This window comes from Bombina bombina, chromosome 8 (assembly GCF_027579735.1).
Source record: "Bombina bombina isolate aBomBom1 chromosome 8, aBomBom1.pri, whole genome shotgun sequence".
NCBI classification, from domain to species: domain Eukaryota; kingdom Metazoa; phylum Chordata; class Amphibia; order Anura; family Bombinatoridae; genus Bombina; species Bombina bombina.
The window spans coordinates 230,545,735-230,617,823 of NC_069506.1; the positions used below are offsets into that span (position 1 = coordinate 230,545,735).

Sequence of the window (72,089 nt, forward strand, 5' to 3'; positions counted from 1 at the left end):
ATGTGCAGCTCATGTGTAGAACAAGCAACTTTCTCGCTTGCTGCACATGTTGCTACTGACATTTTATTCCCACACACTTCTCCCAAAGTTTGTATATACATTTTCGGAGATCTGTCGTCCCATCTTGTGCAAAATAGTCATCAATGGGTAGGGGTACTATTGTTTTTACTTTAACCTGAAACCAGAAATGCCCAACTCAGCCTATACACTGCCCAAACTGCTGTTAAATGTTTTCTCTAATGGGTAAGAAGCATCTAACATATGATGATAGAATTCCACACAGTGCAGATGACAGCTGATGTCTAATAACACCACTGACCATCCTAACTCTTCCTTTGGACCATACTAATTCTTCACAAGACCACAAGACTTCTCCTCCTGCTCCTGTCTTTTTATAACTAGATTTATGTAGCTGGGTGTATGAAGGTTTTTGCAGTGTGGCTCCTCATTTCAAATGGTTGCACACCCTTGGGGTAATAATTTGTCACCCTTTACTTTAAATAAACTGCTCTTGACCACTATCATTATTGATTAGTGCATTGGGAATATTGCTGGTGCAACAATCGACATATTGTGCCAACAACGTCAATAATTCAACACAGCTGCACCTGCAACAACACCTAAGCAATAAACAAGTAGCCTCAGAATACTGTGGCAGAGAAATAAGCATTTTTTTGTTTTTTTTATCTTTCCTTTGATAGTTTTCTGCAGCTTTATAATTATATTTTCAAATTAAGTTTATAATATAATCGCACACTTTTTGCCACAGTTTGAGTCCATGACAGGAGGACAATGATATTGTAATCTCTGTGGGACTGTCATTTATCTCAAGGTTACATTTTTGTCTTCCCAACCCACTTTGCTATTTACATATCCTGATAGGTTTAGTTCCTTTTGAGGAATGTTTTGTAGCGCGGCAACGAAATTGTAAAAGGCTGCAATTCCTCCCTCTGCACTGTGATTGGCCGAGCTGTGTGTGGGTGCGGCAATGCTTTGGTGACTAGTCAGAGGCGCGTGCGCTCACACTATCCGGGTGACAGGAGTACAGAAATGCTGGGCACAGTTGCGAGTCGCTTAGCGATTGGACAGAGTCGGTCATACGGCACCATGGCTGCAGCCAGCAAAGGGCTCATTTTCAGGCAGGTGAGTAAATTACATGACATTATCATACAGATTAAGATATTTGCACTATAGAGCTTTAGATCAGCCAGTGTCTTCCTAATTGATCGCGGACACTATTGGCTGACAAAGTGGTCTTACGTATTTCCCACCACTTCCTGTCCCTTGATAAATGCACTTACACTGTAATGTTTGTTCTCTGTAGTGTCTGCTGTTTATGAAAGGACTCCAGATGCCTGATATACACGAGGCATTAAACACACACATTTTTTTTTTTCGATTCAGCTTGTACAAGAATAATAATCATAATAATAAGACTCCAGTTAACTTCTGTGATCACATTTTGTCTTAAATTGTGATCCATTATAAATAAAAAGAAAAAACGTTTGGTTACTAACTGCTGACTAGAAATACAGGTAATTCTATAATGTGCATAAAAGGAAAACAAAATATCTATATTGTTCAACAAATCCTTTAGAATATACAGTGGATAGGGGCCAGAGTACACACATATGACAAACATCATTTAATTTAGCGCAAAACATTTGTTTTGTAAAATAAATAACCTCCTAAACCAATTTTAGATTCAGCAACAAATTTTTACTTTAATCGTTTTCAAGTTACAGTATAATTAACTGTGACAAATATTATTTTGATACTAGTTATTGGTATAACTTATTGTATCTTATATTCTTATGTGTTTGTCAAAGCTCATTATTTACATGTTAAAAAGGTATAAACTGATCTACAGTGTGTGTGTGTATAATATATATATGTGTGTGTATATATATATATATATATATATATATATATATATATATATATATATATATATATATATATTTATGTATATGTGTGTGTATAATATGTGTGTGTATATATATATATATATATATATATATATATATATATATATATATTTATATGTATGTGTGTGTATAATATACATATGTGTGTGTGTATATATATATATATATATATATATATCTATCTATATATATATGTATATGTGTGTGTATAATATGTGTGTGTGTGTATATATATATATATATATATATATATATATATTTATATGTATATGTGTGTGTATAATATATATATATGTGTGTGTGTATGTATGTATGTATATATATATATATATATATATATATATATATATATATATATATATATATATATATATATATATATATATATATATATATATATATATATATATATGTCTCCTAACAAGGGTTTCATGTCCTCGTTACCATCCTTGAAGAATGGTAAATGCAAGGTTTGTTTGAAATAAGCAAATTATAGGTTAATTTGAAGTGATTTGCAAATTACCTTTTATAGCAAATGGGAAATGTTATAAAGGGTTCTACATTTAATGATCTAAAGTACTTCTAGATAGATGATCTGAGTATAGATATGTGCCAGTGAATAAAGGGAGGTTGCACACAGAAAATATCTATTTTATTATTTTTATAGTTTTTCAGGATATGGGGTAAGTTGGGTCTGTCTAAAGGAAGTGTGGTAATTTAGTAGTGCTAGTGAGGTTATCCAATGAGGGGAGGTTGAGTCATAACCTCTTCCCCTGTATGCAAATCCTGTCCTTGGATAGGTTTCACAAGTGTGTAATGTCAATGACACAAGTAATATTTCTTCTTTTATGTGCTTAATGGAGTTTCCCAAGTCATACTACCAGAGCATTCATTATTGTGGTGTTATATAGTGGCGAGTGAAGTCCCACCTCTGCCAGCAAATATTAAATTATTAATAGTTACATGACAACACCAAATTCACAAAATACAGACCCTGTGCACGTTGTATAGGGGTCTGCTTTACCCAAAATAATAAAATGCTAAAGAAAATATTTGCTTCAGGACCACTGTATAAAATGCAATAAGTATCTTTATTTGGGAGTCCGCTCCACAATGGAAAACAGCAACATTTCAGGCTACACACAGCCCTAAATCATCTGTTGTAGAGATGACACCCAAATAAAGAGGCATTTTTATACAGTGGGGATGAAGCAAATATTTTCTTGAGCAAATATTATTTCTCTATAAGTGTTTAAATCTATAGCAGTGGTCCTTATCAGATACTAGAGATGCAGCTAGTCATGATTTAATTATATCTTTTCTTGTGCATAAATGATTCACTTATTTTGATTGAACCACATGTGGGGTTATGATCAAAAGTGCTGTTTTTATCATTGAGATATATATATATATATATATATATATATATATATATATTAGTCCATTTTTTACTTACAAAGTGGAAAAGTATATTTCAGTATAGCAATATGTAAATGTAAAAGGTCAGACACTCCTATAAATCACTAGTTCCTAGAAACCTGTTCCATTTGGAGATTTGTCTACATTTAAAGGGACACTGTAGAGACAAAATGACATGCCATTATTTATTGGAGAATGTCATTTTAGAATTACTGACCCTGCAAGAGTATATATTTTTAACCTCTTCAGGTGGGTTAAACACATAGTTAAAGTACTGCTTGTGAGCCTGGGAGAACTGCTGGTGCAGAGCAGACATGGCCAGTAAGACAGTTGTTTTCTCTGGCTCCCGAGCAGTTTTTTTTAACAATGTGTTTACCCCTTTGAATATGTTAAAACACACACTTGCAGAGTTGGTTGTTTTAAATTAATGTGCTGTAATAAATAAGAGCATTCAGTATTTGCACTGCAGTGTCCCTGTAAAGTGACACATTGTAGACAAGTGGAATTTGAAAGGCATATTGTTGCATTTCAGTTAAAGGGACAGTCAACTACAAAAATGTTATTGTTTAAAAAGTTAGATAATCCCTTGTATTACTTATTCCCACCCCAGTTTTGCACAGCCAACATGGTTATATTAATATACTTTTAACCTCTGTGATTACCTTGTGTCTAAGTCTCTCTTGACAGCCCTCTGATCACATGACTATTTATTTATTATCTATTGACTTGCATTTTAGACAATTAGTGCAGTGCCACAACTTCACGGGAGAGAGCACAATGATATCTATATGGCCCACATGAACTAGCAGTCTCCTGTTATGAAAAGCAAATAAGAAAGCATGTGTTAAGAGGCTGTCTATAGAAGCTTAGAGACAGGCAGAAATTTAGAGATTTAAATGTTATAAGTGTATTAATATAGCAATGTTGGTTGTGCAAAGCTGGGGAATGGATGGTAAAGGCATTATCTATCTTTTTAAATAATAACAATTTTGTTGTTGAGTGGCCCTTTAAAAGCATTTAGCAATAATTTAGTAATCAAAAAATATTTAAAGGTCCTTGAAAACCCTTTTTTTTTTTTTTTTTTTTTCATGATTCAAATCGAGCATGTCCTTTTCAACAACTTTCCAATTTACGTCTATTATCTGTTTTGCTTTGTTCTCTTGGTAGCCATTGTTGAAAAGCATACTGAGGTAGGCTCAGGCAATGTTAATCTAGCTGCTGATTGGTGGCTACAAATATTTGCCTCCTGTCTGTGGCTTACTGATGTGTTCAGAATGCTCATAGTAGGTCACTGCTGCTCCTTCAATAAAGAATATCACAGGAATGAAGCAAACTTGATCATAGAAGTAAATTGAAAAGGTTTTTTTTTTTATCGGCTGTTTGCCACAGGAGCCATTGTTTTATCTTTTTTAGCTTTAATTTCTGTCTCTATAACTCCAGCCATCCACTCGTTGCCCTCTCGAGCTGTCAGTGTAAACTGTATGCGCTGTCCCATCTTCTCTTCTGACGTTAATCACCTAGCACCCGGATATGGTGTCTCCCCTCTCTGCTCTAGTAATCCTTCTGTTTATCACCTTATATTTCTAAGCATCATGTTATGCAGTGTCATAAGATACAGTATACATATTAAAACACACAAATACATAATTAAGCTGGCACCCCTGTTTTTTGTATTACCAACTCTTTTTATCTTTCTTCCTGCAGCTGTTTGAGCCTGTAAGTTGCACATACACCTACCTACTTGCAGATAAAGCCACTAAAGAAGCAGTGTTGATAGACCCTGTGCTGGAAACGGCTAAACGAGATGCAAAAATCATTACAGATCTTGGCCTCAAAATGGTCTATGCAGGTGAGAGTATTGCAGTTAGCAACATTCCCATTTACCTTAGTAATGGGAGTGACAAAGTGACAAATATGACAAGATTATGTAATGTAAGGCATTATCTAATACAAATCATGATCATTTAGATGTGAACTCAGTTTCTGATATTCCTGGAAATAAACAAAACATTTTCATGTGCTCTAGTTTGTCTTGCATTTCCTGTCTGATAGGCATGGAGTCACTCCCAAAATATTACCTTGGCTGTAATGTTGTAGTCAATTATATCTTTTAGGTCCTGATCCACCCTCTGATTATAGCAAAGTCATAACCTAGTGTGACCATGAAGCTACCTCCTATTAAAGGTACATGAAACCCATGTTTTATGATCCAGATAGAGCGTAGACTTTTAAACAACTTTACAAATGATTTGTGAAGGAGCAGCAATGCTCTACTGGGAGCTAGCTGAACAAATCAGGTAAGCTAATGATAAGAGGTATATATGTGCAGAGACCAATCAGCAGCTAGCCCCCAGGAGTTCTGTGCTGACCCTCAGCCTACCTAGGTATTCTTTAAAAAAAAAAAGGCTAGCAAGAGAACAAAGCAAATTAGATAATAAAAGTAAAATGGAAAGATGTTTAAAATTGGATGATCTATCAAGAAAGAACAATGTTGGGTTTCATATCCCTTTGAATCTGTTTTGGCACATATTTATCTTGGTATTAGGCTTCCGGCTGCTTACTTATCTGTTCACAGCTCTCTGCATTATGGGCCAGTATCATAATAACTGTGACATTATTTCCTTCTACTTCTGTTCCTCAAATAATTTTTGTTTTGTACTTAAAGTTTATAATTAAAGGGATAGGAAACCCCAAAATTGTATTTCATGATTTAGATAAAACATACAATTTTAAGCAACTTTCCAATTTGCTTCATTCTCTTTTAATTCTTTGCTGAAAATACAGTACTGCACTACTGGCAGCTAGTGAACCAATCACAAGAGGCACCAATTAGTAGCTAGCTCCCACTGGTGAAGGATATGTGCATATTCTTTTTCGACAAGAGATACTAAGAGAACAAAGCACATTTTAAAATAGAAGTGAATTTAAAAGTGTCTTAAAATGATATGCTCTATCTGAATCATGCAAGTTTAATTTTGACTTTTCTATCCCTTTTAAAGGTACGTAGCCCATATGCTAAATCACTTGAAAAGGGATGCAGTGTAACTGTAAAAAGCTGCCACGAAAATACCACACAAACATCTCTATGTAAAAAAAGGGAAGATATTTTACCTCAATATTTCTTCAGCACACCAGTTACTCTTTTTTATTATTTGAATAGTAAAAACAGCCAGTCAGATTATTCAGTGCTGAGTTCACACTTTGCTTTATTGTAGTCTTATGTGGTTTTACTGAAATTGTGCAAGATTTTATAATAAACTCCCTTAAACTAAAGATGGCAATAAAATAACTTTACATGCACATACCAGATGCACGCTCTGTTGCAAGTCCTGGGACAAGCATCCTGATTGGATGCTTAAATTCTCTTGACAGTGGGATGTTGCTATTGAGGAAAATGTGAGGTAAAATATATTTTATAATTGTATATCAGTTCATAAGTTCCAAAACAAACTGTTGTTTTGTAGGCAGAATATGGAAACGGAGCAGGATAGGCAGGGTAAAACCATAATATAAGTGCAGGGAATGAGTAAACAAGAATTATTTTGTAGCGACACCATAAAAGCCAAAAGATGCTAGAGCGGTAGTTATCAGTGATTCAAAACCTGGCTGCAGTGACACCTTTTTGTATGTAAGTAACTTCTTAAAGGTAAGGTAAAGTTGATAACAGTACTTAACGCTATTTGTACGATTATAAAAAATAAACATAAGTTTCATTCATCAATTCACAAATATCCCGCCTAAATCTACCTTTCTGTACCTTTTTAAACTTTGTCCTGTGTACAATATTTCGTCCGCCCGACATTTTGCTTTATTTGATTGACATCCGCTTTCTATATTACCATCCAATCGGCATTTTCCCCTTCAGGGGTTTAGCCCATCAATCCCGACGTCACTCGCCAATTGAGCGCATGCGCTGGACTAGACTCAAGCCTCTTCAAACTGTGCTCGTTCGCGAGTAGCGCATGCGCAGTGCTAGCGGTGTAGCGATCACTTAGTTTGATTCTTTCTAACCATTTCAAAGATCGCGCCGCAAGTGTTGGTTAGATATGAAGCTCCTGATGTGTAGAATGAACAGCGATGTAAAGAATCACTGTTTTTTTTTGGGCAAAAATATTGTTGTATTTGAAATAGGATGTCAATCTGCAAAATATGCTATTACTAATAATCAAAAAACGAATAATCAAAAAATTCTAGAATTTACGATTTTGGTATGTGTTATTATTATACTTTACTTACTTGGAGAGATCAAAGAAATCAATTTCAAAACGGAGCGCAGAAAAATTTATTGATGTTGCTGCCTGCGATGAAAGTAACTAACAAGATCAATGACTAAACGCTTATAATCGCAACAATGTATCTGGCAGCGGGGTGAATTTGCGCATGCGCATAAGATAGTGCCTCTGTGAACGCGCATTGACCTGACGACGACAAAGGGGTGAGAACGCTTCCTGTAATAACAGCGATAAACATGGAAGTGGCATGGGGGAGGAGGATTGAATAGAACGGTTGCATATAAAAAGATTGGATTACTGGTAAAATAAATAATGTAAAGCAAAAAAAAAGTTAGCGACTACCTTATTATTGATATTTAGTTTAAATATATGAGGTCAATAAATATAAACTTTACCTTACCTTTAAGGGTGTTGCAGAGATTAGGTGGGAGAGAATATGTTTATAAACGGTAACATATTTTTATTTATGTTTTTGATAAGATAACCACACCTAAAATTTGTTACCAAAAAAATAGACATAAAACGTCTTGTGACACTTTCCCTTGATCATAATATGCAAGAAAAAGTCCATCAGCCTAACATATATCTTAAAGGGACACTATAAAATATATTACCTGTAATGTGTTCCAAATTAATTGCTATATCTACTAAAAAAGTATTAAATATTTTTTAAATTGTGCCTTTGTGTATACTTTTGTATCTGAAATTGCTGAGTCTGCAAGTAAAGCAGACCTGCTAATGTTATCCATGTCTAAACAGTTACTGAAATGCTAATTATGGCTGGTCACAGTCATCTATTTCAGATACATAAATCTCCCTCATCTGCCACCCACTAAGAGAGTAATTAGTGCTATCATATCCTGTTTACATAACTTTTCTACAGATAATGTTTGTAACTCAGATTTTCTGTGTAGGTGGAGGTTTCTACAGACAAAATCATCTATTTAAAATATCAAAGTAGGTTAAGTAGTGGTTTGCAAACAAATAAGTACTACAATAGATAAGATGGACCATTAAACACATTAATTAAAGCGTAGAAAATATTAGAGTACAATCTACAACTTAATGTTTGTTTTACACAATACATTCAAAATTACACAATAATAAAAATTATATAAACCGTTGATGCCTGGGAAGTGGAGGTAACACATTTTATTTACAATTTTGTTTGTTCTTATTGGTACAGTATACTGTAAAAATGTCTCCCCTTTAATGTGTTTCTAATTATCCATTTTTGCTAGCTGTTTTCAAACTGATCCTTTACCTTTTATTTTATCACCTGAAATAGCTGGTAAAAAAACCTACCTTTACTGAACATTTCAATGTTGCAGTATTTGCTATTGAAATTTAAATAAGAGACAACAGAATAAATCGACATCAAAGTGGGTGGGTCAAGAGTGAACACTTGAAAGGCTGCTCCTGAATACAGTTGCCTGTTATCAGCTACTTTCTTGAGTACTTTGTACCTTTTTAAAATGGTTAATTTAATTTAAAATGTCATGTCCTTTCTAACTTGATGCAGGAATGCAGTTATAATGGTCAATAAATGTATATGATGTGGTGGTAAAATGCCTTTTTTAAAATAGTCTACAATTGTATATTCTTAATATTGTATGGACTAGACACTGGAGTTGGCAGTGTTGCTGTGATTTGCTAAATAAAAAATATGTTCAGTAAACTGCATTTGTATCATTAAAACAGAAATTCTGGGGAAGGGTTCCTCAGAAATGCCCCCTTTATTGCCGCAGACACCAACACACAAACTAGACTAACTGAACTCCTGAGGTGGTTTTATAGCAAGTCCTTTCTTGGCACTAACCTTGTGCAGAATTAAAAACAATGGAATTCAGATGTCCAGTTACATAACCAGGCTTGATAAGTCTCCACCATTCAACCATTTCATCACGGGGGGTAAGCAGCAATAAATGTTCCCATTTCTGGTGTGTCCTTGCGTTTTTATGAGTAACAAATAGACACGATTATTGCTAGAACTGTAATAGGTTTAAATCGCAGGCACACAGAAAACACGTTGTGCCTATTGAGAAAAACACTTCAGGTCATAAATTTATCTTTTAGTTTTTTTTCTCTTGATGATCCACTTTACTAAAAAAAAACAAAATCATACTTTTGGCCACATATATCACATCTATGTTGTGTCTCCGTCTTCATCAGATTAGGAACATTGAAATAAAGAAGGAATCTGTCTGACTCTGTTCCTCATTACTAAATAATATTTGCTTTACCTTCTAATCACATACAGGATATTTGTTTTTGTCTTTTTTAAAATAAGATAAGAGCCTTACAGACCGTAAAAAACAATAATAAATAGATGCTTGGAGCTTTCCAATGTTTCTCAGTAATTTTTAGCACTGTTAACCCATTTATTACCAAGTGTGCCCAAAATGTACCACAAAGCTGCCAGGTAAAAGGTACAGAGCGTTGACTTTTTATAGACTTTCACATTTTAGATTTAGTGATCTGTGGTGTAGCATTTTAATAAACTCATACATGGAAATGAGAGAGTTAAAATTACCTTTTGGAATGTATGTGTATATGTGTGTGTGTGTATATATATATATATATATATATATATATATATATATATATATATATATATATATATATATATATATATATATATATACACACAGCAATCTGTTACATGTATAAAGCTGTTTATTTTAAGAAGATATGGCTAGTCACCTACTGAAAGGTGAAATCTGAGAGCATATTTCTAGCCTTTAAAATGTGTCATGGCAATAGGTTAATTTGCCAACAATTAGACCACAAGCTCTTTTAGCTAAATGTATCTGGGTAATGTCTTGCCTTGAATCATGTTAAAGCGACAAAGAGCAGTAATAAAATACCATAATATGCTAGAGCATTTTATTATTTCAGTATTTGCTTGCACGTAACTGTTTAACTCTTGCAGCTCCACAGTGGCAGTGTGCTGCTGAACATGGCCAATGACTAGCAGCTATGCACATCTTGTCCATGATTGACTCGGCACCAACATTTAATTCCCCTTACAATGTTTAATTATGCATAATTAAAAAAAAAAAAAAAAAGCAGTGCAATTTTAATTTTGATTTTTTTTATTTTTCATACCTTTCCTGTAATACAACTCTGAAAATTATAGTTCTTCTACTCTCCCAGAGAGGCTGGAGTGCATCCTGATATATTTATGTAGTAACTGAATATCACCTATGACCAGATAGATAGATACATACATACATACATACATACAGCAACTATAGGTTTGGTAAGAGTAAGAAGGGACTTACTCTAAAAAAGAATACACTTCTAAGCACTCTGGGTGGTGATCAATGAGTAAATTTGATTAAGCACAACGCTTGTTATAAACTTGTGGAGATGAATAATAAAACTTAACTTTTAATAGTTATGCAGTAAAATAGGAAATAATTTTAAAATTACACTTAAGTATCCTCCAGTAGATTATATTATAGATACTATACTTATAATTTATGCATTGTGATGTGTCATAAATGATTATCTACAATAATACAGCTTGGGTAAATAATTCAATAAATTTCGATGTATATGTATGACCTTGTCACATATTGGGGATCTTGGATATAATGCAGATTTGTCTATAGTAAGTCAGTTCTGCTCAAGATCTATTGGCTTGATAGTACATTTCAGTACAGTTACTGTATAGAAGTATTAAATCACTTACATCTAGTATTGTGTTTGAACCTTTATTGGATAATATATATTCACTCTCTGATCAGTCATGTTGTTCAAATATTTGCGTAGTATCAGTTATTTGTGTCACGCTCATTTACCGGCGTTATACTGTTACTAGTATATTTATCTTGAGTTTAGTCAGAGTTTGAGTATTTTAACAATGTTTCAAGTATTACCCATGTTTGAAGTTAATTAGAAGAAATTACAAAATAAATGCATATTTCAGATACTTCTGTGATAAATCGACTCTAATATTATAATCTTTAGCTCAGCTTCAGTAAAAAAGTACTTGATCACTTTGGCGTAATGTTATACTTTAACCGATATTAGAAGGTGTGTGTTCATACTCTGAACATTCGTGTTTCATTAGTATTTCAGAGTGTCAATTAATTTGGTTATGCTCGCTTTGCAACGTTTTACCGTTACTAGTATATTTGTTTTAGACTCAGTCAGAGTCAAGATATATGCGTATTACGGGTGTATCTGTGGTAAATCTGCTTGCTTAAGGTCTATTGACTTGGTAAAATTGTCTTTAACCTAGCTTCAGTAAAAAAACCCACTTATGTCACTTTCTCATATTGTATAGTATGTTTTCTCACTCTGTTAATTTTTTATAGTTCAGGTATATCAAACAATCAATTAATTATATCATGCCTTCTTAGTAGCGTTTTTAACGTTATTTGTATACCTGTCCTGGATTCAGTCAGGATTAAACATTTGCCACCATAAGTAAAGTAAAACTTACAACATAAATTGTTAGGTTCGAGCATCTAAATAAATTATGAACATATTGGTATCAATGACTACAGTAATTGGAGGATAGCATAAGGCTAACTAAAAACACAGGAGCTCCTAGGACTTGTCACCAAGACCCTAATCTACCCGACATGTTTCGCCGTTATTTCTCTAGTAAGGTGTATCCAGTCCACGGATCATCCATTACATATGGGATATTCTCACTCCCAACAGGAAGTTGCAAGAGGACCCACAGCAAAGCTGTTATATAGCTCCTCCCCTCACTACCATATCCAGTCATTCTCTTGCAACTCTCAACGCGCATGGAGGTAGTAAGAGGAAAGTGGTGAAAAATAGTTAGTTTATTAACTTCAATCAAACGTTTGTTATTTTAAATAGTACCGGAGTTGTGCTATTTGTTCTCAGGCAGAGATAGAAGAATTTGCCTGAGTTTTCTATGATCTTAGCAGATTGTAACTAAGATCCATTGCTGTTCTCATACATGTCTGAGGAGTGAGGTAACTTCAGGGGGAGAATGGCGTGCAGTTTACTCTGCTATCAGGTATGTGCAGTTATGTTTTTCTAGGATTGGAAATGCTAGAAAATGCTGCTGATTCCTGAATACAGTGATTTAATAACGACTAGTATCATGCTTATTCCCAGGGGTAATACCCTTATAGATATGCTATATAAAACGTTTGCTGGCATGTTTAATCGTTTTTTTTTATATATGCTTGGTGATAAAACTTATTGGGGCCTAATTTTTTCCACATGGCTGGCTGTATTTTTGCCTAGAAACAGTTTCCGGAGGCTTTCCACTGCTGTAATATGAGTGGGAGGGGCCTATTTTAGCGCTTTTTTGCGCAGTTATAATTACAGACTGAGAGATCCAGTTTTCCTCAAGAGTCACCTGCATGCTACAGGACATCTCTAAAGAGCCTAAAAACGTTTATTGGGGAAGGTAGGAGCCACAGTAAAGCTGTGACATTTTGCTGGGACTGTTAAAAAAAAGTCTGTCGTTTTTTTTGATCCATTTTTTTAACTAAGGGGTTAATCATCCATTTGCAAGTGGGTGCAATGCTCTGTTAGCCTATTACATACACTGTAAAAATTTCGTTTGTGTAACTGCCTTTTTTTCACTGTTTTTCAAATTTTGACTAAATTTGTTTCTCTTAAAGGCACAGTACCGTTTTTTTATATTTGCTTGTTAACTTGAATTAAAGTGTTTTCCAAGCTTGCTAGTCTCATTGCTAGTCTGTATAAACATGTCTGACATAGAGGAAACTCCTTGTTCATTATGTTTAAAGGCCATAGTGGAACCCCCTCTTAGAATGTGTACAGATTGTACTGACTTCACTCTAAGCAAAAAAAGATCATATTATGTCTTTAAAAAATTTATCACCAGAGGAATCTAGCGAGGGGGAAGTTATGCCGACTAACTCTCCCCACGTGTCAGATTCTTTGACTCCCGCTCAAGGGACTCCCGCTGAAATGGCGCCAAGTACATCAAGGGCACCCATAGCGTTTACTTTACAAGACATGGCGGCAGTCATGGATAATACACTGTCAGCGGTATTAGCCAGACTACCTGAATTTAGAGGTAAGCTAGATAGCTCTGGGGTTAGACGAAATGCAGAGCATACTGACGCTTTAAGAACCATGTCTGATACTGCCTCACAATATGCTGAAGCCGAAGAAGGGGAACTTCAGTCTGTGGGTGATGCTTCTGATTCAGGGAGAATCCCTGATTCTGAGATTTCTACATTTAAATTTAAGCTTTAACACCTCGTGCTACTTCAAGAGGTTTTAGCTGCTCTGAATGACTGTGACACAATTGCAGTGCCAGAGAAATTGTGTAGACTGGATAAATGCTATGCAGTGCCAGTGTGTACTGATGTTTTTCCAATACCTAAAAGGTTTACAGAAATTATTTCTAAGGAATGGGATAGGCCAGGTGTGCCGTTCTCTCCACCTCCTATTTTTAGAAAAATGTTTACTATAGACGCCACCACACGGGACTTATGGCAGACAGTCCCTAAGGTGGAGGGAGCAGTTTCTACTTTAGCAAAGCGTACCACTATCCCTGTCGAGGACAGTTGTGCTTTTTTAGATCCAATGGATAAAAAATTGGAAGGTTACCTTAAGAAAATATTTTGTCAACAAGGTTTTATCCTTCAGCCCCTTGCATGCATTGCCCCTGTCACTGCTGCTGCGGCGGCGTTCTGGTTTGAGTCTCTGGAAGAGGCCTTACAGGTAGCGACTCCATTGGATGACATACTTGACAAGCTTAGGGCACTTAAGCTAGCCAATTCTTTTGTTTCTGATGCCATTGTTCATTTAACTAAACTAACGGCTAAGAATTCTGGTTTTTCTATACAAGCGCGCAGAGCGCTATGGCTTAAATCATGGTCAGCTGACGTTACTTCAAAGTCTAAGCTGCTTAACATTCTCTTCAAGGGGCAGACTTTATTCGGGCCTGGTTTGAAGGAGATTATTGCTGATATCACTGGAGGTAAAGGTCACGCCCTTCCTCAGGACAGGTCCAAATCCAGGGCCAAACAGTCTAATTTTCGTGCCTTTCGAAACTCCAAGGCAAGTGCGGCATCAACCTCCTCTAATGCAAGACAAGAGGGATCTGTTGCTCAGTCCAAGGCGGTCTGGAGGCCAAACAAGACCTGGAACAAAGGTAAGCAGGCTAAAAAAACCTGCTGCTGCCTCTAAGACAGCATGAAGGATCGGCCCCCTATCCGGTAACGGATCTAGTGGGGGGCAGACTTTAACTCTTCGCCCAGGCGTGGGCAAGAGATGTTCAGGATCCCTGGGCATTGGAAATTATATCCCAGGGGTATCTTCTGGACTTCAAAGCTTCTCCCCCCATAGGGAGATTTCACCTTTCACAGTTATCTACAAACCAGATAAAAAGAGAGGCATTCTTACACTGTGTACGAGACCTCCTAATTATGGGAGTGATCCATCCAGTTCCAAAAGAGGAACAAGGACAGGGTTTTTACTCAAATCTGTTTGTGGTTCCCAAGAAAGAGGGAACATTCAGACCAATTTTGGATCTAAAGATCTTAAGCAAATTCCTAAGAGTTCCATCATTCAAGATGGAAACTATTCGTACCATCCTACCCATGATCCAGGAGGTTCAATATATGACTACAGTGGATCTAAAGGATGCTTACCTTCACATTCCGATACACAAAGATCATCATCGGTTTCTCAGGTTTGCCTTTCTAGGCAGGCATTACCAGTTCGTAGCTCTTCCCTTCGGGTTGGCTACAGCCCCAAGAATCTTCACGAAGGTTCTAGGGTCCCTTCTGGCGGTCCTCAGGCCGCGGGGCATAGCAGTAGCCCCTTATTTAGACGACATCCTGATACAGGCGTCAAACTTCCAAATTGCCAAGTCTCATACGGACGTAGTACTGGCATTTCTGAGATCGCATGGGTGGAAGGTGAACGAGGAAAAGAGTTCATTATCCCCACTCACAAGAGTTTGCTTTCTAGGGACTCTGATAGATTCTGTAGAGATGAAAATTTACCTGACGGAGTCCAGGTTATCAAAGCTTCTAAATTCCTGCCGGATTTTTCATTCCATTCCGCGACCTTTGGTGGCTCAGTGTACGGAAGTAATCGGCTTAATGGTAGCGGCAATGGACATAGTGCCGTTTGCACGCTTACATCTCAGACCGCTGCAACTATGCATGCTCAGTCAGTGGGATGGGGATTACACAGATTTGTCCCCTCAACTGAATCTGGACCAAGAGACCAGGGATTCTCTGCTCTGGTGGCTATCTCGGGTCCATCTGTCCAAAGGTATGACCTTTCGCAGGCCAGAATGGACAATTGTAACAATAGATGCCAGCCTTCTAGGTTGGGGTGCAGTCTGGAACTCCCCTGAAGGCTCAGGGATCGTGGACTGAGGAGGAGTCTCTCCTTCCAATAAATATTCTGGAACTAAGAGCGATATTCAATGCTCTTCAGGCTTGGCCTCAGTTAGCGTCTCTGAGGTACATCAGATTTCAGTCGGACAACATCACGACTGTGGCTTACATCAACCATCAAGGGGGAACAAGAAGTTCCCAAGCGATGTTAGAAGTCTCAAAGATAATTCGCTGGGCAGAGATTCACTCCTGCCACCTATCAGCTATCCATATCCCAGGTGTGGAGAACTGGGAGGCGGATTTTCTAAGTCGACAGACTTTTCATCCGGGGGAGTGGGAACTCCATCCGGAGGTGTTTGCACAAGTGATTCATCGCTGGGGCAAACCAGAACTGGATCTCATGGCGTCTCGCCAGAACGCCAAGCTTCCTTGTTACGGATCCAGGTCCAGGGACCCCAGGGCGACTCTGATAGATGCTCTGGCAGCGCCCTGGTCTTTCAACCTGGCTTATGTGTTTCCACGTTTCCTCTGCTCCCTCGACTGATTGCCAAGATCAAGCAGGAGAGTTCAATGGTGATTTTAATAGCGCCTGCATGGCCACGCAGGACCTGGTATGCAGATCTAGTGGACATGTCATCCTTTCCACCATGGACTCTGCCTCTGAGACAGGACCTTCTACTTCAGGGTCCTTTCCACCATCCAAATCTAATTTCTCTGAGACTGACTGCATGGAGATTGAACGCTTGATTTTATCAAAGCGTGGCTTCTCAGAGTCGGTCATTGATACCTTAATACAGGCACGAAAGCCTGTCACCAGGAAAATTTACCATAAAATATGGCGTAAATATCTTTATTGGTGTGAATCCAAGGGTTACTCGTGGAGTAAGGTCAGGATTCCTAGGATATTATCTTTTCTCCAAGAAGGCTTGGAAAAAGGTTTGTCAGATTTCTGCTCTGTCTATTCTTTTACACAAGCGCCTGGCAGATGTTCCAGACATTCAGGCATTTTGTCAGGCTTTGGCCCGAATCAAGCCTGTGTTCAAACCTGTTGCTCCACCATGGAGCTTAAACTTGGTTCTTAAGGTTCTTCAAGGAGTTCCGTTTGAACCTCTTCATTCCATAGATATAAAACTTTTATCTTGGAAAGTCCTTTTTTTGGTAGCTATTTCCTCGGCTCGTAGAGTCTCCGAGTTATCTGCCTTACAATGTGATTCTCCTTATCTGATTTTTCATTCTGATAAGGTAGTCCTGCGTACCAAACCTGGGTTTTTACCTAAGGTGGTATCTAACAAGAATATCAATCAAGAGATTGTTGTTCCATCCTTGTGTCCTAATCCTTCTTCAAAGAAGGAACGTCTATTACACAATTTGGACGTGGTTCGTGCTTTAAAGTTTTACTTACAAGCTACTAAGGATTTTTGACAAACATCTGCTTTGTTTGTTGTTTACTCTGGTCAGAGGATAGGTCAAAAGGCTTTGGCAACCTCTCTTTCTTTTTGGCTAAGAAGCATAATACGCTTAGCCTATGAGACTGCTGGACAGCAGCCCCCGGAAAGAATTACAGCTCATTCTACTACAGCTGTGGCTTCCACTTGGGCCTTTAAAATTAAAGGCTTCTGTTGAAGAGATTTGCAAGGTGGCGACTTGGTCTTCGATTCATACTTTTTCAAAATTCTACAAATTTGATACTTTTGCTTCTTCGGAGGCTATTTTTGGGAGAAAGGCAGTGGTACCTGCCTTGTCCCTCCCTTCATCCGTGTACTTTAGCTTTGGTATTGGTATCCCATAAGTAATGGATGATCCGTGGACTGGATACACCTTACTAGAGAAAACACAATTTATGCTTACCTGATAAATTTATTTCTCTAGTGGTGTATCCAGTCCACGGCCCGCCCTGTCATTTTAAGGCAGGTTATTTTTAAATTTAAACTACAGTCACCACTGCGCCCTATGGTTTCTCCTTTCTCTGCTTGTTTTGGGTTGAATGACTGGATATGGTAGTGAGGGGAGGAGCTATATAACAGCTTTGCTGTGGGTCCTCTTGTAACTTCCTGTTGGGAGTGAGAATATCCCATAAGTAATGGATGATCCGTGGACTGGATACACCACTAGAGAAATAAATTTATCAGGTAAGCATAAATTGTGTTTTACAGTGCCCTCACAATTCACCTGACAATCCCATTGCACCTTCCACCGTGCACAGTAATTGGTTGATGTGCAGGAGCTAATTTATATCTGCCATAATTTAGCCAAACAAAGCAACAAACAACATCCAAGAGGCTTTTTAAAATGTGTATCTCATACATGCAAAACAATGCTTATTTATTTTGCTGTGAATTATTTATGATGCATAAATCAGGGTTCAAAATTTCAAGTCCTAAGCTACTAGCCAGGGCAAAATTTTACTAGCCACTTCTGATCCCACCCACTACCCGTCCACCCCACACCACACCCACTACTCCACCTTCCTTTGCATATGTTTAGCCATTGTGAAACACCTTATTGTGCAGTCATTTTTAATATTGTTTTAACAAACTAAATGATGCTACATACAGTAACAAATTAACAAAAATAAGTGCATAGCATTTAGCAACATCAACTAGGGGTTTTGGGGAAGACAACAGCTGGATAGAAAAAATAATTTGTTGAACTGAGGGAATGCAGAGTGCTGACAGTTATGGAAGATCATAGCAGACCTGTTTATTTTTTTTAATAATTATCTCTCGTTCTTTCTTAACTCTTTATCCACTCCCTCCCCTCTTCAATCTCTTTTTTACCTTCCCCCTTCTTGCTCAGGCAATATCTTCTCTTCACACCCTTTCTTCTCTATTTCTTATTTTCTCTCCACTCTCTCTTAAAGGACCAGTCAATACAGTAGATTTGCATAATCAACAAATGCATGATAAGAAGACAATGCAATAGCACTTAGTCTGAACTTCAAATGAATAGTAGATTTTTGTTAAATAAATTGCAACGTTATGGCTATTTCCACTCCCCCTGTATCATGTGACAGTCATCAGCCAATCACAAATGCATATACGCACATGCTCAGTAGGAGTTGGTGACTCAAAAAGTGTAAATATAAAAAGACTGTGCACATTTTGTTAATTGAAGTAAATTGGAAAGTTGTTTAAAATTGCATGATCTATCTGAATCATGAAGTTTAATTTTGACTTGAGTGTCCCTTTAACTCTTTCTTCTCCACTTTCACTTTTCCTCTCCAATCCCTCTCTCTGCCCCTGTTTACCCTCTCAGACGTAACAGTCTAAGCAGTAATGGGGTCCCAATAGCCCTAGAGGAATAAGGTATCCTTGCCCTTTCATGGATATATAATATCCCTTCAGATAATAGTTTTAGCACATAGCCCAAAATGTGTTTTTGTCAGTGCTGCAGTAGGAGTGTACATTTTGCAAATTCAATGTGCTAACTTTGCTACTTACAACACCCCACCCACAGTGAGTAAATCTTGATTCAAATTCACTCACTAACTTTCACTCGCCACAGTTAAATTTCCACTCGCCAATGACTAGTGGGCAAATCTAAATTTTGAGCCCTGCATAAATACAAAATTGGTTTTATGTCCTTCTAATAATGCGTTTAACTTAATCTCCACACAAATTTTTTAAGGAAAATTAAACATTACAATATACTTTCATAGTTCTTTCCCTGTTTTAGTGTAAAGTATCTTTTGAAATTTGTACTTGTTTTGCATCCTCCCAGAGAGACTGAAGCTCCTTCTTCATACTTAAAGGGGCATGAAACTCACATTTTTTATTTTATTATTTAGATAGAGCATGTGATTTTAAGTAACTTTCCAATTTACTTCTATTAGCTATTTTGTTTTGTTCTCTTAGTATCCTTTTTTGGCTCAGGGGACTGCTGATTGGTGGCTGGGCATATTTACCTCACCCAGTGTGCTCAGCTAGCTCCCAGTAGTGCATGGCTGCTTCTTTAACAATACTAAGAGAATGAAGCATATTAGATTATAGAAGTAAATTGGAAAGTTGTTTATAATTGTATTCTCTATCTGAATCATGAAAAAAAGAGTTTCATATCCCTTTAAGGATGGGGAAATTTGAGCCTGTAACATTTTATACAGTGATTTGTACTCTGAGGTAATCAAACTCATTTCCATCTGTCCGTAATTGGCCACAACAAAGGAGACCAGGATCATGGATTCCACCATGCTTTTCAAGAAGTGTGTCCCTGAACTGCTCTTTATTTGCAGTATCATGTGAATAGTGCTAATATAATTATTGTTTTAAATGATTGCAGTGCTTAACTGCTTAGTGTCCCTTTATAATGAAAATAATGAACTGCACAGGTCAAGATGAACATGTTACGCATCTCTAAAGTATCAAGGAGATCATTTACAGATAAAGGCAAGTCAATAATAATGGTAACTGAAGTATTTCAGCAGTTTCTGATCTTGCTTTGTCTCTTGTGTTCACCTAAAATGATTTGGCTATTTGCCCCTGTTTTTAGTTCCGAGTAAGATTTTACCAAATCTATATAGTGTAGCCCCTGTTTATACAACATTTAAGGCTCCATTTATCATCCTGTGACAGACAGTGGCGTACATATTCACCCTGTTCTGGCTTCCTTTCTGGCGGGCAGCAATCAATGGTCGGGCGAGTTCAGGGAGATTGAAATTCTCCTCCTGTTTGGTGGGGAACAGGGCAGTCTCATGATGTAGTCAAATGGGAGAAAAGGGCTTGATAAAGTGAGCCCATATAGGTTTTCGATTGATTTGGCAAACAGGATAGAGAGGAAACTAAGACGTGGATAGGATACCATGGTTGGGTCATCTGCAGAAGATCATGGGAGGAGGAGAAAAAAACTTGTTCTGTAACTAATGTACAACATAGCAGTTTTACATTCATAAACCTATTCTAAAGACATTCCTAACTTTTTGGCTCTTCCCCATGTTTCCTCTCTCTCCAGCAAACACCCACTGCCATGCTGATCACATCACTGGAACTGGGACGCTGAAGAAGTTACTCCCTGGGTGTAAAAGTGTCATCGCCAAGGACAGTGGTGCCCTCGCTGACATCCACATACAGGAGGGAGACCTCATAAACTTTGGAAACTTTGTGAGTATTAAAAGGGCAGTAGAGATATTTTAAGCCTAATGGCTGCCAGGGAGGGTTGAAGAGAGAAAAAAACTGCTTGATTAACATTATCAGGAAAATGTAAAAGGATTTTAAAGACCTTGTAATTACAAGACATTTCTGTTGGGTTGCTATAGAATATCATATCAGCCAAGTCTTAATGCTTATAAAACAAATTAACATTTTACTGCAATTAATTTTAAATAGCCAAAACCACCATTTCCCTTATTTTGAGCAGCCAATCTGAGCTTTAGTTCAGACAACTTGGCTAGCTATGGTCATAATAATAGTATAAAATGCATTGTTACTTCTACAAGATATGACTAGTCCATGTTTTTCATCCTTGTGGGATTTATCCTCCTGCTAACAGGAAGTGGCAAAGAGCACCACAGCAGAGCTGTATATATAGCTCCTCCCTTCCCTCCACCTCCAGTCATTCTCTTTGCCTGTGTTAGTAATAGGAAGAGGTAAAGTGAGGTGGAACAAGGGTAAGCAACCGAAGAAGCCCGCTTCTGCTACAAAGACAGCATGAAGGGACGGCCCCCGATCTGGGACCTGATCTAGTAGGGGGCAGACTTTCTTTCTTTACCCAGGCTTGAGTAAGAGATGTTCAGGACCCCTGGGCACTGGAAATCGTGACCAACGGGTATCAACTGGAATTCAAAAATTTTCTCCCAAGAGGGAGATTTCTACTTTCACGGTTGTCTGTAAACCAGATAAAAATAGAGGCGTTCTTACGTTGTGTAAAAGACCTCTCTACTATGGGAGTAATTCGTCCCGTTCCAAGATTAGAACAGGGACAGGGATTTTACTCAAATCTTTTCGTGGTTCCCAAAAAAGAGGGAACGTTCAGACCTATTTTAGATCTCAAGAGTCTAAACAAGTTTCTCAGAGTTCCATCCTTCAAGATGGAGACCATCCAAACAATTTTACCTGTGATCAAGGAGGGTCAATATATGACTACCATGGACTTGAAGGATGCATACCTTCATATTCCTATCCACAAGGATCATCATTAGTTCCTAAGGTTTGCCTTCCTGGACAAACATTTTCAGTTCGTGGCTCTTCCTTTTGGGTTGGCCACAGCACCCAGGATCTTCACGAAGGTTCTAGGGTCCCTTCTGGCGGTTCTCAGGCCGCGGGGCATAGCAGTGGCGCCTTATCTGGACGATATTTTGATTCAGGCGTCAACTTATCAGCTGACGAAATCTCATACAGACACAGTGTTGTCCTTTCTGAGAACTCATGGATGGAAGGTGAACCTAGAAAAGAGTTCACTAATTCCACGGACAAGGGTTCCCTTCTTGGGAACTCTTGATAGATTCTGTAGACATGAAAATATTTCTGACTGAGGTCAGAAAGTCAAAAATTCTAAATACATGCCGAGCCCTTCAGTTCAATCCTCGGCCATCAGTGGCTCAGTGTATGGAGGTGATTGGATTGATGGTGGCGGCAATGGACATCATTCCGTTTGCTTGTTTTCATCTCAGACCACTGCAACTGTGCTTGCTCGGACAGTGGAATGGGGACTATGCAAATTTATCTCCTCCGATAAGTCTGGATCCAGAGACCAGAGACTTTCTTCTTTGGTGGTTGTCGCCGGATCATCTGTCCCAAGGGACTTGTTTCCGCAGACCCTCGTGGGTGATAGTGACAACGGACGCCAGCCTACTGGGCTGGGGTGCAGTCTGGAATTCCCTGAAGTCTCAGGGTGTATGGACTCCGGTGGAGTCTCTACTTCCAATCAATATTCTGGAATTGAGAGCAATATTCTATGCGCTTCAGGCATGGCCTCCGTTGGCTTCGGACAAATTCATCAGATTCCAGTCGGACAACATCACGACACTGGCTTACATAAATCATCAGGGGGGGACGTGGAGTTCCTTAGCGATGACAGAAGTATCCAAAATAATTCGATGGGCGGAGACCCACTCTTGTTATCTGTCAGCAATCTACATCCCAGGAGTGGACAACTGGGAAGCGGACTATTTAAGCCGCCAGGCTTTTCATCCGGGGCAGTGGGAACTCCATCCGGAGGTATTTGCCTCACTGATTCTCCGATGGGGCAGACCGGAATTGGATCTGATGGCGTCTCGACAGAATGCCAAGCTCCCAAGATACGGATCCAGGTCGAGGGATCCTCAGGCCGAACTAGTAGATGCCTTGGCAGTGCCTTGGTCGTTCAACCTAGCTTATGTGTTTCCACCGTTTCCTCTCCTTCCCCGGGTGATTGCTCGCATCAAACAGGAGAGAGCTTCGGTAATTCTAATTGCGCCTGCGTGGCCACGCAGGACTTGGTATGCAGATCTAGTGGACATGTCCTCTCTTCCTCGGTGGAAACTCCCAGTGAGACAGGACCTTCTCATTCAAGGTCCTTTCCAATATCCAAATCTAATTTCTCTGCAGTTGACTGCTTGGAGATTGTACGCTTGATTTTATCTAAGTGGGGATTCTCTGATGCGGTCTTTGATACTTTGATTCAGGCACGTAAGCCTGTCACTAGAAAGATCTATCATAAGATATGGTGTAAATATCTTTTTTGGTGTGAATCCAAAGGCTTCTCATGGCGTAAGGTTAGGATTCCCAAGATTCTGTCTTTTCTCCAAGAAGGATTGGAGAAAGGTTTATCAGCGAGTTCCTTAACCTCTTAAGGACATATGACGGAATTTTTCCGTCATAAAACAATTGAGCAAACTGAAAGCTGTGTCCTTAAAGGGTTAAAGGGACAAATCTCTGCTTTGTCAATTTTACTACACAAACGTTTGGCAGATGTTCCAGACGTTCAGTCTTTTTGTCAGGCTTTAACCAGAATTAAAGGGACAGTATACACTCATTTTCATATAACTGCATGTAATAGACACTACTATAAAGAATAAGATGCACAGATACTGATATAAAAATCCAGTATAAAACTGTTTAAAAAACTTACTTAGAAGCTGTCAGTTTGGCTCTGTTGAAAACGTAGCTGGAAAGCCCACTGCAAGTGGCAAATAAGATACTGCCCCCCTCCCCCTCCTTTTACATATGAAAAGACTCTTTACACAAACAGGAGCAAGCTGGAGAAGGTAGCTGACAGTATTCACATAAAACTTTGGGGCTTGGTTAGGAGTCTGAAAAACAGAGCAATGTTATTTAAAAATAAGCAAAACTATACATTTATTTAAAAAAAAAAACTTTATGGGCTATATAAATAGATCATCTACAAAACATATATGCAAAGAAAAAATGAGTGTATAATGTCCCTTTAAGCCTGTGTTTAGACCAATTGCTCCGCCCTGGAGTTTGAATTTAGTTCTCAATGTTCTTCAAGGGGTTCCGTTTGAACCTATGCATTCCATAGATATTAAGCGGTTGTCTTGGAAGGTTTTGTTCTTGGTTGCTATTTCTTCTGCTCGTAGAGTTTGAGCTTTCAGCATTACAATGTGATTCACCTTATCTTCCATTCTGATAAGGTGGTTTTACTTACCAAACCTGGTTTCCTTCCTAAGGTTGTTTCTAATAAGAATATTAATCAGGAAATCGTTGTTCCTTCATTATGTCCTAACCCTTCTTCTAAGAAGGAGCATAAGTTGCATGACTTGGACGTGGTCCATGCCTTGAAGTTTTACTTGCAGACGACTAAGGATTTCCGTCAATCATCTTCATTATTCATTGTTTTTTCTGGAAAGCGTAGGGGTCAGAAAGCTACGGCTACCTCTCTTTCTTTTTGGCTGAAGAGTATCATTCGTCTGGCATATGAGACTGCTGGACATCAGCTGTGGCTTCCTCATGGGCATTTAAAAACAATGCTACTGTTGAACAGATTTGCAAGGCTGCGACTTGGTCGTCTCTTCACACTTTTTCCAAATTTGATACTTTTGCTTCTTCTGAGGCTGGTTTTGGGAGAAAGATTCTTCAAGCAGTGGTGCCTTCCGTTTAGGTTCCTGTCTTGTCCCTCCCTTTAATCTGTGTCCTGTTGCTTTGGTATTGTATCCCACAAGTAAGGATGACATCCGTGGACTCGTCATATCTTGTAGAAGAAAAGTAAATTTATGCTTACCTGATAAATTAATTTGTTCTACGATATGACGAGTCCACGGCCCACCCTGTCATTTTTAAGACAGATTTATTTTATTTTATATTTTTTATCAACTTCAGTCACCTCTGCACCTTTAGCTTTTCCTTTCTCTTCCTAACTTCGGTCGAATGACTGGAGGTGGAGGGAAGGGAGGAGCTATATATACAGCTCTGCTGTGGTGCTCTTTGCGACTTCATGTTAGCAGGAGGATAAATCCCACAAGTAAGGATGAAATCCGTGGACTCGTCATATCGTAGAAGAAATTAATTTATCAGGTAAGCATAAATTTACTTTTTGCAGAGGTTATCTGATCAGTCCCATTAGGAAAAGATATGTTGCAGAGTTAGCCTCAAAGTCAGCAGTGTGCATTTCAAGTTCTGAGGTTTAGAGATTGCTCAGTTTTCATAGCTAATTTTACATGAAAATTGGCAAAATTAATAAAGACAATAGATATATTGCAAAGTTGTTTCATTACGCATAACTAAACACTTTTATATAAAATTCTCAAGGTGTTTAATTACCTTGCTACCTATGACCCTCTAAAGCAGTGATGGATAACTTCCTAACATACAGGCGCCACAATGTTTTATAAGATTTAAGGGCAGTTTATAAATGTATGACTATTAAACATAAATATATTTCCATAAAGGGACAGTGTAGCAAAAAATTAAAACACAATATTTGTGTCAAGCATAATGTGTGTGTGTGTATATACAGGCAGTCCCTGGGTTACAGACATCCGACTTAAGTACAACTCGTACTTACAAACGGAGAAAATAAAGCTTTATCGCCAATCCTTCTTTCCAGGATAACCCAAAATACCCAAATCCAATTGTCACAAGGACAGAAAGTGATGTGAAATGTTCTGAACAGGGGCACAGATAGCAAAACAAACTTTTCTGTATGCTATCCAAAACTAAAAAAAATGTTTGGCTAGAGTTTTACCCCCCAAAAAGTGCCTGTTCCAACTTACATACAAATTCAACTTAAGAACAAACATATATATATATATATAACATTCCCTGTTCTGATATCGGCTTTGTGTACGGATGTAATTTACACTCCCCACACAGCTTGTTCTTTAGTTACAGCCCCTGGTTGGTTACTGATCAGATAAGGAAGCTTATGAACGGTAACAGAAATAAAATAATTGTGCCGCCCTCCAGACAATTAAACTTGCTGCAAGGGTTATCTAAAAAATAAATCAGGCACTGCAGAGACATCGGCAGCTGCAATTTACACTTACTGCTCCATGAACTTATGTGCTTGTAGGGTTAAACAGTAAATTTAAAAAAACTTTAATAAATCGGGTAGAGCATGCAATTTTAAACAACTTTACAATTTTCCTTTTATCATCAAATTTGCTTTGTTCTCTTGGTATTCCTTGTTGAAGGTTAAACCAAGGTAGGCTCATATGTTAATTTCTAAGCCCTTGAAGGCCTTCTCTTATCTCAGTGCATTTTATTAGCTTATGACAGTGCTAGTTTTATGTGTGCCATAACTTTCTGCTCACTCCCGTGCAGTTGAGTCAGCACTAATTGGCTGAAAAGCAAGTTTGTAAAAAGCACTGAGGTAAGCGGGCAGTTTGTAAAGGCTTAGATACAAAGTAATCACAGAGGTAGAAAGTGTATTAATATAGCAGTGTTGGTTATGCAGAACTGGGGAATGAGTAATAAAGGAATACTTTTTACACAATAACAATTTTCAAGTAGACTGTCTCTTTAAATTCACAGAGCAGTGAGTATAAATAGTGTAAATTGCAGCTGCTGATGTCTCTGCAGCACCTGATATATTCAGATAACCTGGGCAGCACATAATTAGCCTATGAGCCCAGCTGTTTGTAGATCACCCGCAAAAGAGCCGATTACAACAGTGCAACACTCGTCAGGGACCTCTACCCATTTGACCCACTATAAATGTTAGCTTGTATACCACCTATGTTTATAGCGCTGCGGAATCTGTTGGCACTCTACAAATACCTGATGATGATGATTATTTTTTTTTTCTTTTCATGGTTCCTAAACTTCCCTATTTTATCAATTACTCACTAGGGACTGTTAAAGAAGTTGTGTGGGGAGTGTAAATTATGTCCCTGCACAAAGCTGTTGTCAGCTCTTCCAGACAAGTTAATTTTATTTACTTTTAACCCCTTTAACGGCAAAATATTTGTGCCAATGGCACTGTGTGTATGTGTGTGTATGTATGTATGTATGTATTATATATATCTCCGCCTATACAAGGAGAAACAGCGCACATGGGTTTTAAATCCTTTATTTTATTTTTTTACATTTTAATAGCAAGTCTTTGTTTTTACATAACATTTTACCAAACAATAAGTTGATATTGGATGAAGATATATATAAAACAGCGCTTGGACTTAAAATACTTTTGCCTCTCTCTATGAACCCCCTTCCTGGTCACGAAATTAAAATGAATTGTAGTTGAGAGTGGCGCTACTAAAAGCTAAAAAGTATTAAAAACTAGGATATGAAATAAATATGTTACCTACTGATTTTATGTATATATTTTACCCAAATTAATAAAAAATCAAATTTCCTTAAAGAAATACGTATACATCTGATAGATTATGAATTTAGAAAAAACACAAATGTTCTATTCATATAAATTTCAAATACATTTTAGTATAATCAAAAGTTTTTATTAAATTACAATCATATGCTAAGAATAAACTAAAATTTATCAGATAAAATACACAGCTGTATATCTATATATATAAAATATTTCACTAATGACTCACAAAGTAAAAACAGATATTAATGTGATAAAATATGGATGAGAGAGCCCAGATAATTTTGAGTCTTTCCTAGTAAAGTAACGATGTCCACAAATATTACTTAGAGATGTGGTCTGTATATTGAAACACAAGGATTTGTTGAAAAGATCCTTTTAGTACTATAATTGTTTCAAACAGTTCATATAGTGTCCAAGTTCAATTGATAAAGTATCAAAGCACAGATGATTAGGGTGGCAGAATTCCCGAATAAATGTTAAAAATCCAGTGTTTAGCAGGGCAACAGTCTTGTTTGTGTGTTATTTACAGTAGACTTAAATGACACTTTATGAGGTATATAACTTTAAGAGGTGTATCTTAGCCGCTATATAAGTGGTCTTACCTCCTCCTGTCTGGAACCTGCGTACAAAGAGTACTAAGTGCAGGAAGATTAACGGACCTCACACAGATCTACACCTGCGTACACCAGTGTACTAAGAGCAGGTGAAGAAGCTATCGGTTTATAGGAGAGCTTGCGCAAGCTGAAGAAAACCGAATCGCTGCATCGCTACGCTTACCCAAACTAAAAAGACCGGTAAGCCTAGAGACTTCAAATCCATTCATAAAGAGGTAAGACCACCCATGAAGCGGGGTTAACTCGTGAAGGAGGAGGTAAGACCACTTATATAGCGGCTAAGATACACCTCTTAAAGTTATATACCTCATAAAGTGTCATTTAAGTCTACTGTAAATAACACACAAACAAGACTGTTGCCCTGCTAAACACTGGATTTTTAACATTTATTCGGGAATTCTGCCACCCTAATCATCTGTGCTTTGATACTTTATCAATTGAACTTGGACACTATATGAACTGTTTGAAACAATTATAGTACTAAAAGGATCTTTTCAACAAATTCAACAAATCCTTTTGTTTCAATATACAGACCACATCTCTAAGTAATATTTGTGGACATCGTTACTTTACTAGGAAAGACTCAAAATTATCTGGGCTCTCTCATCCATATTTTATCACATTAATATCTGTTTTTACTTTGTGAGTCATTAGTGAAATATTTTATATATATAGATATACAGCTGTGTATTTTATCTGATAAATTTTAGTTTATTCTTAGCATATGATTGTAATTTAATAAAAACTTTTGATTATACTAAAATGTATTTGAAATTTATATGAATAGAACATTTGTGTTTTTTCTAAATTCATAATCTATCAGAGGTATACGTATTTCTTTAAGGAAATTTGATTTTTTATTAATTTGGGTAAAATATATACATAAAATCAGTAGGTAACATATTTATTTCATATCCTAGTTTTTAATAAGTCGATATTGTCACATGTAGCTCTTTATGTTTTTTTTGTTTAATATTATTTCCTTGTTTTATTTACCCATTTAGCTGCATCTGCTAAATGATTACAAATTAATACACTATATGTGTGTATGTATATATAAACAAATACATGTTGTTGTAATTTAAATAGCACATCAGCATTGATTGTCACTTTTGCTTGTTGGTTCTTTCTGTAAAACATTATTGCCTCTTTTGGTTCCCTGCAGTCTCTGGAGGCTCGTTCTACCCCCGGACACACTGATGGCTGCCTTACGTATGTGCTGAACGATAAAAGTATGGCGTTCACTGGGGATGCCTTGCTCATCAGAGGCTGTGGTCGCACCGACTTCCAGCAAGGTAAATACTGTAGGAGGATGATAGGCTGTGTAAATAGGAAGTTATTATGAACAATAAACTCGGTGACACCTCATCTGTAGTAGTTGGTCCAGTTCTGGAGGCAGCTCTAAAAATACACAGTCAAAATGGTAAAGTGCTTTAAGGTGAAGATGAAATTAAACTTTAATAATTCAGAGAGAGCATTTAATTAACAACTTTTCAATTTACTTCTATTATATAATTTTCTTCACTCTTTTTGCTGAAAAGCAAACCTAGGCAGGCTCAGAAACGGCCGTGCTCTACTGGGAGCTTGCTGCTGATTGGTGGCTACGCAGAAATGCCTTTTGTCATTGGCTAAACCAATGTGTTCAGCTAGCTCCCAGTAGTGCATTGCAGCTCCTTCACTATATTGACCTTTTAACTTTACGTAATTCTGCTGACATGTTTCCTAACACAGAAGCAAGTTCATTGACTTTGTTTAATAATATGTATCTGACAAAATTAAGCTTACCAAGGGTGTATCCCTGTTAATAGCATCTTGTAAATAGTACTAACATAAAGGATAGAAAGCCATCTTTTTGCAACTAACTTGCAATGTAGTTCTAAACTGTTATACTCATTGGAAGGTAGAAATGACCATTTGCTTTTTTTGCAGGTTGCCCCAGCACTCTGTACCATTCTGTGCACAGCAAGATCTTCACGCTGCCTGATAGCTGTTTCCTCTACCCTGCACATGACTATACAGGTCAGTAGAGTTAATGATGGTTCTTAGATTTCTGTTGACAGCAAAGCTTTATGTTTATGCTGATTGACACTAATATCCATATTATGCATTTCCTAGTTGTTCCTTTTCACATGGGCACAAATATCATAATAGTCACAGTAACACAGCCATGATGTAAGTTGTATACAAAATCATTAAAACATTAAAAACCTGAGCCAGTAATTGTGCAATCTTGTTTACCTCTGGGATACTTAAGAGGTCTGTGGTACAGTAATGGGTTAAAGGGACAGTCTACCATAGAATTGTTATAGTTTGTTTTAAAAGATAGATAATCCCTTTATTACCCATTCCCCAGTTTTGCATAAACAGTTATATTAATAAACTTTTTACCTCTGTGATTACCTTGTATCTAAGAACCTTCTTCCAGCCCCCTGATCACATGACTGTGACTGTTTATTATGTATTGTCTTAAATTTAGCATTGTGTTGTGCTAAATCTTAAATAACCCCCTGTGCCTGAACACAGTGTTATCTATATAGCCCACGTGTACTTTCTGTCTCTTTGTGTTGAAAAGAGATTTAAAAAGCATGTGCTAAGAGGCAGCCCTCAAAGGCTTAGAAATTAGCATATGAGCCTACCTATGTTTAGTTTAAACTAAGAATACTAAGAGAAAAAAGCAAATTTGATGATAAAAGTAAATTGGAAAGTTGATTAAAATTACAAGTCCTATCTGAATAATGAAAGTTTAATTTATTCTAGACTGTCCCTTTAACTCCAGCACAAAAGCAAATAAAATGTATTACTAATATCAATCAATAACCAGAGCCTCAGTCAACCTCTGTGAGATTAATATCTGTTAGATCACAAAAGTGAAGCTGTTGTTGGTAACGGGTACTGTGACATTTAGGTAGGATACCTTGTAATGTGGGTACAGTGTGTATAAAATGTTTTGTGGCTTAGTGTAGTTAGTGATTATTAATTGTAAAATAACTATGATATCTTACCTCCCAACTCCTTTACTACAGGGCAAACTGTGACAACTGTGGAGGAAGAGAAGCGTCTGAACCCACGGCTGACTAAAAGCGAAGCAGAGTTTGTGAATATTATGAATAACTTGAACCTGCCTAGACCTGCACAGATAGGTAAGGAACTGAAGTCTATATGGGAAATAACAGGGATCCCTATCGGTTTATAGGATTTATTATCTCTTATATGCTGCTCAGTTCCGTTCATCAACGTGGAATATTCTTACTATAATACTAAGTCGCTACTTTTAGTGTGGCTGTGCTGTAACCTGCCTATACACATACTACACATTCCATTCATTTGTGTCCCTTATTCCCTAGGGATATCATCTAAACTTGTCTGGCTGCACATTTCCTTATTACATCTTCTGACAAACTGCACTGTAGAACATATTTGTGCTCTCAAGACTTTTTAAAAACATAATTTATGTAAGAACTTACCTGATAAATTCATTTCTTTCATATTGGCAAGAGTCCATGAGCTAGTGACATATGGGATATACAATCCTACTAGGAGGGGCAAAGTTTCCCAAACCTCAAAATGACTATAAATACACCCCTCACCACACCCACAATTCAGTTTAACGAATAGCCAAGCAGTGGGGTGATAAAGAAAGGAGTAGAAAGCATCAACAAAGGAAATTTGGAAATAATTGTGCTTTATACAAAAAATCATAACCACCATAAAAAGGGTGGGCCTCATGGACTCTTGCCAATATGAAAGAAATGAATTTATCAGGTAAGTTCTTACATAAATTATGTTTTCTTTCATGTAATTGGCAAGAGTCCATGAGCTAGTGACATATGGGATATCAATACCCAAGATGTGGAGTCTTCCACTCAAGAGTCACTAGAGAGGGAGGGAATAAAAATAAAAACAGCCATATTTCGCTGAAAAAATTAATCCACAACCCAAAAAAATAAGTTTATTTTCATGTTTGAAAGAAAAAAACTTAAATCAAAAAGCAGAAGAATCAAACTGAAACAGCTGCCTGAAGAACTTTTCTACCAAAAACTGCTTCCGAAGAAGCAAATACATCAAAACGGTAGAATTTAGTAAATGTATGCAAAGAGGACCAAGTCGCCGCTTTGCAAATCTGATCAACTGAAACTTCATTCTTAAAAGCCCACGAAGTGGAGACTGATCTAGTAGAATGAGCTGTAATTCTCTGAGGCGGGGGCCTGACCCAACTCCAAATAAGCTTGATGAATCAAAAGTTTCAACCAAGAAGCCAAGTAAATAGCAGAAGCCTTCTGACCTTTCCTAGGACCAGAAAATAAAACAAATAGACTGGAAGTCTTCCTGAAATCTTTAGTAGCTTCCACATAATATTTCAAAGCTCTTACCACATCCAAAGAATGTAAGGATCTCTCCAAAGAATTCTTGGGATTAGGACACAAGGAAGGGACAACAATTTCCCTACTAATGTTGTTAGAATTCACAACCTTAGGTAAAAATTGAAAAGAAGTCCGCAAAACTGCCTTATCCTGATGAAAAATCAGAAAAGGAGACTCACAAGAAAGAGCAGATAGCTCAGAAACTCTTCTAGCAGAAGAGATAGCCAAAAGGAACAACACTTTCCAAGAAAGTAGTTTAATGTCCAAAGAATGCATAGGCTCAAATGGGAGGAGCCTGTAAAGCCTTCAGAACCAAATTAAGACTCCAAGGAGGAGAAATTGATTTAATGACAGGCTTAATACGAACTAAAGCCTGTACAAAACAGTGAATATCAGGAAGTATAGCAATCTTTCTGTGAAATAAAACAGAAAGAGCGGAGATTTGTCCTTTCAAGGAACTTGCAGACAAACCCTTATCCAAACCATCCTGAAGGAACTGTAAAATTCTAGGAATTCTAAAAGAATGCCAGGAGAATTTCTGAGAAGAACACCATGAAATGTAAGTCTTCCAAACTCTATAATAAATCTTTCTAGAGACAGATTTACGAGCTTGTAACATAGTATTAATCACTGAGTCAGAGAAACCTCTATGACTTAGAACTAAGCGTTCAATTTCCACACCTTCAAATTTAATGATTTGAGATCCTGATGGAAAAACGGACCTTGAGATAGTAGTAGGTCTGGCCGTAACGGAAGTGGCCAAGGCGGGCAACTGGACATCCGAACCAGATCCGCATACCAAAACCTGTGTGGCCATCCTGGAGCCACCAGCAACACAAAAGACTGTTCCATGATGATTTTGGAGATCACTCTTGGAAGGAGAACTAGAGACGGGAAGATGTAAGCAGGTTGGTAACACCAAGGAAGTGTCAGCGCATCCACTGCTTCCGCCTGAACATCCCTGGTCCTGGACAGGTATCTGGGAAGTTTCTTGTTTTAGATGAGAGGCCATGAGATCTATCTCTGGAAGCCCCCACATCTGAACAATCTGAGAAAACACATCTGGATGGAGAGACAACTCCCCTGGATGTAAAGTCTGGCGGCTGAGATAATCCGCCTCCCAATTGTCTACACCTGGGATATGCACCGCAGAGATTAGACAGTAGCTGGATTCCACCAGGCAAGTATCTGAGATACTTCTTTCATAGCTAGGGGACTGTGAGTCCCACCCTGATGATTGACATCAGTTGTAATATTGTCTGTCTGAAAACAAATGAACGGTTCTCTCTTTAGCAGAGGCCAGAACTGAGGAGCCCTGAGAATTGCACGGAGTTCTAAAATATTTATTGGTAATCTCGCCTCTTGAGATTTCCAAACCCCTTGTGCTGTCAGAGATCCCCAAACAGCTCCCCAACCTGAAAGACTTGCATCTGTTGAGATCACAGTCCAGGTTGGCCGAACAAAAGAAGCCCCTTGAACCAAACGATGGTGATCTATCCACCATGTCAGAGAGTGTCGTACATTGGGATTCAAGGATATTAATTGTGATATCTTTGTATAATCCCTGTACCATTAATTCAGCATACAAAGCTGTAGAGGTCTCATGTGAAAATGAGCAAAGGGGATCGCATCCGATGCTGCAGTCATGAGACCTAAAACTTCCATGCACATAGCCACTGCAGGGAACGACTGAGACTGAAGGAGCCGACATGCTGCGACCAATTTTAAACGTCTCTTGTCTGTTAGAGACAGAGTCATGGACACTGAATCTATCTGGAAGCCTAAAAAGGTGACCTTTGTCTGAGGCATCAAGAAACTTTTTGGTAAATTGATCCTCCAACCATGTTTCCGAAGAAACACTAGTTGATTCGTGTGAGATTCTGCAGTATGTAAAGACTGAGCTAGTACCAAGATTTCTTCTGTTAAGTGTGATCAGTCCACGGGTCATCATTACTTCTGGGATATTACTCCTCCCCAACAGGAAGTGCAAGAGGATTCACCCAGCAGAGCTGCATATAGCTCCTCCCCTCTACGTCACTCCCAGTCATTCTCTTGCACCCAACGACTAGATAGGATGTGTGAGAGGACTATGGTGATTATACTTAGTTTTATATCTTCAATCAAAAGTTTGTTATTTTAAAATAGCACCGGAGTGTGTTATTATCTCTCTGGCAGAGTTTGAAGAAGAATCTACCAGAGTTTTTGTTATGATTTTAGCCGGAGTAGTTAAGATCATATTGCTGTTTCTCGGCCATCTGAGGAGAGGTAAACTTCAGATCAGGGGACAGCGGGCAGATGAATCTGCATAGAGGTATGTAGCAGTTTTTTATTTTCTGACAATGGAATTCATGAGAAAATCCTGCTATACCGATATAATGTCATGTATGTATACTTTACACTTCAGTATTCTGGGGAATGGTACTTCACTAGAATTACACTGTAAGAAATACATAAAGCTGTTTAATAACTAGAGATTATGTTTAACGTTTTTGCTGGAATGTAAAATCGTTTTCATTTGCTGAGGTACTGTGTGAATAAATGTTTGGGCACTATTTTTCCACTTGGCAGTTGCTTAATCTGTTTTCTGACAGTTTCTGTTCTCCCTCACTGCTGTGTGTGAGGGGGAGGGGCCGTTTTTTGGCGCTTTTACTACGCATCAAATATTTCAGTCAGCAACTCATTGTATTCCCTGCATGATCCGGTTCATCTCCACAGAGCTCAGGGGTCTTCAAAACTTATTTTGAGGGAGGTAATTTCTCTCAGCAGAGCTGTGAGAATTATAGTTTGACTGAGATAAAAAACGTTTATTCTGTAATTTGTTTCCTGCTTTCAGAATTTGTTATCTTTGCTAATGGGATTAAACCTTTGCTAAAGTTGTGTTGTTTACAAGGATTGAGGCTATAACTGTTTCAATTTATTAATTTTCAACTGTCATAGATCTTCTGTGCTTCTTAAAGGCACAGTACGTTTTAATATTATTCTAATTGAATTGTATTTCCAAGTTGCAAGTTTATTTGCTAGTGTGTTAAACATGTCTGATTCAGAGGATGATAGCTGTGTCATTTGTTGCAATGCCAAAGTGGAGCCCAATAGAAATTTATGTACTAACTGTATTGATGCTACTTTAAATAAAAGTCAATCTGTACAAATTGAACAAATTTCACCAAACAACGAGGGGAGAGTTATGCCGACTAACTCGCCTCACGTGTCAGTACCTACATCTCCCGCTCAGAGGGAGGTGCGTGATATTGTAGCGCCGAGTACATCTGGGCGGCCATTACAAATCACATTACAGGATATGGCTACTGTTATGACTGAGGTTTTGGCTAAATTACCAGAACTAAGAGGTAAGCGTGATCACTCTGGGGTGAGAACAGAGTGCGCTGATAATATTAGGGCCATGTCAGACACTGCGTCACAGGTGGCAGAACATGAGGACGGAGAACTTCATTCTGTGGGTGACGGTTCTGATCCAAACAGACTGGATTCAGATATTTCAAATTTTAAATTTAAACTGGAAAACCTCCGTGTATTACTAGGGGAGGTGTTAGCGGCTCTGAATGATTGTAACACAGTTGCAATACCAGAGAAAATGTGTAGGTTGGATAAATATTTTGCGGTACCGACGAGTACTGAGGTTTTTCCTATACCTAAGAGACTTACTGAAATTGTTACTAAGGAGTGGGATAGACCCGGTGTGCCGTTCTCACCCCCTCCGATATTTAGAAAAATGTTTCCAATAGACGCCACCACAAGGGACTTATGGCAAACGGTCCCTAAGGTGGAGGGAGCAGTTTCTACCTTAGCTAAGCGTACCACTATCCCGGTGGAGGATAGCTGTGCTTTTTCAGATCCAATGGATAAAAAGTTAGAGGGTTACCTTAAGAAAATGTTTGTTCAACAAGGTTTTATATTGCAACCCCTTGCATGCATTGCGCCGATCACGGCTGCAGCGGCATTCTGGATTGAGTCTCTGGAAGAGAACATTGGTTCAGCTACTCTGGACGACATTACGGACAGGCTTAGAGTCCTTAAACTAGCTAATTCATTCATTTCGGAGGCCGTAGTACATCTTACTAAACTTACGGCGAAGAATTCAGGATTCGCCATTCAGGCACGCAGGGCGCTGTGGCTAAAATCCTGGTCAGCTGATGTTACTTCTAAGTCTAAATTGCTTAATATACCTTTCAAAGGGCAGACCTTATTCGGGCCCGGGTTGAAAGAGATTATCGCTGACATTACAGGAGGTAAAGGCCATGCCCTGCCTCAGGACAAAGCCAAAGCCAAGACTAGACAGTCTAATTTTCGTTCCTTTCGTAATTTCAAAGCAGGAGCAGCATCAACTTCCTCTGCACCAAAACAGGAAGGAGCTGTTGCTCGCTACAGACAAGGCTGGAAACCTAACCAGTCCTGGAACAAGGGCAAGCAGACTAGGAAACCTGCTGCTGCCCCTAAAACAGCATGAATTGAGGGCTCCCGATCCGGGATCGGATCTAGTGGGGGGCAGACTTTCTCTCTTCGCCCAGGCTTGGGCAAGAGATGTTCAGGATCCCTGGGCGCTAGAGATAATATCTCAGGGATACCTTCTGGACTTCAAATACTCTCCTCCAAGAGAGAGATTTCATCTGTCAAGATTGTCAACAATCCAGACAAAGAAAGAGGCGTTTCTACGCTGCGTACAAGAGCTCTTGTTAATGGGAGTAATCCATCCAGTTCCACGATCGGAACAGGGACAGGGGTTTTACTCAAATCTGTTTGTGGTTCCCAAAAAAGAGGGAACTTTCAGACCAATCCTGGACTTAAAGATCCTAAACAAATTCCTAAGAGTTCCATCGTTCAAGATGGAGACTATTCGGACAATTTTACCTATGATCCAAGAAGGTCAGTACATGACCACTGTAGATTTAAAAGATGCTTACCTTCACATACCGATTCACAAAGATCATTATCGGTACCTAAGGTTTGCCTTCCTAGACAGGCATTACCAGTTTGTGGCTCTTCCATTCGGATTGGCTACAGCTCCAAGAATCTTCACAAAGGTTCTGGGTGCTCTTCTGGCGGTACTAAGACCGCGGGGAATCTCGGTAGCTCCATACCTAGACGACATTCTGATACAAGCTTCAAGCTTTCAAACTGCCAAGTCTCATACAGAGTTAGTGCTGGCATTTCTAAGGTCACATGGATGGAAGGTGAACGAAAAGAAAAGTTCACTCGTTCCACTCACAAGAGTTCCCTTCCTGGGGACTCTTATAGATTCTGTAGAAATGAAGATTTACCTGACAGAGGACAGGCTAACAAGACTTCAAAGTGCTTGCCGCACCCTTCATTCCATTCAACACCCGTCAGTGGCTCAATGCATGGAGGTAATCGGCTTAATGGTAGCGGCAATGGACATAGTACCCTTTGCACGCTTACACCTCAGACCACTGCAACTGTGCATGCTAAGTCAGTGGAATGGGGATTACTCAGACTTATCCCCTTCTCTGAATCTGGATCAAGAGACCAGAAATTCTCTTCTATGGTGGCTTTCTCGGCCACATCTGTCCAGGGGGATGCCATTCAGCAGACCAGACTGGACAATTGTAACAACAGACGCCAGCCTTCTAGGTTGGGGTGCCGTCTGGAATTCTCTGAAGGCTCAGGGACAATGGAGTCAGGAGGAGAGTCTCCTGCCAATATACATTCTGGAATTGAGAGCAGTTCTCAATGCCCTCCTGGCTTGGCCCCAGTTGACAACTCGGGGGTTCATCAGGTTTCAGTCGGACAACATCACGACTGTAGCTTACATCAACCATCAGGGAGGGACAAGAAGCTCCCTAGCTATGATGGAAGTATCAAAGATAATTCGCTGGGCAGAGTCTCACTCTTGCCACCTGTCAGCAATCCACATCCCGGGAGTGGAGAACTGGGAGGCGGATTTCTTAAGTCGTCAGACTTTTCATCCGGGGGAGTGGGAACTTCATCCGGAGGTCTTTGCCCAAATACTTCGACGTTGGGGCAAACCAGAGATAGATCTCATGGCGTCTCGACAGAACGCCAAGCTTCCTCGTTACGGGTCCAGATCCAGGGATCCAGGAGCAGTCCTGATAGATGCTCTGACAGCACCTTGGGACTTCAGGATGGCTTACGTGTTTCCACCCTTCCCGTTGCTTCCTCGATTGATTGCCAGAATCAAACAAGAGAGAGCATCAGTGATTCTAATAGCACCTGCGTGGCCACGCAGGACTTGGTATGCAGACCTGGTGGACATGTCATCCTGTCCACCTTGGTCTCTACCTCTGAAACAGGACCTTCTGATACAGGGTCCCTTCAAACATCAAAATCTAACTTCTCTGAAGCTGACTGCTTGGAAATTGAACGCTTGATTTTATCAAGACGTGGGTTTTCTGAGTCAGTTATTGATACCTTAATACAGGCTAGGAAACCTGTTACCAGAAAGATTTACCATAAGATATGGTGTAAATACCTATATTGGTGTGAATCCAAAGGTTACTCTTTGAGTAAGGTTAGGATTCCTAGGATATTGTCTTTTCTACAAGAAGGTTTAGAAAAGGGTTTATCTGCTAGTTCATTAAAGGGACAGATCTCAGCTCTGTCCATTCTGTTACACAAACGTCTGTCAGAAGTTCCTGACGTCCAGGCTTTTTGTCAGGCTTTGGCCAGGATTAAGCCTGTGTTTAAAACTGTTGCTCCACCATGGAGTTTAAACCTTGTTCTTAATGTTTTACAGGGCGTTCCGTTTGAACCCCTTCATTCCATTGATATAAAGTTGTTATCTTGGAAAGTTCTATTTTTAATGGCTATTTCCTCGGCTCGAAGAGTCTCTGAATTATCAGCCTTACATTGTGATTCTCCTTATTTGATTTTTCATTCGGATAAGGTAGTCCTGCGTGCTAAACCTGGGTTCTTACCTAAGGTAGTTACTAACAGGAATATCAATCAAGAGATTGTTGTTCCTTCTTTATGCCCAAATCCTTCTTCAAAGAAGGAACGTCTACTGCACAACCTGGATGTAGTCCGTGCTCTAAAATTTTACTTACAGGCAACTAAGGAATTTCGACAAACGTCTTCTCTGTTTGTCACTTACTCTGGGCAGAGGAGAGGTCAAAAAGCTTCCGCTACCTCTCTTTCTTTTTGGCTTCGTAGCATAATTCGTTTAGCTTATGAGACTGCTGGACAGCAGCCTCCTGAAAGAATTACAGCTCATTCTACTAGAGCTGTGGCTTCCACTTGGGCCTTCAAGAATGAGGCCTCTGTTGAACAGATTTGCAAGGCTGCAACTTGGTCTTCGCTTCATACTTTCTCCAAATTTTACAAATTTGACACTTTTGCTTCATCGGAGGCTATTTTTGGGAGAAAGGTTCTTCAGGCAGTGGTTCCTTCTGTATAAAGAGCCTGCCTATCCCTCCCGTCATCCGTGTACTTTTGCTTTGGTATTGGTATCCCAGAAGTAATGATGACCCGTGGACTGATCACACTTAACAGAAGAAAACATAATTTATGCTTACCTGATAAATTCCTTTCTTCTGTAGTGTGATCAGTCCACGGCCCGCCCTGTTTTTAAGGCAGGTAAATATTTTTTAATTTATACTCCAGTCACCACTTCACCCTTGGCTTTTCCTTTCTCGTTGGTCCTTGGTCGAATGACTGGGAGTGACGTAGAGGGGAGGAGCTATATGCAGCTCTGCTGGGTGAATCCTCTTGCACTTCCTGTTGGGGAGGAGTAATATCCCAGAAGTAATGATGACCCGTGGACTGATCACACTACAGAAGAAAGGAATTTATCAGGTAAGCATAAATTATGTTATCGTCCAAATAAGGAAATACCGCAATATCCAAAGTAATTAACACTTCTTTTAATAAAGAACGCATATACTCTATTTTAAATAAGTAGATTTGTCAGTGTCAATATCTGAGGAAGGATCTTCTGTTTCAGATAGATCCTCATCAGAAGAGGATGAATTATTATGTTGTTGGTCATTTGAAATTTCATCAGCTAAATGAGAAGTTTTAAAAGACCTTTTACGTTTATTAGAAGGTGGAAATGCAGACAAAGCCTTCATAATAGAATCAGAAACAAATTCTTTAAAATTTACAGGTATATCATGCACATTAGAAGTTGAAGGAACTGCAACTGGCAATGTACTATTACTGATGGAAACACTATCTGCATGTAAAAGTTTATCATGACAACTATTACAAATGACATTCGGTGGAATAATTTCTACAATTTTACAACAAATGCACTTAGCTTTGGTAGAACCGATGTCAGGCAGCAATGTTCCAGGAGAAACTTCTGAGACAGGATCAGAATGGGACATCTTGCACAATGTAAGAGAAAAAACAACATATAAAGCAAAATGATCTATTTCCTTATATGACAGTTTCAGGAATGGGAAAAAATGCAATAGCATAGGCCTCTGAAAGCAAGAGGCAAACAAACAAGGGGTATTGAAATAATGAAAAAAGTTTGGCGCCAAGTATGACGCACAAAGTAACGTAAACTCTTTTTTTGGCGCCAAAAATGACCGGAAATGACACACTTGCGTCACTGATGACACTGCCGTGTGAAAGGTCTCGGCGTCACGTATGACGCCGGAAATGACGAAGTTGCGTCATAAACGTACTTTTTTGCGCCAAAAATTTTTTCGCGCCAAGAATGACGCAATTAAGTTTAGCATTTGACGCACTCGCGGGCCTAATACCCACAATTGCAAGAAGTAGTCAATTGAAAAAAGACTAAACCCCATGTAAGAAATAAATTTCTTAAAAATGTTTACATTCCCAAATATGACAGTCTGCAGAAGGAAATACATGAACCTGACTCATGGCAAATATAAGTACAATACTTATATTTAGAACTTTATATAAATGCATAAAGTGCCAAACCATAACTGAGAGTGTCTTTAAGTAATGAAAACATACTTACCAAAAGACACCCATCCACATATAGCAGATAGCCAAACCAGTACTAAAACAGTTATTAGTAGAGGTAATGGTAAATTGAGAGTATATCATCGATCTGAAAAGGGAGGTAGGAGATGAATCTCTACGACCGATAACAGAGAACCTATGAAATAGACCCCCTTTAGGGAAATCATCGTATTCAAATAAGTGATACTCCCTTCACGTCCCTCTGACATTCGCTGTACTCTGAGAGGAATCGGGCTTCAACAATGCTGAGAAGTGCATATCAACGTAGAAATCTTAGCACAAACTTACTTCACCACCTCCATAGGAGGCAAAGTTTGTAAAACTGAATTGTGGGTGTGGTGAGGGGTGTATTTATAGGCATTTTGAGGTTTGGGAAACTTTGCCTCTCCTGGTAGGATTGTATATCCCATATGTCACTAGCTCATGGACTCTTGCCAATTACATGAAAGAAATACACTTTTCAGCATAGTTACTTAAATCAAAACAATTTACAATTACTTCATGTCCGTTGTAAGCTTTTCAAACAGAGAATCAGCTGACTTCAACCCGATATTCCCTCATGATGCTTATCTATACTTCTGAAAATTATAATCTCATTATTAATAATTACCCACCAAATGCTATATCTATATTTTGTATATCGGCTTTTGAAGTTATATTAAGCTGAACACAGCATTCAAACAAAAGAAAAGAGAGGAGAAAAAAAAAAGAAAAAAAACACGAGAGAAAAGACAGGGGAAAAAAAAAAGGACATTAAATCCTCTCACTCCCCCCCCCCCCCCACCCCACAACCCAATAAGCAGGGAGAGAACCACTTTGTATTGCTAATTGGAAAGATTCAGCCTTTTCGTAATGGATATATAATTTGTTTTTGTGTTGAGCGGGGTAGTGTCAAAATTACTTGTAGACATTTCTTAAAATTGCTATTAAATCTTATAGGATTCGCAACACCAACCTCAAATTGTTGTTTAATTACCTGTGTATAAACTGTCCGAACAAATAGTTCTATGCTTGGGCACTTTCACGACTTCCAGTGCTTTAATATTAAGTTCCTTGCTATCAATACTAGCGCTGCAGAACCTGTTGGGGCTCTACAAATACATGATGATGATAATCAATATAGCAGTATAAATAAGTTGGCGCTGTTCTAAAATCTGATTTGTGGGAAGAAGAAGAAAAAAAAAAATAGTTTGGGGGAGAAACTTTAAATTCTGTGATATAAATTTGTTAAAGGGACAGTCTACGCCAGAATTTTTATTGTTTTAAAAGATAGATAATCCCTTTATTACCCATTCCCCAGTTTTGCATAACCAACACAGTTATAATAATATACTTTTAACGTCTGTGATTATCTTGTATCTAAGCCTCTGCAAACTGCCCCCTTATTTCAGTTCTTTTGACAGACTTGCAGTTTAGCCAATCGGTGCCTGCTCCCAGATAACTTCAGGTGCACGAGCACAGTGTTATCTATATGAAATACGTGAACTAACACCCTCTAGTGGTGAAAAACTGTTAAAATGCATTCTGAAAAGAGGTGGCCTTCAAGGTCTAAGAAATTAGCATATGAACCTCCTAGTTTTAGCTTTCAACTAAGAATACCAAGAGAACAAAGCAAAATTGGTGATAAAAGTAAATTGGAAAATTGTTTAAAATTACATGCCCTATCTGAATCAGGAAAGTTTATTTTGGCCTAGACTGTCCCTTTAAGCCAATAATTGACTTTATTTCAGAATTGACGAATCTTAGGGCATGCCCAAAAACAATGTAATAAATCTGCTTTGCTAGCATTACAATGGAAACATAAAGTAGAGAATTACAAATTGCTTGTTTTTCAGATCTAATTTACACGAAAAGGGGGCAAAATAAACAAACATTGCAAGGTTATTTTATTATGCATAACTAAACATTGTATATAAAAATCTCAAGGTGTTTACCATCCATTTCATTTAGTCCTCTAGTATCCCTAGCAGGCCAGATAATAGGGATTCTCTGCTTGACTGCCAATGAATCGGTCACAATATATGGGTTACAGATTAACTTTTATAAGTATCTTAAAAAGCTGCTGTGTTAAAGATAAGTTGTTTAACTACTTGGGTGTGGCGGAAATCAACGAGACACTCATTTTCACTTTTGCTCCAGTGGCTGTTGTATGCCCTATCTCTTATCTGCGTTGCTTATAGGGCAAAAAAAACCTAATTGGAAAGAACGTGATGCATTTGAATGTGGTAATAGTGATCACCTGCCCCACTTGGCATCAGGAAAAGGAGCCAAAATTCCCCTTTATAAAACACACAAAGTAGCTAATTTTTGAAAGAGAAGTCCTCTACAGGCCAGATATGCATTATATATTAACTAAAGCATGTGCTCTATTAAAGATATAATACATATCTGGCTTGTTAATGGTCCTGAGGACTGGATTTGGGAATCACTTTTATACAGTGAGGGGCCTCAATCCCCTGTCATTGCCATTACTGTACAGGCTGTATTGGGACAAATGGAGCCCTTATTCCCTAACAATGCACACACACAAACACTTATCTTACAAAATAAATATTGCCCTTTTTCAAATAAGGGGCTTCCTGAGCCTATAGGTAGCTGTTGGTTACTATAGGAATCGCAAGTAGAGAACCTGTCCACCTACAATTGCCACTTGCGATGAAAGTTTGCATTGCTTAAGTGCTTTCTTGTGTAACAATGCCCCCTGCTTTTGTGCACCAATTGTGTGAGAGCAGGGTGTGTCAATCACCCCAAATGAGCAAGTGTCGGGGTGATTGATTTTGCCATTTTTGAGTTGGCAGAGGCAAAACAAGCGGTTTCTGTTTCTTAGATTAATAATAGTCTAGTTTAGTCGAATTGAACAGTAGTGATTTTTTCTAATGATAGTAAAGTAACTTAAAGTGTTTCCAATTCTCAAAGGATGATGGCACTTAAACCTTTTTACAGAATTTAGTTATGAGATGAACATTAGGAGACTGATTTGTCATTTTCATAGTTAGATATTGTATCCCTACTACTTTTCTGTGTAATATATAAATATATATATATATATATATTTAAAGCTAATTTTGAATACTAACTATACTAGATGCATGTTTGCAGTACACCTTTATTAAAAAAAGGAAAAAAAAAAAAAGGTTCACATAACTTTTCTTATACTGTCTAACACACAAATAGTATTGGAAGTGAAAGTTGTATTACTAAAAAAGGTTTTAATCGAATTTGAAATGTGGTGCTGTATTTTATGTGTCTTATATTCACAGAACACTAGATGTCACCGTTAAAAATGCAAATGTGTTTTGTTTGTGTTTTTTTTTTGTTTTTTTTTTTTAATAAAAAAAAAAAAAAAAGGCCATTAAGTGAAATGTACTTATTCATCATCTGCCAAAACCGGTATAAATGTACAATTTGTTACAGTCTAGCTTAGACCTTTGTGTATCTTAAAGGGAAAATAAACTAACATGGATCAGATAGAACATACACGTTTCCAATGTACTCTCATTTGTTGAAGAGCATACATACGTAGGTGCAGCAATGCACTGATGAGAGCTAGCTGATGGTTGGTGGCTGCGTAAATATGCCTTTTAAAAACCTTTCAATTTACTTGTGTTATCAAATTTATTTTGTGCTCTTGGTATCCTTTTATTGTAAAGCATACCTAGGTAAGCTCTGGAGCAACACGGCACTACTGTGAGGTAGCTGGTGATTGGTGGCTACACATATGTCTCTTGTCATTGGCTCACCAGATGTTTTCACCTAGCTTACACTATTATATTGCTGCTCTGGAACTGACTTTTCCAAAAATTTTAAAAAAAGAACAATGTGAATTGGAGAGTCTCTTAACATTGCAAGCTCTCTTTGAATGATAACATTTTAAATTGGACTCCTATATCTCATTCTTATTAAAATAAAATGTCTAATTTGATAGACAATAAAATATTTAGAATCCCCCAGATACTTAATAAAAAAAATGTGATGATAATATTAAAATGGAAATATCCATTTATTGGCCTAGAGTCCCCCCCCCCCCCAAGATTCTTTGAGTTTAGCATATGCTTTTGTGGGCTTCACATGAAAGCTAAGTGCAATTTAGTTGTAATTTATCATTTTACACATATTTGTATTGTTCCTTTGCAGATATTGCTGTACCAGCCAACCTGAAATGTGGTATCCAGGACGACTAATGTCATTGCAAGAAGACCGTATAGACTTTTACACATCTGCCTGTCCTGGACTGTGTTTTGAAAATTGGAAGAAATCTGATTTACTTTGTTTCAAAAGAAAACAATAAAATTAAAGAAGTGGGGGAAATGTGGAATTTTCTGTCATTGGATGGCTTGTTAGCTTTTTGGGGACATTTTGTGGTAAAATTACAACATTACAATTTAAGTGCTTTTGCACCACTAATAATTGTTCATCTCTTGACAATAAGCAGCAATTGAAGAGGAGTAATGGAGATATATCTGTGTATTGTATATATTATATGTAAATGAGTATTTTTATCAGTAAAAGGCTAATTTTAAACCATGTTGTGGTATATTTTGTTTCCTTGCAGCTGACTACTATAGCTAATTTATGCATATAATTTATTATTACATTATTAAAACCTCTCTTCTAGTTCCCCACCAGTACTCATTCAGCAGCTCTCTGGACTGCTGCTACAGAACAGGAGGTGTTTGCTATTCTTCACCTTCCTCCACTAAACATCATTCTTCTCACCAAACCAAACCTTCAGCTACTGTCATATTGGACATGCAGGGAGCAGGCACTAAGATGTGACTGGAGACAGGGGTTATGACTTTTTATGTTTTAGGGCTCCATGTACTAAGAGGCGGGCGGACAGCTTCTTAACTCGCGAAGCTGTCCGCCCGCCTCCGCTACACACGGGCAGCGGATCTATTGATCCGCTTGCCCGTATGTATCATTACACACTCAGCGGAGTGTGTAATGCCCGCCCCTTCAGTCGCGCGACCAATCACGCGACTGAAGGGGCTGTCAATCACCGAGAGCGAGCGAGCTCTCTGTGATTTTGCTTCGCCACCTCTTAGGTGGCGTAGGGTGTAGGAAGCAGCGGTCTAATGACCGCTGCTTCTTACATTGCGGGAAGCAGGCTCGCATATGCGAACCTGCCCTGCAAAGGCTCCGGAGCAGCTTTCGCTGCTTCGTACATGGAGCCCCTAAAGTATAATCCTTTTTATTCATTGTGGGTTCTGCTAGCAAGCTGTAGTGTGTGTTTTTTTTTTTTTTTTTTTTTTTTTTTTTAACCAGTCTTTCTGTAGATGGTCCACATAACTGCTTTATATGACTTAAGCAGTCTGGATGCCTACTTTCCACACTTAAACGGTTGTGTAAAATTCTTTCATATTGTGTTATATGGGCTGAGAATGTATTTACACAAAGACCACTATGACCTCTAGGACAGTTGAGCTGTATAGCGTCTGAATGCTACGATGTGTTACTTTTCTGTAACAGCTCAGGGGATGCTGCATGTAATGATGTGTGGACCGAATCTCCATGATCCTTGTGATCATTACTTTATTCTTTCGTCCGTGGTTAGAGATTATAAGCGTGCGCTTGTATGCAAAGCATTTTTTTCCATCTTAATGGGAGGAGAGGCCACTGCTTCATTCCTTGTGGGAATTAAGAACCTTGCCAGGAGGAGACAGACACCTCAGCCAAAGGCTTAAATACCTCCCCCACTCCCCTCAACCCCCAGTCATTCTTTGCCTTCCGTCAGGAGGTTGACAGAGAAGTGTCAGACGATTCGTAGTAGTCTCTTATGGAGGGTAGTACTCTTTGCAATGGGACTGGAGTTTTAAGTAGTCCTGGGTGAAAGTTAGAGTCCGGAGATGCAGGGAGTGTATTTCTGCAAAACCATCCAGACTCAGATTAACAGCTCCATAAGCAATCGGCGTTGATGAGTTTTGCTGCCTGCTTTCTGCTCTCAAGTCCATGTCAGGAGCGATGCTACTAACCTGTCACACTTAAAAGGCCGTGTTCCTGTACCACGACATAGATTCTGGTAAGATCATTTCATTTATACACCTATGATAACGTAAGAAGACAGGGTCACAGTGTGTCTCCTTTTATCTGTATAGAATCAAGGGTTAATACCCCAGGAATGGAGGTTATTGAACAGGGGGGATTTGTGCACAATATTGTCTACTGTTTATAGTGTCTGTGCAAACAGTTAGGTTTCTTGAGAGAGATGGCGTGGCCCTTTTTTGGCCTGTTTTCTCTTTAGTGCAGGGGTGGTTCCTGCATGGCACTCCATGGGACCGGGTGTGGCCTCTTCAACTTCCTCTTTCTTGACCGTGGTTGCAGGAGACAAAGTGTTTTCTCTGTTGTCCTGGTCATAGGAGGTGGTGAGTGCCCAGGCCATTGGGTATAATGGTGCCATTTAATTTATATCTAGTCTGTAACTATGGAGGACTCTGATATGTTATAGGGTACTCCCTCTTTAATTAAACCTAATAACTGTGTATTGTGAGGAGGTCTCGATTTGATCCTGCTCAACTCTGCTCCACATATTTGATAAGATTGCAATATCTAAAAAGCTGAGCCGTCAACATCTAAGGTTCTCTGTGTCGCGAGGTGCGTTCCCTACATTCATCTCCGATTGCACATGCAGCTCCCCAAGCCGATACTGATCAGTTACCGACGGCGGTTTCTGCTGCCTTTAATGCCTTACCACACACTGCTAAGCGCAAGCAAAAGGTAAATTATAGCTATCCGTCCCAGGGGTTATCGACTCCGCTGGATGTCTCTGACAGATTATCCGGTGATGAAGGCGACTCCGACTCTTCGGAGGACGTCCTTTCTGGGACGGAATTGGTGACATCTAGACCTCCGTCTGTGGAAGAGCCAGATTTTAAATTTTAAGGAGCATTTGCGCTTCCTGCTAAAGGAGGTGTTAGCTACGTTAGAGGTTCCGGAGCCGAAATTGCCGGAGGAACTTTCGATCCCTAAACTAGATAGGGTTTACGAGGACAGGGTGGTACCACAGACCTACCCGGTTCCTATTAAAATGGCTAATATTATTAAGAATGAATGGGAGAAACTTGGCTCGTCATTTTCCCCCTCTACTTCTTTTAAAAGCTGTTCCGGACTCTTAGCTCGAGCTGTGGGGGGCCATTCCTAAGGTGGATGGTGCTATTTCCACACTTGCTAATCGAACGACTATCCCGCTCAAATATAGCTCTTCGTTCAAGAAGCCCATGGATAAGGTTAGTTTTTCAACCAGCAACGGCAGTTGCGGTGGCTGGAGCTGCTACCTTGGTGTGGCGCTCTGTCAGCTATGGTCGAAGTGGAGACTCCACTCAAAGAGATACAGGAACGAATAAAGGCCTTAAGGGTAGCTCATTCGTTCAGCTCCGATGCAAATATGCAGATTATTTGCCTGAATGCCAAGACATCAGGTTTTTCTGTTCTAGTCCGTATGGCTCTGTGGTTAAAGTTGTGGTTTGCGGATAGGACTTCCAAGTCTAGATTACTTTCCCTCCCGTTTCAGGGTAAGGTTCTCTTTGGTCCAGGTCTGGATTCCATTATATCCACTGTCATGGGGGGCAAGGGTGCTTTCCTACCGCAGAATACACCTAAGGGTCTACATTTCATCCCTTTCGTTCGGACAAGTCTCAACGATAGCAGCCTGCCGCGAAAACTGAGCAGTCCAAAGGATCTTGGAAACCAGCTCACTCTTGGAACAAGTCCAAGCAGAGTAAGAAGCCTGCCAAGACAAATTGTCATGAAGGGGTGGGCCCCGATCCGTCTCACGGAGGCCTGGATAAGAAACGTTCAGGACCCTTGGGTTCTGGAGGTCATAGCCCAGGGCTACAGGATAGGATTCAAGACTCATCTGCCCAGAGGCAGATTCCTCCTGTCAAACCTATCTTCAAGACCAGAGAAGAGAGACGCCTTCCTAAGTTGTGTGAGGGATCTCTCCTCTCTCTGAGTTATCGCCCCAGTCCCTTTAGCAAAAAGAGGTCTGGGGTATTATTCAAACCTTTCGTGGTCCTAAAGAAGGAGGGCTTGTTTCACCCAATTCTGGACCTAAAATGCCTAAACAAGTTTCTGTCAGTCCCATTGTTCAAAATGGAGACGATCAGATCGATTCTGCCCCTAGTTCAAGAGGGACAATTTATAACGACGATAGATTTTAAGGATGCTTACCTTCATGTGCCAATCCACAAGGACCACTTCAAGTTCCTAAGATTCGCATTTCTGGACCAACACTACCAGTTTGTGGTCCTACCATTCGGTCTGGCGACTGCCCCAAGAGTCTTTACGAAGGTTCTAGGAGCACTGTTTGCGATTGCGAGAGCCAGAGGTATTGCAGTGGCTCCTTATCTGGACGATATCCTGGTCCAGGCTTCATCCTGCAGTCTCACGGAGGATCACTTGAGGGCTCTTCTTCTCCTTCGATCCCATGGGTGGAAGATAAATGAAGAAAAGAGTTCTCTAGTCCCCAGCAACAGGGTGGATAATAGAATCCATGAAGATATTCTTGACAGATCAGAGACATTCCAAGATTGCGTCCAACTGTCTTGCCCTTCAGACCTCCTCAAGGACATCTGTGGCCAGGTGTATAGCTGGCTTAGTCTTGGCCAAGAGAGGTTTTTCTGAGAGAGTAATCGATACTCTCATCCAGGCCAGGAAACCAGTCACTCGTCGCATCTATCATAAAATGTGGAGGACCTACTTATCCTGGTGTGAGGAATGTGGATATTCCTTGCACAAGGTTAGGGTTTCCAAGATTCTGGCTTTTCTCCAGGATGAACTGGATAAGGGTCTTGCCGCCAGTTGCTTAAAGGGACAGATTTTGGCTTTATCGTTGCTGTTACACAAAAAGCTTGCAGAGCTTCCTGATGTTCAGGCTCTGGTCAGGATCAGACCTGTCTTTAAAAATTCAGCTCCTCCTTGGAGCTTAAACTTGGTTCTTAAGATTTTGCAGAGGGCTTCATTTGAGCCTTTGCATTCGCTTGACATTAAGATTCTTTCCTGGAAGGTTCTATTCCTACTGGCTATCACATCGGCTCAGAGTCTCTGAGTTAGCGGCCTTGCAATGTGAGCCACCTTACTTGTTGTTTCACGCTGATAAGGCTGTTCTTCGCACTGGATTGGGGTTTCTCTCCAAGGTTGTGTCGAATCATAACATCAATCAGGAAATAGTAGTTCCTTCCTTGTGTTCTAACCCTTCTTCATCTCAGGAAAGGTTACTTCAAAACTTGGATGTGGTTCGGGCCTTGAAGTTTTATCTTCAGGCCACAAAGGACTTCAGACAGACTTCATCTTTATTTGTGGTGTATTCAGGGAAGCGCAGGGGGCAGAGGGCCTCTTCCACTTCACTGTCTTTTTGGTTGAGAAGCATTATCTGTTTGGCCTATGAGACAGCGGGACATAAGCCTCCTCAGAGGATTATGACTCACTCTACTAGGGCAGTGGCCTCTTCTTGGGCCTTTAAGAACAAGGCTTCTCTGGTGCAGATTTTTAAGGAGGCTACTTGGTCTTCCTTACATACTTTTGCAAAGTTCTACAAGTTCAATGTTTTTGCTTCGGTGGAAGCAGCTTTTGGGAGACAGGTTTTGCAGGCTGTGGTGCCCTCAGTTTAGGGTCCGCCTCCTTTTCCCTCCCGTTTTTTTTTTTTTCTCATTCAGTGTCCTCTAGAGCTTGGGTATTTGTTCCCACAAGTAAGGAATGAAGCTGTGAACTCTCCTCCCATTAAGATGGAAAACATAAATTATGCTTACCTGATAATTTCATTTCCATCTGTGGGAGGAGAGTCCACTGCTCCCACCAGTTTCTCCGGTGGGCGGAACTAAATTTAGTAGTATTCTTCTGGCACCATTTATACCCTGATATTTCTCCTACTGTTCCTTGTTCCCTTGGCAGAATCACTGGGGGATGAGTGGAGTGGGGGAGGTTTTAAGCCTTTGGCTGGGGTGTCTTTACCTCTTCCTGGTGGCCAGGTTATTAATTCCCACAAGTAAGGAATGAAGCAGTGGACTCTCCTCTCACAGATGGAAATGATCAGGTAAGCATAATTTATGTTTTTTTGGCGGGTCACGTGACCCATTTCTCCGCTTTTCTTTAGACTTGTGGTAGAAGTCAGCGGAGTGGCGTCCCCAATGTTATTAATTTAATTCTAGATCACTACACAAGTAGATCGGTTGTGCTTCCAGGGCTGAGTTAGGCTGGGGAAGCGGAGTGAAAGTTTTTAAAAACAGATTTTTTTTAATATGAATGGTCCTACTTCAGTTAAGTTGAAGTGTATGAAAATGGTCTGGTTTTTCTAGCTTAACGCTAGTATCGTTCTCAGAAGCCCTGCCAGTACTTTATAGAAAGTACACAGCTTATTTACATAGTTATATATATGTACATATTTGTATGTTTTAATAAAAGTTTTTCTTTTAATTTACTTCTGCATCAAGAACATCTGTGTCTCTCTTGTTCTTTATGTTATTTGTTATAGCGCAAATGGTTGCCTATATGCAATATGTGCTGCTTGCTCAGCTACAAATTTCTCATGCTGAGATAGGTTTTTGTCCTGAACCCAATGTCTCTCAGGTAGATGCTGTCTAGGCAATCCCACAGCTTTCTCCTTAATCGTCGCAAGCCTCAATGGTGTCACATGCGGTGCCATGCGGTTCCTCTCTATCTCCTGGAGGAGTGTATTTGCCTACAGATTTTGCAGTTCAGGTATCCTCTGCGGTATCTGTGGCTTTATCTGTTTTTTTTCCTTACCTACAGGGAAAATGCAAGAGGATATTTAAAATTCAGATAGTAATGTTTCTGTTCCTTATTCTGCTGCACAGGTTGCTCTCTCTCTCCTAAGTCTGGTGAGGAGGATTTGCAGGTAGATTCTGAGGGTAAAATCTCAGATTCGGACAGTATAATTCCTTAATCTGATGCTGAAGTGGTCTTCTTCAGATGTATGCTTGCACACCTCGTGTACTATTAAAGGAGGTTTTGGCTACTTGGAAGACATCGATTCCCTGTCATTGTCAACCTTGGAAAGTTTTGTGAACTTTATAATTTCTATGATGTTCCTTCCTATAAGGAGGTGTTTTCTAGATGTGCCTTGGATGTTTTTACAGGAATAGGAGAAGCTAGGGATACATTTCGTCCTGTCTCCCGTCCTTCAAATAATTTTCCTGTCACTGACTCCATTAAAATGCATGGTGCCTTATGTAGAAGGGAGCTTTTCTACTATGGCTCAGAACTTTGATCCCTATGGGGGTATCTGCTCCTTTACGGATCCATGGATAAGAAGCTGGAGGTTTAATTGTTCATTTAGAGCAATGACTTGTCTTATTAGACTTCCTGTGCTAGCCAGTCGGGCTTGTGGCTGAAATCTTGAAAATCAGCTGAGAAGCTTACCTGCGGCTTAGTGGTACAGCCTAGGTTTTCTAGTTCTGTAGTTGCAAATTCTTATTTGATGTTTCCTCCTAATCCAAGCTTCTGGCGTTTCTTTTCAAGGATAAGACCTTGTTGGGACTTGGTCTGGTAGAATTATCCTCAGACTAAAGGAAAGTTTTCCTATTTCTGCAGAGTCAGCCATGTCTTTGGGAAGCCAACCAAACTTAGTCCATTCTAAGATTCCTCCCAGGGGTAGATTTCCCCTTCTGGAGTATCTGCAATCCAGGAATGATGAGAAGCATTCCTTGAACTGGCTTCAGGACCTTTTCTGGGAGTGATAGTCCAAGTCTGAGAATGGGATCTAGGTATTTACCTCATGTTTTGCAGGTTCTGCCCTTCAAAGTAGTATCCATTCTCCTTTGCTGCAAGTGGGCCTGTTCATAATGAACATAGACCTAAAGGATGTGTATTTATTGTTCCCATGATCAGGATCTTCTCAAGTCTCTGAGTTTCATGTTCTTAGAAAGACTTTTAGGTCTCGGGTATTGCAAGGGTGCTTTCTGGTCAATATATGGTTTAGGTGTCATCCTTCCTTCGAGAAAACTCTTTTGGGAGATCTTGTCCAATCTACTTTCCCATGGATGGGAAATGAATCTGGAGCAGAGTTCCCTTGTTCCATCCACAAGGGTGATTATTTTTTTATTTTTTTTGGAGGATTTTAATAGATTCTCTATCTAGGAGAAGATTCTATCAGAGGTCAGCTAATCAAGGATTTATTCCTTTTCCTCTCTCTGCTGTCTACTGTCCGGCCAACGGCAAACTCTAATGGTACGGTTGATAGCTTAACCATCTTGCAAGCAGAGGGTTGAGATTTTGAATCTAGCTGCAGTTGATTTTCCCTTCACTTTTCAGTAACTATGTATGGAGGGAATTGGTCTGATAGTTTCCATGGACATCATTCCCTTTTTGCTATTTTCGATACAATGGAGATCATTAGTATCTGTCTCAGGAGATAGATCTAGATCAATCATCAAGAGACTTTCTCCCGTGGTGGTTTTTCAGGAGTATCTGTCTCAGGGCGCGTGCTTCTGGAGACATTCCTGGGTGATGTGACCACAGACGCCAGCCTACTGGGCTGGGAAGCAGTCTGGGACTTATTTAAGGCATGGAAGTGTCTGCTTTCCTCTTTAACATCTTGGAGTTGAAAGAGATTTGCAATGTTCTGAGGGCTTGGCCTCAGTCGTCCTTAGCTTGGTTCCAGTCGGACAAGGTCACCTCAGTAGCTTATATCAGTGGCCATGCTGTCTAAGGCACTGGATAAAACCTCCAGTCTCCTTGGAGGCGTGGGCTCGGATCCCACTACTCCAGAATCCAGTTAACCTATGCGGTGCATGGACATTATTTAATCCAGAGGAACTCGGAGTTCCTTAGTCATAGGAGTTGACTTAAATTGTCTGTGGGCGGAAGCTCATGATTGATGTTTGTCATCCACTTTCCAGGGGTGGACAACTTTGAATCGGATTTCTGAACAGACCGATATTTCATCTGGGGAGTGGGACTCTCTATCCAGAGGTATTCTCCGGGTAAACCCTCAAATGCGGGATTTCCGGGGTTGGCTTTTGAGGGTGTTTTGGCCAAGCTTCCAAGATACGATTCTAGTAATCCACAGACCATTCTGATAGATGTTCTGGTGGGTTTTCCTGGGATTTCAATCTGGCATCCCTGTTTTCTTTGCTTCCTTCCACGAGTCATTGCTCGGGTCAAACAGGAGAGAGCATCAGTAATTCTTATAGCTCCTGTGTGGCCTTGCAGGGTATGCAGACCTAGTTGAGATATCGTCTCTCTCACCTTGGAGATTTCCTCTGAGGAAGGACCTTCTAATTCAGGGTCTTTTCCTTCACCCAAATATCATTTCTCGGAAGCTGACTGCTTGGAGATTGGACTCTTAGTTTGGTTTAAACTTGGGTTTTCTGAGTCAGTCATTGAGACCATGTTTCTGGCTTGTAGCCTGTTACTTGAAACATTTACCATAAGATATGGCGTAAATGTTCTTATGGTGTGAATCCGTAGGCTACTCTAGAAGTAAGGTCAGGATTCTTAGGATTTTGCCCTTTCTAGAGGAAGGTCTGGAGTTTTGTCAGTCAGTTCTTTGAAGGGCCAGATTTCTGCATTATCTTTTCTTGCTGCATAAGCATCTGGCAGACTTGCCAGATGTGCAATTTTTTTGTCAGGCCTTGGTCAGAATCAGGCCTGTGTTTAAGTCTATTGCTCCTCCTGGGAGCCTTAACTTTTGTTCTTAAAGTTTTGCAGCATGCTCCGTTTTAACCATTTCATTCTATACATATTAAGTTGTTATCTTGGAAGGTTTTGTTTCTTATTGCTTTCTCTTCTGCTCGGAGAGTGTCTGAACTCTCAGCTTTGTAGTGTGATTCGCCTTATCTTTCATGCCGATGAGGCGGTTCTTTCTACTAAGTTAGGTTCCTTTCTAAAATCGTTTTGAACAGACATTTTAATCAGGAAATTGTTGTTCCTTCCCTTTGTTGTAGTTCTTCTTTTCTGAAGAACGTTTGTTGCACAACTTGGTGGTTGTGCGTGCTTTAAAATTTTATTTACAGGCGACTAAGAATTTTCACCAGTCATCTGCCCTGTTTGGTTGTTTCTCTGGGAAACGTAAGGGTTAGAAAGCTTCTGCTAATTCTCTTTGGCTGAGAAGTATATTTGGTTTTGCTTATGAGACTGCTGGGCAGCAGTCTCTTGAGAGTATTACAGCTCATTCCACTAGGACTGTCTCTTTTCCTTGGGTTTTCAAAAATGAAGCTTCTGTGTAATGGATTTGCAAGGCTGCAACTTGGTCTTCTCTGCATACCCTGTCCAAATTTTACAAACTGGATTCTTTTGCCTCGACTGAGGTTCTTTTGGGAGAAAGGTTTTCTTTTACAAGATACGATGAGTCCACGGATTTCATCCTTACTTGTGGGATATCGCCTCCTGGTCAGCAGGAGGAGGCAAAGAGCACCACAGCAGAGCTGTATATATAGCTCCTCCCTTCCCTCCCACTCCAGTCATTCTCTTTGCCTGTGTTAGTGATAGGAAGAGGTAAAGTGAGGTGTTAGTTTAGATTCTTCAATCAAGAGTTTTTTTATTTTTAAAATGGTACCAAAGTGCTATTTTACTATAGGGTGTAGCCGTATTCCTTATCAGCCTCTAGAGTAGAGCTACAGGTGACTTTAAAGCAATGGGAACTGGTGGGGTTTTGCCTCACTGCGCCTCCCATACTTGTGCTGCCCTTATGTTTATGGTTTTAGAGAATATTAATGGAGGCTCTTATGTGTTCACAGAACTACAGGAGAGAGAAGACCTCTTGGTACTGTGAAACTTTCATGCTGTCGCTCAGCATAGAGGTAAGTGCAGTCTTTTATTTCTGGGGCTTGCAGGATATCTCAGAATTGACTGTGCATTCCTAATCTGTTGGGGACTATGGGCTCTGGAAGGGCTGTCCTATTAACAGGGTGTGGGTTCTCATGGGAACTAGGATAAGAGATGTTCAATGTTAACCGACACAATGCTTTGTTTGTTTTTATCAGACTGTACTGGCCTTTATTGACGTAGGCCTAGAGACGCTGGAATTATTGTTTATGTACCGGGTATTGTTTACTGGGTCATTAACAAGTGGACTTAGGGCTGACGCTGGGAGAGTGTGTAGGAGTATAATTGATAGACTCCGGTACATGGCTGGTTTAGACATTTTTTTTTTGCTGATCGTTACTATTGTACTGACAATCGGAGGTCTTAGGTCGCACCCACGATGGGCGGGGTTTGTTCTCTTGGCGCGCTTTGTCTGTAACCGCGCAGTTTCTTTTCCTCCGAAAGTCGGGAGTGGCTGTTACATCCGGCTGTTCACGCAGACATTGCGAGTGACACCTTGACCGCATGGTTTGCAGAATAAAGCAAGCGGTTTTAGGTGTTGTTGACTGAAGTTCTGAATTGTGCCTAGAAGGGTCGGCGGACCGTGGGGGCAGGTAGGCGCCTCAGCAGAGCTGTTGAGGTGAGGTGCTATAGTGTTTCAGAAGTTGTGTAGCGTTTTTTTCTGTGCATCAGAAAAATTATCAGTCATTTTACTTTTTAAAGGGACAGTGCCATCAGGATTACTATTGTACTGACAATCCTTTTCACCATATTATCTGTTTGACCATTAATTCGGTATTCAATTTTATTAAGAATATAAAATAAAAAAATATTTTTTCCTAATTCTGTTAGTATGGATTCAGATATCCAGACTGCAGCATGCTCTATGTGTTTGAATGACACTTTTTGCCCCTCCTGTTGTGATAGGGCCTTACATTATAGAGACGACATTTTTGATAATCCTTTGCCTAAGACAGATGCTTCTCGAGAGTCTACAGATGAGATGCAAAGTATGCCGCAGCTTTCTCCCCAAGTGTCATAGCCTTTAACGCCCGCTCAGGCGGCACCATGTATTTCTCCAGTTTCTGCAGCATTCACTTTAAGAGACATTGCTGCAGTAATGTCCTCTACGCTTTCTGATGTGTTATCTAATTTTCCCATTTTGCACGGCAAGCGTACAAGAAGAGACTATGGCCTCTAGTTATGGTCTGGCGGACCTGATCCGACACTGCGGATCAGGTCTGCCAGACCTAGCTGAATACAGCGAGCAATACGCTCGCCGTATTCAGCATTGCACCAGCAGCTCACAAGAGCTGCTGTGGCAACGCCGCCCCCTGCAGACTCGCGGCCAATAGGCCACCAGCAGGGGGTGTCAATCAACCCGATTGTACTAGATCGTGTTGTATTGTGGCGATGTCTGTCCGCCTGCTCAGAGCAGGCGGACAGGTTATGGAGCAGCGGTCTTTGTGACCGCTGCTTCATAACTGCTGTTTCTGGCGAGCCTGCAGGCTCGCCAGAAACACAGGGCATCAAGCTCCATACGGAGCTTGATACATATGCCCCTATGTAGGCAATGCTGCCTCTGATACTATAGTGGCAATTGCGGATGTACCCTCCCGGGGTACTGAGTTGGAGAGTTCAGAGGTCCTCTCTGAGGGTGAACTTTCTGACTCAGGGAGTGCTTTACCCTTAACTGATTCGGATGTGGTTGCCTTCAGATTTAAGCTTGAGCACCTCCATTTATTACTGAGGGAGTTGGTTACTCTGGACGACTGTGACTCTATAGTAGTGCCGCCAGAAAAATTGAGTAAGTTAGACAAATACTTGGAGGTTCCTTCTTACTCCGATGTTTTCCCTGTTCCTAAGAGGACTTCAGAGATTATTGCGAAGGAATGGGAGAGACCAGGCATTCCCTTTTCTCCTTCGCCCATATTTAAAAAGATGTACCCTATAGCCGACGCTATTAGGGATTCTTGGCAGACGGTCCCTAAGGTAGAGGGAGCCATCTCTACCCTGGCCAAATGAACAACTATTCCTATTGAGGATAGTTGTGCTTTTAAGGACCCTATGGATAAGAAGTTGGAGGGCCTCCTTAAAAAGATTTATGTTCACCAGGGTTTCCTTTTGCAACCGGCAGCCTGTATTGTTACGGTTACCAGTGCGGCCGCTTACTGGTTTGATGCTCTGGAAGAGTCTCTTAAGACAGAGACTCCTTTAGAAGAGATACAGGATCGGATTAAGCCTCTTAAGTTAGCTAATTTATTTATTACGGATGCTTCTCTGCAGATTACTAAATTGGCGGCTAAGAGTTCGGGGTTCTCCATCTTAGCACGCAGGGCTTTATGGTTGAAGTCTTGGTCTGCCGATGTATCGTCAAAGTCTAAACTTTTGGCTATTCCTTACAAGGGGAAGACCCTGTTCGGACCTGACTTGAAGGAAATAATTTCAGATATCACGGGAGGCAAGGGTCATCTCCTCCCTCAAGACAAGAAATCCAAAGAGAGAGGGCGACAGAGTAATTTTCGCTCCTTTCGAAATTTCAAGGGAGTCCCCCCCATCTTCTGCTAAACAGGAAGGGAGTTATTCTCAAACCAAGTCCACTTGGAGACCCCACCAATCTTGGAACAAGGGTAAACAATCCAAGAAGCCGGCTGCTGCTACCAAGTCAGCATGAAGGATCGGCCCCCGATCCGGGACCGGATATAGTAGGGGGTAGACTATCTCTCTTTGTCCAGGCTTGGATAAGAGATGTTCAGGACCATTGGACATTGTGTCTCAGGGGTATCAGTTGGAGTTCAGAAATTCTTCCCCAAGAGGAAGGTTTCTTCTTTCTCGATTATCTGCAGACCAGATAAAGAGAGAGGCGTTCTTACATTGTGTAGGAGACCTCTTCTCCATGGGAGTAATATGTCCCGTTCCAATACAGGAACGGGGACAGGGGTTTTATTGAAATCTATTTGTAGTTCCCAAAAAAGAGGGAACGTTCCGACCTATTTTCGACCTCAAAAGTCTAAACAAGTTTCTCAGAGTTCCATCCTTCAAGATGGAAACTATTCGTACCATTCTTCCATTGATCCAGGAGGGTCAATTTATGACTACCGTGGATCTAAACGATGCATATCTTCATGTTCCTATCCACAGAGATCATCACAAGTTCCTGAGGTTTGCCTTTCTGGACAAACATTTTCAGTTCGTGGCTCTTCCTTTTGGTCTTGCCACGGCTCCCAGGATTTTCACAAAAGTTCTGGGGTCTCTACTGGCGGTTCTAAGACCGCGGGGCATTGCAGTGGCGCCTTATCTGGATGATATTCTGATCCAGGCATCGTCTTATCAGCTAGCAAAGTCTCATACCGACATTGTTCTGTCCTTCCTGAGGACTCACGGGTGGAAGGTGAATCTGGAAAAGAGTTGCTAGTTCCACAGACAAGGGTTCCTTTCTTGGGAACGCTAATCGACTCTCTATCCATGAAAATCTTTTTGACGGAGGTCAGAAAGTTAAAGATTCTGCATACATGCCGAGCCCTTCAGACCAATTCTCGGCCGTCAGTGGCTCAGTGCATGGAGGTGATCGGATTGATGGTAGCGGCGATGGACATCATTCCGTTTGCTCGTTTTCATCTCAGACCTCTGCAACTGAGCATGCTCAGTCAGTGGAATGGAGATTATACAAATTTGTCTCCTCAAATACATCTAGATCAGGAGACCAGGGACTCTCTTCTATGGTGGTTGTGACTGGATCATCTATCCCAGGGGACATGCTTCCGCAGACCCTCATGGGTGATAGTGACAATGGATGCCAGCCTGATGGGAAGCATCCCCGGATGGGGAGCAGTCTGGAACTCCCTGAGGGCTCAGGGTGTATGGACTCGAACAGAGCCTCTACTTCCCATCAATATCCTAATGTTTAGAGCAATATTCAATGCGCTTCAGGCTTGGCCTCAGTTGGCTTCGGCCAAGTTCATCAGGTTCCAGTCGGACAACATTACGACTGTAGCTTACATCAATCATCAGGGAGGAACAAGGAGTTCCTTAGCGATGACAGAAGTAGCCAAGATAATTCAGTGGGCGGCGATCCACATCCCAAGTGTGGAAAACTGGGAAGCAGATTTTCTAAGCAGACAGACATTTCATCCGGGAGAATGGGAACTTCATCCGGAGGTGTTTGCCAACCTGATTCTCAGATGGGGCAGGCCGGAGTTGGATCTTATGGCGTCTCGTCAGAATGCCAAGCTTCCGAGATACGGGTCCAGGGATCCCCAGGCCGAGCTGATAGATGCCTTGGCAGTACCTTGGTCTTTCAGCCTAGCTTATGTGTTCCCTCCATTTTCTCTCCTTCCCCGGGTGATTGCTCGAGTCAAACAGGAGAGGGCATCGGTGATCCTCATTGCTCCTGCGTGGCCTCGCAGGACTTGGTATGCTGATCTGGTGGACATGTCATCTCATCCACTGTGGAAGCTTCCATTGAGGAAAGACCTTCTCATTCAGGGACCATTCCATCATCCGAATCTAGTTTCTCTGCAGCTAACTGCTTGGAGATTGAACGCTTAATTTTATCTAAGCGAGGGTTTTCTGATTCGGTCATAGATACCTTGATTCAGGCACGTAAGCCTGTTACTAGAAAAATGTACAATAAGATATGGCGTAAATATCTTTATTGGTGCAAATCGAAGGGCTATTCATGGAGTAGGGTTAGGATTCCCAGGATTTTGTCTTTTCTCCAAGACGGATTGGAGAAAGGGTTGTCAGCAAGTTTCTTAAAGGGACAGATTTCTGCTTTATCTATTTTGTTACACAAGCATCTGGCAGATGTTCCAGATGTTCAATCTTTTTGTCAGGCTCTGACTAAAATCAGGCCTGTGTTTAGACCAATTGCTCCTCCTTGGAGTTTGAATTTAGTTCTTAAAGTTCTTCAAGGGGTTCCGTTTGAACCTATGCATTCCATAGATATTGTTATTATCTTGGAAAGTTTTATTTTTTGTTGCTATTTTGTCTGCTCAAAGAGTATCTGAGCTTTCGGCATTACAATGTGATTCTCCTTATATTATTTTTCATTCGGATAAGGTGGTGTTATGTACCAAACCTGGTTTTCTTCCTAAGGTTGTTTCAAATAAAAATATTAATCAGGAAATTGTTGTTCCTTCCTTGTGTCCTAATCCTTCTTCTAAGAAGGAGCGTCTGTTACATAATTTGGACGTGGTCCGTGCCTTGAAGTTCTACTTACAGGCGACTAAGGATTTTCGTCAATCGTCTTCCTTGTTTGTCGTTTTTTCAGGGAAACGTAGGGGTCAGAAAGCTACGGCTACCTCTCTTTCTTTTTGGCTGAAGAGTATCATCTGTTTTGCATATGAGACTGCTGGACAGCAGCCTCCTGAATGAATTACGGCTCATTCCACTAGGGCTGTGGCTTCCTCATGGGCATTCAAAAATGATGCTTCAGTTGAACAGATTTGCAAAGCTGCAACTTGGTTGTCTCTTCACACTTTTTCCAAATTTTCCAAATTTGATACTTTTGCCTCGTCTGAGGCTGTTTTTGGGAGGAAAGTTCTTCAAGCAGTGGTCCCTTCCATTTAGGTTTCCTGTCTTGTCCCTCCCGTTTCATCCGTGTACTATAGCTTTGGTATTGTATCCCACAAGTAAGGATGAAATCCGTGGACTCATCGTATCTTGTAAAAGAAAAGGAAATTTATTCTTACCTGATAAATTTGTTTCTTTTACGATACGATGAGTCCACGGCCCACCCTGTTTTTATGAGACAGGTTTTTACTTTTGTTAAACTTCAGTCACCTCTGCACCTTGGCTTTTCCTTTCTCTTCCTAATTTCGGTCGAATGACTGGAGTGGGAGGGAAGGGAGGAGCTATATATACAGCTCTGCTGTGGTGCTCTTTGCCTCCTCCTGCTGACCAGGAGGCGATATCCCACAAGTAAGGATGAAATCCGTGGACTCATCGTATCGTAAAATAAACAAATTTATCAGGTAAGAATAAATTTCCTTTTTCAAGCAGTGGTGCTTTCTGTTTAGGTTACCTGTCTTGTCCCTCCCTAATCATCGGTGTCCTCTAGCGTGGGTATTGGTACCTAACAGTAATTGATGATTCTGTGGACTCACTGTATCTTAGGAAAGAAAACAAAATGTATGCTTACCTTATAAATTTCTTTCCGGATACAGTGAGTCCATGGCCCGCCCTTTATTTTAAGACAGTTATTTTTAACTTTAACCTTAAGCACCTCTACACCTTGTGTTATTTCCTTTTCTATCATGTAAATGTCAATAGTCCATGAACTAGTGACGTATGGGATCTAAATTCATACCAGGAGGGAGCAAAGTTTCCCAAACCTAAAAATGCCTATAAATACACCTCCCACCACACACATACTTCAGTTTTACAAACTTTGCCTCCTTTGGAGGGGGTAAAGTAAGTTTGTAATTGATTTTTCTGATTTCTTCTATGAATAAGCACTTCTAAGCATTCTGAAGCCCAATTCCTTTCAAAGTACAGTGTTTGTCAGAGGGATGTGAAGAGAGTATGAATTTTATGGTTTCAATCTTTTCAAGGGTTTCTGTTATCGGTCGTAGGGATTCATCTCCTACCTCCCTTTTCAGATCGACGATATACTCTTATACCATTACCTCTGCTGATAGTTTTCAGTACTGGTTTGGCTGTCTGCTATATGTGGATGGGTATCTTCGTTAAGTATGTATCATTATTTAAGACACTCTCAGCTATGTTTGGGGCTTTATTTATTAATATAAAGTTTTAAATATATGTATTTACTTATGAATACCTTTGCATTCTAACAGTTTCAGTATGAGAATTATGTTTTAGGAAGTTATTATTTTTTTTTTTTCCAATTTGACTTGTTTTTCCTTAATTTCGCGGGCAAATCTAGTCTCGTGAGGGCATAGTGTTGCAAGTTTTGGCATTTCCTGCATCTTTATTGACGTTAGGTTGTTTGGCACGAAGTTGCGCTTGTTATGACGCGAGTTGCGTCATTTCCAGATGTTGATTCGCGGCAAAAAATTAACTTTGCGTCATGCATCATACTTGGCGCCATATATATAGATATATATATATATATATATATATTATTTTTTTTAAATCTTTTTTTATTGAAGTGATAAATGCGTTTACAAAGTGAAGATATCAAACAGGTAAGAATTTGTTCTAATTTCAAAAGGGCTCTCAGGATAATAAAAAAAAATTGTACATACAGCAGCACAGAACAGTCTAATAACAAAATGAGGTGTTTAAGAATGACTCGCCATATCAAAGTTTCACAGTGTCCTCAATGTACAACAGGTCCAGCTAAGGGACCAAGGTCTTTATGGTATAATTAAGGTCACTCTATTTAATCTAATGAATATTCATAAAACAGCTGTTGCAGAAATAAAGAAACCATTTTGTTTCAATATACAAGAACGTAATAACAAGATAAGAATAGAAAAACAGGAAGAACGTTTTTAGATATGCGGTAGTATTTTGTTCAAAGCTTATAAACATTTAAGTAGATAGTGTATAAACATAAGAAAATTATCCTAGTTTAGGGTTCGAAGAGCAACTCCGAGGACCATCAATGGGAGAAAAAAAAAGGGGGGGAAGGGGGCAAGGAAAGTTGAAGGGAGGAGGGAGGCACCCACTGTTAGAGAATCTTCTACCCTACATGGGCTCTGTATCTGTATTATGAATGTTCTAGTCTCTACTGTTGAATTGCAGATTATTTCTCTGGAACTCATCCTATGGGCACCAAACTGAGTAGTAGAGATCAGAGCGGCTTTCTACTTTCAGTGAGTATTCTTCCATTCTCTGCAAATAAACTAGAATATCCAAAACCAGATTCAAAGTCAAAGGGGAGTCTCTAGCCCACTACCTGGCTATAGCTAACTTCGCAGCTAGGAGAATGATGACACATAAGATTCTAGGAGATCTTTGAAGTCTATGGAGCCCTATGTGGAAGAGTGCAATATCCCCAGTCAAGTGCTGTACCAACTGTAAGCGGAGCAGTAAGTCTGCCACGCGAGCCCAAAAGGTGCTCAATTTAGGGCAACTCCACCATATATGTAGATGAGTACCTCTCTGCCCACACCCCCTCCAACAATCTGCCTGTCTAAGAGGAAATATTCTATGTAACCTAGTCGGGACCCAGTGCCATCGTAATAATAATTTAATGTATAATTCAAAGAGGTTCGAGCAGCAAGCTGCTAGTTTCACATCCTGAAGGGCTCGTTGCCAAACTGCATCCCGATGCACCACCCCTAGGTCTCTCTCTCAGTCCCTCACGGTAGCCGTTTTTTATGAAATGGGGGGAATCAAGAAGAAGTTTTATAGTGAAAGGAAAGTGAGTCCTTAATTGTTCTGCCAGCCATCCATCGTCTCTCCAACTGTGTGAGAGTCTGGGTCCCTGATTTAGGAAATCCACAAGAGAGAAGTAATGAGGTCATCCTAAGATATTCAAATTGTAAGTCTCTAGGAAAGTCATAAGTTGGGAAGTTTTCTGGTGGTAACATAAGCAAATCTCCCCTGTAAAGGTCCAAAACCTGTTTAATCTCCAAGGATTCCCAACGTTTAGGTCTCAAGTCAGGGAGGCACTGCAGTATGGCCTTCATTGAATGAATAGGTGAAGGGTGAGGAGCTATCAACTTGTGAGAGCGAAGCTCTCTCCAACATCTCAGGCATGTCTTTATAATAGTACTGTAAATTCCCTTAAGAACATCTGCGTGGTCTAGGATCCAAATCCGGTTAGCCAGATCCACTCCTGCCGGCAACTTAGCTTGATCAATCTGGTACCACCTCGAAGTATAATTCCGAACCCCTCAGGCAGCAATATGAGATAACATGGCCCCATTATAATAGTGGGCTACATTAGGAACCAAGATGCCGCCGCATTTTCTCGGTTTCTGTAATTGCAGCAGTGAGATTCTGGGAGGGCGATCTCTCCATATATATTTAGTAAAAACTGACTGGAAATGGTTAAAGGGACACTGAACCCAAATTTTTTCTTTTGTAATTCAGAAAGAGCATGCAATTTTAAGCAACTTTCTAATTTACTCCTATTATCAATTTTTGTTCGTTCTCTTGCTATCATTATTTGAAAAAGAAGGCATCTAAGCTTTTTTTTTGGTTTCAGTACTCTGGACAGCACTTTTTTATTGGTGGATGAATTTATCCACCAATCAGCAAGGACAACCCAGGTTGTTCACCAAAAATGGGCCGGCATCTAAACTTACATTCTTGCATTTCAAATAAAGATACCAAGAGAATGAAGAAAATTTGATAATAGGAGTAAATTAGAAAGCTGCTTAAAATTTCATGCTCAATCTGAATCACGAAAGAAAATTTATGGGTACAGTGTCCCTTTAATGAGGTAGGCAGGGACAGCCACTGGTAGGCAACGGAAGAGATACGTTAGCCTAGGAAGCAACAGCATCTTCAGGACCATAACTCTGCCCATCCAAGACACTTCTATCCCAGTCCATTTTGCAGTTATCTTTTTAAAGTCCTGAAGGAGAAGCTCATAATTTTTCTTGATAAGTATCTTGGGGTCATGAGATCCTTACCTAAGTGTGTCAAACTGTCTGTAGACCACTTAAAGGGGTATTGTTCCCTCAAAGTCTCCAATCTGTGAGCGTGGAGACCCAGAGCATATGCCTCTGTCTTTGTATAATTTAACTTATAGTAGGACACAGCTGCAAACTCTGCCAAAAGTTTAAACAGCTCTGGGAGAGAATCTTCTGGTTCCGAGAGGAACACGGTAAGGTCATCAGCGAAGAGCGCCAATGAATGGGGGGTATCATATAATATTAGACCTTGTACAGTCTGGGACGCCCTGAGCTTGCATGCCAAAGGTTCAATAATCAGTGTGAATAGTAGAGGCGACAAGGGGCATCCTTGCCTAGTACTGTTTTTTTTATGTCAAAAGGCCTGGAGACCAACCCCAGTCCACATACCCTCGCTGTAGGGTCCGAATATAGCGCAATAACTGCAGAGATAAATTTGCTAGGGAAATGAAAAGCCCGAAGTACCTCCATCATGTAATCCCATAGGACCCTGTCAAATGCCTTTTCCGCATCTAGAGACAGGGTTACCAATGGAATTCTGGGCGACGCCACCTCAGAGAAGATGTTCAAAAGTTTCCTAGTGTTATCCGAGCCCTGGCGACCAGGAGTAAATCCCACTTGATCCGGATGAACCAAGCAGGGGAGAACTCGGTTAAGTCTTGTTGCTAATATCTTAGCATATATCTTCATATCCCCGTTTATGAGAGAAATTGGGCGGTAGCTCTCACACAGGGTAGGGTCCTTTCCCGGCTTAGGGATCGCAATGATAGAGGCCTCAAGAAATTCCTTAGGAAATCTTCCTAATTCCGCAGCTGCGTTAAAAACCCTAGCCAGGAGAGGGGCAAGAATAGTCACAAACTTCTTGTAAAAAAGGTCTCCATACCCATCCGGGTCTGGGGTTTTATGGAGCTTAAGGCCCTTGATAGTAGTGATAATCTCTTCAGTGGAAATAGTCACAGAGAGGGAGTCTATGTGACTTTCAGGAACATGTGGTAAGTGTAGAGTAGCCAGAAATTCAATGATTGCAGCTTTAGGAGTGTAATGAGAGTAGGCGTGGTCTGAGATCTGATATAGTAGTATTCAACAAAGGCTTCACCTATGTCGTTTGGGGAGTAAAATCTGTGCTTATCCTTCCTTATGTACGCTATCTTATTTAAGAGGGATCGCTGTCTTAGTTTATGCGCTAGTAACCTATCCGCTTTATAACCTTTATGGTAATATTTCTGTTTCAGAAGGGAGAGATTCCGTTGAACTTTTTCTAATTCAAGATGTTCTATTTGTTTTTTAACTAGTTGTAGTCTCATAACTAAGGCACTCGGTCGCCCCTTCTTCAGATGGTCTCTTAGGCTAGTATAGTCGCAATACAATTGGGCCAAAGAGGCCCCTCTGGATCTCCTGTTCTGGCCATCCCGCAGAATAAACAAGCCTCTCATATAGGCTTTAAACGTAGCCCACAAAGTCAAGTCAGAGACACCACCAACGTCGTTCATACGTAGGAAGTCTTCTATTTCCCATGCCCAGGTGGAAACATGGGGGTCAGAGAGTAAGTAATCAGACAACCTCCAGGAGCATTTAGCGCCCCTTGAGTGCGAGAAAGAATCCTCCAGGAAAACCGCATCGTGATCAGACCAAACACAAGGCATAATCGTCGCCCCACTCACTTCCTCTAAAGACCAGGAGTAGCAAAAAAAGTAATCTAGCCTTGAAAAGGACTGGAAAGAGGCTGAGTAACAAGTGTAATCAGTGTCATCGGGATGCATGGCTCTCCAGACATCCTGCAGAGTGAATTGGGATATTAGGTTTCTAAAGTGTTGTGAGTAATGGTCCTGTCCCTGAGAAGGGAAATTTTTGTTGCGTGATTTTCTATCTCTGCTGGGATCCCAGACTAGGTTACAATCACTGCCAATAAATACGTGACCCTGTTTGAGCCTATCCACCTTGCCTAGGAGTTTCCGAAGAAAACTTGTTTGGTTAACATTGGGAGAATATAGCGCTACCAGGGTACACAGAACATTATTTAAACAGGAAATAACAATGACATAACGTCCTGCTCGGTCAGTCTCTACATGGATGGGTTCATATGAGAGATGTCTGCTTATTAATATCGAAACACCCCTAGCCTTTTTATGGAAAGTCGATGATATACAGATGGGGTAATCCCTAGGTTTAAACATGTTTGCCATAGCCTCAACCCAATGGGTTTCTCAAAGGAACACTATTCCTAATTGGTGTGTGGTGAGAAATCTAAGACGCAGACTCCTTTAAGTGGGGGAATTAAGTCCCCTCACATTGAGTGTGCAGATTTTCATTTTACTACGTGAGAGGGGGATGGGGAAAGGGGGGGTGTGGGAAGTAGGGGGGAATAAAATGTAAAAAGCGGGGGGGGGGGGGCAATACACTAGGACAGCTCTTCGGACTGGGCAGAGACTACTCAACTCTGCCAAAAAAATATGATGCGGAGGATAGGAAATTATCCCTAACTGCACAAAGGTGGGTGGGGGGTCGGAGGAAGCGGAGAAGAACCTAAAGCAACGGTCCCCTCCGTTGCCGGTGTATAAAAAAGGTAAACATATGATTGAATAACATAAACTGTGATCAACAATGCTCAGTGGATTATTATAGTAAACAAAGTCTTGATATGAATTTTGGACATGGTTAAGACAGATAGATACCAGTGTGTATGGATATTCAAAACACCGTGCTATAGTCAGATGTGGGGGAAAGTCCGGTCTGGTACTCATAGTCTCAAGTTAGGGCTGTCATAAACTACACCACATAGGTGAAGGTCTTGTGTAGGTCATGGACTCCTGGCCAGGGATCAAGAGGTAGTGATGTCACTCGTGTTACTGTTAAGTCAGTCTTTCTGAATAGTGTTGTAGTCTATTGATAGTGGCCTGTTGAGGAGTCCAGAGCTTTAGTTGTCGGAGGAGGGAAACATATAATTTAGTAGGATAGCAAGGTATGTAGGATAGGGTGTAGTCCCCACTTGTCACCGTAGTCAGGATTCTAGGGGTCAGGCCTAATAGTATTTGGTAAGATTCCGTGTGCACTGGGGTATTCCATATGACAGTCTAACATGTGTAAACCAATTATTAACACAATACAGATGATCAAAGATAATGAAGAGACTCTTGAAATGCAAAACAATCTTAAACAGAGTGGTTTTCCAGGCTCAAAATTGACATCCCTCAGTCATAACTAAGTTAGTAGGACATGTAAATTTGTGAAATGGGCGTCAAACGATGACTAATACCGCACCCCATCCTCTAGGTCAATTGGAGATGTTGATGACCCTACACATACCTCGACAGACTCAGGGTGCATCATCAAGGGGGTATGACAATGGGTCTAATGGTAGATCAACTATGGATTCAAATACTGTTATGGGAATGGCGGTTTAAGCCTAAGGCCCATCACTCCCTATGTGGTCCAAGTGTTAATAGTAGTTATGCTAGAGAGAGAAGTTGACAGTAACTCAGCACTCAAATGGGTGTCCAAATGATAACCATACCCATTTGTATGGTTATCATTTGGACACCCATTTGAGTGCTGAGTTACTGTCAACTTCTCTCTCTCTCTCTTTTTCATTTATGCATTACTGACAGTCAGCACCCCCCTCTTACTATACAGTTGGACTGCTTTCACTAATTAAAAACAGTTATAAATTACTGATGGCTCTGGAGGTCTCTAGATGTACCTCTGGTATACTCGGAAGTTGGCTCTGCCCCCTCGCCATATATTTTTTGATTATATTACCCCACTTCCTTTATGCTTCCTGCTCTCTTTATATTCTAGAGGGCTATGCTGTTTGCTTTTCTGCTAATTTAGCATATGCATTTTTCCCATTCCTGAAACTGCTATATGAGGAAATTGGATATTTTGTTTAAATATTATATTTTCTTTTACATTTTGCAAGATGTCACAGTCTGTTCCTGTCTCAGAAGCTACTGTAGGAACCATGCTGCCTGAACACAGTTCTACCAAAGCTAAGTGTGTCTGTTGTAAGATAGCTGAGATTATATCTCCGGCTATATAATGTCATGATAAACTTTTTGCATGCCGATAATGTTTCTATTAGTACTAGTACAGCATCTGTTGTTCCCACAACATCTAATGTACATGATATCCCTGTTGATATGAAACATTATATTGCTTATGCAATACAGAAGGCTATGTCTGCTATTCCACCTGCTAATAAACGTAAAAAGTCTGTTAAAATTTCTCATAAAACTGATTAAATTTGTGATGACCGACAACATACAGACATTGAAATTGACAAATCTTATTTTTTAAGTTTGAATATATTCGGTCTTTGTTGAAAGAATCATTAATTACTTTCGCCTAGATTACGAGTTTGGCGTTAGCCTTAAAAAGCAGCGTTGAGAGGTCCCAACACTGCTTTTTAATGCCCGCTGGTATTACGAGTCAGGCAGGAAAGGGTCTACCGCTCACTTTTCTTCCGTGACTCGAGGCTACCGCAAATCCCCTTACGTCAATTGCGTATCCTATCTTTTTAATGGGATTTGCCTAACGCCGGTATTACGAGTCTTGGAAGAAGTGAGCGATAGACCCTCTCCTGGCAAGACTTCTACCGCATTTAAAAGTCAGTAGTTAAGAGTTTTATGGGCTAACACTGGAACATAAAACTCTTAGCTAAAGTGCTAAAAAGTACACTAACACCCATAAACTACCTATTAACCCCTAAACCGAGGCCCCCCCACATCGCAAACACTAAAATATATTTTTTAACCCCTAATCTGCCGACCGGACATCGCCGCCACCTACATTATACCTATGAACCCATAATCTGCTGCCCCTAACATCGCCAACACCTACATTATATTTATTAACCCTTAATCTGCTGCCCCCAATGTCGCCGCCACCTACCTACAATTATTAACCCCTAATCTGCCGACCGGACATCGCCGCCACTTTAATAAATGTATTAACCCCTAAACCGCCGCACTCCCACTTCGCAAACACTAGTTAAATTTTATTAACCCCTAATCTGCCTGCCCTAACATCGCCGACACCTACTTACATTTATTAACCCCTAATCTGCCACCCCCAACTTTGCCGCTACTATATTAAAGGTATTAACCCCTAAACCTAAGTCTAAACCTAACTCCCCCTTAATTTAAATATAATTTAAATTAAACAAAATAAATTAAACATAATTAAATAAATTAATCCTATTAAAAACTAAATACTTACCGATAAAATAAACCCTAAGCTAGCTACAATATAACTTATAGTTACATTGTAGCTAGTTTAGGATTTATATTTATTTCACAGGCAACTTTGTATTTATTTTAACTAGGTACAATAGTTATTAAATAGTTATTAACTATTTAATAACTACCTAGCTAAAATAAGTAAAACATTTCCTGTAAAATAAATCCTACCCTAAGTTACAATTACATCTAACACTACACTATCATTAAATAAATTACCTAAACTACCTACAATTAATTACAATTAAATTCAATAAACTAAATTACGAAAAAAAACAACTAAATTACAGAAAAAAATAAAAAATTACAAGAAGTTTAAACTAATTACACCTAATCTAAGCCCCCTAATAAAATAAAAAAGCCCCCCAAAATAATAAAATACCCTACCTTATACTAAATTGCAAATAGCCCTTAAAAGGGCCTTTTGCGGGGCATTGCCCCAAAGTAATCAGCTCTTTTACCTGTAAAAAAAAATTACAATACCCCCCCGCCAACATTACAACCCACCACACACCCCTATTCTAAAACCCACCCAATACCTCCTTCAAAAAACCTAACACTACCCCATGGAAGATCACCCTACCTTGAGCCGTCTTCACCCAGCCGGGCACAAGTGGTCATCCGATCCGGCCAGAAGTCTTCATCCGATGGGGCAGAAGAGGACATCCAGACCAGGAAAAGTCTTCATCCTATCGGGCAGAAGAGGACATCCGGACCGGCAGAAGGCTTCATCCAAGCGGCATCTTCTATCTTCTTCCATCTGACGTGGAGCGATTCCATCTTGAAGACATCCGGCGCGGAGCATCCTTCCAGCACGACGACTACTCGAAGAATGACGGTTCCTTTAAATGACGTCATCCAAGATGGCGTCCCTCGAATTCCGATTGGCTGATAGGATTCTATCAGCCAATCGGAATTAAGGTAGGAAAAATCAGATTGGTTGATTTAATCAGCCAATCGGATTGAAGTTCAATCCGATTGGCTGATTACATCAGCCAATCAGATTTTTCCTACCTTAATTCCGATTGG

General features: G+C 40.0%; 1 protein-coding gene across 1 annotated transcript; it reads left to right on the top strand.

Annotated features, from left to right (window-relative positions):
• The first annotated feature begins 984 nt into the window (after positions 1-984).
• Positions 985-46,039, top strand: ETHE1 (ETHE1 persulfide dioxygenase). The gene is made up of 7 exons (XM_053691209.1): positions 985-1,143; positions 5,052-5,196; positions 20,851-20,999; positions 29,386-29,515; positions 30,150-30,239; positions 31,244-31,360; positions 45,650-46,039. Exons 1-7 carry the CDS (start codon positions 1,051-1,053, stop codon positions 45,694-45,696), a joined length of 771 nt encoding a protein of 256 aa, XP_053547184.1. The 5' UTR covers positions 985-1,050; the 3' UTR covers positions 45,697-46,039.
• Positions 46,040-72,089: the final 26,050 nt, after the last annotated feature.

Coding starts and splice junctions, on each gene's coding strand:
- ETHE1 (XM_053691209.1), top strand. CDS start 1,051: ATGCTGGGCACAGTTGCGAGTCGCTTAGCGATTGGACAGAGTCGGTCA. Junction 29,516..30,149: donor TCGCACCGACTTCCAGCAAG/GTAAATACTGTA, acceptor CTTTTTTTGCAG/GTTGCCCCAGCACTCTGTAC. Junction 31,361..45,649: donor GCCTAGACCTGCACAGATAG/GTAAGGAACTGA, acceptor GTTCCTTTGCAG/ATATTGCTGTACCAGCCAAC.